Source organism: Hoplias malabaricus, chromosome 8 (genome assembly GCF_029633855.1).
Source record: "Hoplias malabaricus isolate fHopMal1 chromosome 8, fHopMal1.hap1, whole genome shotgun sequence".
Classification (NCBI taxonomy): domain Eukaryota; kingdom Metazoa; phylum Chordata; class Actinopteri; order Characiformes; family Erythrinidae; genus Hoplias; species Hoplias malabaricus.
The window spans coordinates 31,953,609-32,025,697 of record NC_089807.1 but is presented as its reverse complement, the minus strand read 5'-3'; the positions used below and the strand labels follow the sequence as shown (position 1 = coordinate 32,025,697).

At 39.3% G+C, this 72,089-nt stretch overlaps 1 protein-coding gene across 2 annotated transcripts; it reads right to left on the bottom strand.

Annotated features, from left to right (window-relative positions):
• Positions 1–27,085: 27,085 nt before the first annotated feature.
• On the bottom strand, positions 27,086–62,771 carry pkdcca (protein kinase domain containing, cytoplasmic a). Of its 2 annotated transcripts, XM_066679484.1 has the most exons (7): positions 62,004–62,771; positions 45,850–45,972; positions 38,933–39,201; positions 38,406–38,485; positions 36,410–36,517; positions 30,901–31,074; positions 27,086–28,308 (listed from the first exon to the last, which is right to left on the bottom strand). In XM_066679484.1, the coding sequence occupies exons 1-7, from the start codon at positions 62,625–62,627 to the stop codon at positions 28,223–28,225; spliced, it is 1,464 nt and encodes a 487-aa protein (XP_066535581.1). In that variant the 5' UTR covers positions 62,628–62,771; the 3' UTR covers positions 27,086–28,222. The 2 variants fall into 2 exon arrangements, with proteins under 2 accessions (XP_066535581.1, XP_066535582.1); XM_066679485.1 differs by lacking the exon at positions 45,850–45,972.
• Between the last annotated feature and the right edge of the window lie 9,318 nt (positions 62,772–72,089).

The following is a 72,089-nucleotide window of genomic DNA, read 5'->3' as shown; positions in this document are numbered from 1 at the left end:
ACAAGAAGCTACATCACATGTTACACAGGCAGTCAATAGAACCCGCAGCTGGTAATGTTGCCCATATCTCTTTCCTATCAGTTGTTTCACCGCATTCTTGAATCACTGAGCATTGTTACTTTTGCTAGAGGGGTGAATTGTTATAGCAGAGACACGTTTGATTTATTTTCTGATGTTCTGCCAGTGGAGCTTGGCCTAGGCTGGGATTTCTGCTTGTTGGAAGTGATTTATAAGTGAATTGTGTTTTGATGGAGCATACAACTGCAATAATGACACCTGATTGGGTTATTTCTCAAAGCAAACTACACATTTATACATCCATCACATTTTCTTGTCATGAAGCAATTGTAGATTTATTTTTTTATTTTTTTTGCCTCTCAGGCAGAGGACTGTGGGATGTATATGTGAAGCTTTATGCTCTGTGACTGTGTGGAATGTGGCACTGGAGGGTTGAAGCAGCCATTTATTTACCAGGCGTCTGCTCTAGAAATGTTTGTTGATTTAACATGACAGTAATTAAGAAAAATCACAAGTCCAGAGGAACAAAAATTCTTATGGTAAATTTTAAGTTTGTTTTTTAAACTTAGCAGCAAAATCAAATTAGTATAGAATTTTTAAAGTTTGATTTGCTTATTTAAATTTTGTCTTGTCCTTGTTTAAACCATAAATGATACACTGCCAGTGGACCAGGGACTCCAGCCACTTCACAATGCCAGATTTTGAAAGAAAACCTTAAAACCATTTTAGGCTCGTCTTAGTCTCTACAAATGGATTACACATTTTGGTAATAGGACTGTGCGGGGCATTTTATCCGAATAAATTTTGGCATGAAAGGAGCCCCAGTGGAATTTTAGTCATAACAACATACACACCTACAGGATGCAGGCAAAGACTTCAAGGGTACTTGGTTCAAACGTGCATATGGGACAGACTTGTGTGATTTGCAGGCAGAAGAGGATATTCAAGGTTTTCACTGTTGTACAAGCCATTGTCAGTGCTGTGCACAATTGGCACATGTGCAAAATCACTACTTAAAATGGTTCTGGAGGCAGCACAGCCTTTGAGACTGAAGCAACATAATTGGTTACCAGCCAACAGGCGGAGATTAATATGATTTGTTAAAACACGGTGGGTGGAGATTTTCAGATACCATGCCATAAACTGGTAAAGCTCCACATAGACTCTCATGTTTGCCTGCTCTTTCTTTTTTGTTATTGCTTTGGAAGAAGTAAAGTTGCATTTGCTAGTATGGACACAATGAAATGACGTGAGTTTGCAGTGTATATACAGGGCTGAGGGGAGGCGTTCGGGTGTGGTCCTATTCCCAAAATTATGTTATTACATAACTTCAAATAAAGCTTTCTTTTTTGTTACTGTACACTTAGCATAATTGTATCATTCTGCAGCTTCATCAGAGGCAGCAAACATAAATCAAATGTGCAAAATATACTTCTTCAGAAAGCCTCAGAGGCAGCTGAATGTTGTTGTATAACATTCTGCAGCTCTTTCTTAGGCAGCAGCCATTACATTATTGCACACCACAAGAGTCTAGTTGGAGCTTTAATGAAAATCTCTGCCAAACTTGTGCTAACCAATCACTTTCACACTGCCTGTATATTATGTATATAATATAATATAAACTGCAGTACTTCATCTTTACTCAGAGTGTTCTCTTAGATAAGATAAGCAAAATTTATTGTCTGTTCCACATTCACATTTAAAGACTCATGGTGACTGAATATTTCAGGTCATTGCACCTAACTTGTGGAATATTCTGTCCATTTTTTTATGAACTGTTGAGTCTGTGGAATCTTTTAAAAAGCAGCTTAAGACCTATCTTTTTAAGCAGATGCTTGGGTAAACCTTCCCTACCACTTTGTGATTTGTGTGTGTGAAAAATGCTATATAAATTATTGTTATCTATGTGTGCCAGGTATGCTGTCAAACCTGGTTTACAATAGACAACTCAAATTCATTACCCAACTCTTTCTACCAATATAACATTATTATAGCCCTTATTTCTATATGTTTTAGGTAGTCTTTACACTCTTACATTATTATTCATTTAATTTTCCACATAACATTGTAGTAAAATACACAAACAAACATTTTAAATTTCAAGTAGCTTTAGTTAAATATTCAAGGGAAAATTATGTGTTTAATATGTTTTAAATTGTCACCAGTTTCCAAAATTGTAACCTCATAATAGAAGTAAATAAGTAGTGGAAATCCATGTAAAAAGATTTTATTTCAAGTAACTTTGGAGTATTACTGATAAGCAAAAACAAATCTTACAATTCATTATTATAGACCCCTCTGGTCCTCTGTTAAGGACTGTGTTATGGAATCCAGTGTTATGGAAGTCTGGACTCTATGCTGTGCGCTGTGTTTCAGTTATTTTTCTGTGACTGCTCTCAGGCTTTTCTACGCACTTGTTCCACACTGCCATTCACTGAAACAAACTGAAGGGGGGGCTTTTCTAGTGGCAGGGCAGCCTCTCATGCATGAGGAGGCGTGACAGGATGATCAAACAGCAACCCGCCCAAGCATTCAGACATCCTTTGTCCTCTCATCTTATACAAACACAACCACAGTCCCTCAACTCCCTCCCACACCCCTATTTCAGATGGCAGAGGACAGATAAGCGCTCCAGTAATATGCCATGGGAAATGGCTGCTCTTGCAGGTGGAGGATCTGCTGGGAACAGAAGAAAATTCAGTAGACTCTGATAACCTAGTCTTAACCACACTAATGAAATTTAAAGTAACTTTGTTTTACAAAGGGTAATATTTACCCAACTTCCACCCAAACATAGTTGCTGCGTCAAGACACATTTAGTGTTTTATGTGGACTTTAGGTAGCTAAAGAGAAAGTGGATTTTAGATTTATTACACTTACTTGGAAACATTTGTTATTTTCATTCCTTCATTCACTCATGTTTAGCAGGCTGATTATTCTCCACAGGGGTGACAGTTACTAGGCTAAATTTAAATGATACATATTATACTCTTTTCTTACAAGTCAACACATCTTTGCCATGCCAAAGTCCAACAATGATCAAACAGCAGAATGCTAAGTTTCAATGCCTGTTTCCTAAATGAGAATGAGCCACAGCTCAGTTCTTTTCAAGAGCCCAGAAGTGAGGAGCAGAAGCTCTGGTTTTTAACAATTTTAGCCATATTTAGTCACTATACTTATTCATCTTTTGATAAATTAGCTTTAATTTTCAGTTACTCTGGTAATTCAGGTCTTACTAAGAGAGCCTGTAAGATATTCTGAACCTATCCCATGGATCTGGTAAAGTTTTGTGTGTGTACAATGAAGTGTGTGTATAATATTGTTGGAGAAATATTCATGTTTGTGTGTGTGAGTGTATCCAATGCATCTGAGAGTCAGCTGGAGACCTGGGGAACTCCATCAGCCAAATCTGAGGCACCGCAGGCTACCACAAAGCAGTGTCAGGGCTTTGTGGATGGAGCACCTGGCAAGATCAGCCTGCTGAGAGATGTGATTGGGTTTATTACTGTGGCAATGGCTGAGAGCGTGGGGAGCTGCAGCTTAAATCCAGACCTGCAGTAGTGGTGATAATGCAATTTTGGCTCAGACCTCAAACACTGCCATAGGTGAGCCAGAGTAGTTACTACAGAAGAAGAGAGACAATTATTTTTTTATATACAGTATATATAAAGTTATGGGTGTCAAACAAAAAATTATTCATTCAAAATTATTAAATCACATCAGATTGTACAGATAATCACAATTAATCAAAGCTGCTATATTTTCTCATATTTACTTAGAGATGAGTGAATAAAATGAGATTAATTTGATTACACTTACCACTGGCAGAGTGCAGACATGCACAATTAATTTTAGCAACTTACCAAGTGTTTCCTTAGAGGAATTATTAATTTTTTGTTGTTACAGTACACTGATATACTAATGGATACAAACCACAGCTGTTTACTCCTACATATGGTTGCTTTGTTGCTTGACAGTGAGCTGGCAGTATGTCTGATTAAAAGGTCATCTATGATGGGTTAATATCTGAGAATAAACAAGCAACATTTTGTTTTCACTTATTTTACTTTTTAAAGTGTTAATATATCTACCAGACATGTTTGCATTTTATTACATGTTTTTACTCCGTGTTTTGTTTTCTGTTGGTTATATCTCACCAATTACTCACTATGGTCAGTCTTGAATCTATGGTGTTATCTCACAAAACCTTGTTTTATTCAGATTTTTACACAGTGCAGGTTTCATTCAGTGCAATGTACATTCATTGTTTGTAACCGCTTGTCCAGTTCAAGGCATGAACACACCCTGGAGGGGGTGCCAGTCCTTCACAGGGCGACACATTTACTCAGACACTCACACCTATGGACACTATTGAGAACACTATTGAGACACACAGACACAGACAGTCACCCGGAGTTGGTCTCGAACCCACAACCTCCAGGTCCCTAGAGCTGTGTGACTGCGACACCCTCAGCCCAATGTTGATGCGCTAAAAAGACTAAACACAAAAAATGTGTTTTTATTATTCAATAAAAAATGTATGCTCTACAGCAGCCACACAAGCCCAATATTGCCATGTTCAATTAGATTAGATTAGATTAGATTCAACTTTATTGTCATTACACATGTTCAAGTACAAGGCAACGAAATATAGTTTATCATCTAACCAGAGTGCAGTAAGCAGTAAGTGCAGAATGTACTTATATAGAACATATAGGCAGGGATATGGGCAAATATATATATGAATATATTATATATTATAACATAATAAATATAGTTTGGTGAGAAAACATGATGTACAGATGGATAAAAATGCTGTAAACCTGATATAAAAATGGATATATAAATACTATAAACATGATATACAGATAACTAATTTACAGGTTGGGTTACAAAGGGAGGGTTGGATATGTTTACATTAAGTGAATGTGCAGAATATGTCTAACCCAATATAATATACAATTATGTACAGTGTAAAAATAGTATACAGAGAATGTAGTGCAGTCAATGACCAGAATACGGAGTATGTTTTATCGGTGGACAGAGTTCAGTAAGGAGACAGGGGAAGGAGTCTCCTGTCAGAAGGAGTCAGTAAGAAGAAGTTGTTCTTCAATCTACTTGTCCTGGTCCGGAGGCTCCTGAAGCGCCTGCCAGAAGGCAAGAGGACAAATAAACTATGAGCAGGGTGTGAGGAGTCTTTAAGAATGCTGCAGGCTTGACGCAGACAGCATTTCTTCTGTACGTCCTCAACCGTCCTCAACTGATGGAAGGTCAATGCTAAGCTTTGGCTATAAATGTGTAAAACCTCCGAACATTGTGCTGTGGAGCAGTGAAACTGTATTCTCTGAAATGACTGAACGATAAAGGGAGCTGGACTGGCATCTTATCACTCTTTTCACTAGTAACTGTCCTCATTGGATGCAATCAACTTCTCATAGCAATGAGTTTTGTTCTAGGTTTGGCCTTGTTTCTTTGAGCCAAACCCCTCACCCATTTGTTTTGACTCTTGTTTCCATTAGCCACACCCTGCACCTGTGAAGTTGTTTGCCAGTCATGTGACTGCACCTCACAGGTGCATCTCTTTGAATCTCATTGTATAAACTCTGTCGTTGTAGTCTTGTGTCACAGTTCACTGTCTTTCATTTGTTGTTCTGTCCCTTTTGTCCATAAATCATCATAGACTCACCTTAGCATATGCTTTCTCATCTTTGTTCACCAAAATCCTGGCATGACATATTATTCTGGGATGTAAATATTTAGCAAAAAATAAAATAGTAGCATTACAGTAAATTGGCAGTAATGATCATGGCATTATATTTGTTTAGAAATTATATTAATGGATTCATGATGTTCATGATTCTCAGTGCATGATGTTTCTTCTGTGCCACTCTAGTGTTAGATTCTGGTGAGAGAATGAGTGTGAGTCAGTGTTCTCACTCTTGAGAAGCTCAGACAGTCAAGAGATAAAACATGTCCGAGAAGGGTCAATTAAACCTGGGCAGACAGTCGCACAGCTTCACAACCTCTGACCTCTCACTGCTCTATTCATCCGGTTCACATTCCCCTGATAAACACCAGCAGATAAGGAGGTCAAGAGGTCACGTCTGCAAGGAGTGAACGACAGAGAGACAATTTTGAGTGTGTGTGTGTGTGTGAGAGAGAGAGAGTGAGGGAGATGGGAAACAAAAGGAAAGAGTGAGAGAAAGAAAGTGTGAGAGAGGGGGTCAGGTGAACTATAACAAAGGCAGGGTTATCAGTGCTGTCAGCAAGGATTCTCACAGTGAAGAACTCTGTTTGTTTGAGTCTGTGTAGAACACATGTAACACATGTTGGTGCCTGCTCTGACCGGTGCTTAGATTAGCTGTGTGCACCCAACCCCTACACACACGTACACAGACAGACGTCATTTCAGGCCTGAGTGTCACAGTGTTTGTGGCCTGATCAAATGGAAGTAAAATATGCCACCTAAAACAAGCCTATTCATTTGAATGAGAAAACAGGAGTGAGAGAATAAAGAATCAGTTTCCTGCTGGTAAAAGTTTCTTACCATTCATTTCACAGGGCCCCAGCATCACCCTCGTAATCTCTACACACTAAGCACTAAGGAAACTTTTATTGGTTATATCCCTTTATTCTGAATAAACTGCAGTGTCGTTGCATACATGAAATTATGCATGTAGCATTACTGGTTTTGACAGACGCACAATCTTTGGCTGACTTAGGATAAACAGCATGTTAGCCAACATTAACCTCAGAATAACATTAACAATACGATAGTTCACATGCTTCATTATTTCTGGTGAGTTCTGGATATTCACTAGTAATTTCCTCATCACTGGAAATTTTCAGGAATTATGAAATGTTAGTTTAATAGCCACAAAAATACCATAAGTCAACTCTGACATATTTTTAGCTATCATTATTTATTTCCCGTTTTCAAAACCACAATACGCTAAGACCACACATACTTGAGGTTTGCTGCATCCATCTGAATAAAAAAGCAGGGCAACATTTCGGTGTGACCGTGATCTAAGCAGTAGACTTTGAAGAGCTGTAAAATATTCATATGATGTTTTGAGAGGCATCATTATGAATTCTGCTTTTACAGCAATGAAGGACTTACTGCAGTTTTAGACCTTAGAACAGGGTTAATATTTTCAATGCCTCCAAACATGTAATGACATTGAGGTCTGGGCTCTGGGTTGGAATTCTTTCCCAGGTCTTGCTGTGTTGTAGGAGTCCCCTTTTTCTATAGCTCTCTTTGTATTTTCTTTTATCAAATCTCCACTTCATTTTCTGGAAGAAAATGGAAGATAAAATAATCTCCAGATAAACTAATTAATATGATTTTGTAGAGTGCCATATGACCGTGTGTGTGTGTGTGTGTGTGTGTCTGGTCATTTCAGCATACAAATAAAGCTTATTAAGAATCTGACTTTTATATAAAAGCACTGAGCTTTGAACTAACAATAATTTTAAACAAATTAATAATAAAAAGAAAAATCAGAGGCGCAGCAGATAGTGTCGCAGTCACACAGCTCCAGGGACCTGGAGGTTGTGGGTTCGATTCCCGCTCCGGGTGACTGTCTGTGAGGAGTTGGTGTGTTCTTCCCGTGTCCGCGTGGGTTTCCTCCAGCTGCTCCGGTTTCCTCCCACAGTCCAAAAACACACGTTGGTAGGTGGATTGGCGACTCAAAAAAATTGTCCGTAGGTGTGAGTGTGTGAGTGAATGTGTGTGTGTCTGTGTTGCCCTGTGAAGGACTGGCGCCCCCTCCAGGGTGTAATCCCGCCTTGCACCCAATCATTCCAGGTAGGCTCTGGACCCACCGTGACCCTGAATTGGATAAGCGGTTACAGATAATGAATGAATGAATGAAAAAAATCAGACCAAGAGTTCTCCTCATCTTTCCATCTGATCTTGTTGTCCAGGAGGTGTCTGTCTATACAGTGGGGGTTGTAACTAGTAACTGTTCCTGTGGAGATGCACTGATCCACAGCGCAGTCACTGCCCTCCTCAGCATCAGGTAGAGCTGGGGCTTTCCCTGTGCATCCAACAATAAAGCATTCCTCCAGCTAAGGACACCCATACAGAGGGAGGAAAGAAAAAGGCTTTTCAACTTGTTTTGGGCACTGCCCAATACACAACCATACTGCCGTTCCACAAACAAGCTTCCCTTTGTCCTGGATGGCTGTGTGTCTCCTCTGTGTGATGGTGGCTCCTTTTGTAGAGGTGCATTCCTCCCTCAGCTGCTGCCTCAGTGCTGGAGTGTGTGAATAAAAACTCATTCAAACTAAAACTCTGTCACAGAGTACAGTTAATAGGAGTTCAGCTGGGTCTGAGTGTGTTATTTGCTGTTACAGCCTTAGAATTAGAACTCGAAAAAGGTGGGAAGGTATTGTATTTTTTTTAACTACTGAATGTAACTATATTGATATTGTTATGATTATTACGCTTGTTCTTATTTGTTGTGCTTATACACAATTATTAACTATTTAAAAAATACTCTTTATTTAATAGTTTAATAAATCTGTGAATGAATGAATGAATGAATGAATGAATAATTGCATTATCTGCAGTTTTATGATTTATGGCTTGACGTCACCTTTTAAAATAAGATATTTTTAGTATAATTTAGTGTTAGTAGTTACAACATATTACAGAAATACATATTATAATTTTTATAATATTAAATATTATTAGTGGGCACAGTATTATTACGGTGGTGCAGCAGGTAGTGTCGCAGTCACACAGCTCCAGGGGCCTGGAGGTTGTGGGTTCGATTCCACTCCAGGTGACTGTCTGTGAGGAGTTTGGTGTGTTCTCCATGTGTTCGTGTGGGTTTCCTCCGGGTCCAAAAACACATATTGGTAGGTGGATTGGCGACTAAAAAGAGTCCGTAGGTGTTAGTGAATATGTGTGTGTTGCCCTGTGAAGGACTGGTGCCCCCTCCAGGGTGTATTCCCGCCTTGCGCCCGATGATTCCAGGTAGGCTCTGGACCCCCCGCGACCCTAAATTGGATAAGCGGTTACAGATAATGGATGGATGGATTACAATGATTATTAGGAATAGAAAACTTAAAACATAAAAAGGTGAAACATTATATATATATATATATATATTCCTGTCCTGTTGGACAGTAGGAAATTCATAGAGGAACAAATGGCAAGAGTTACCTTCCATCACATGGATATATAGTTGCCCACTAATTAAATCCTACTTTGGCAAGCATCTCTAATAGTTTTGTAATGATACTTTAACAAGCAATGTCATAACATTTGCCAATATTCTATTTTGGTTCACTGTGTAACATAATGGTAAAGTCTGTAACAAGATGTCTCCTGCAGAAATGACTACTGTGGCATAAAACAGTGAACATGCGTGGTCCTGTGCTAGATTTAACATGAAATCTTAATTTTAAAAAGTCCCTTGAATGGTGTCTGGGTCCCTACATAAAATAAACTTCACTGCAGCTTTAAAGTTTAAGTACGTCCTAAATATGCCCTTTTGTTTACTGGGCCGCATGATTGCAAACTGATTCACTGTAAAAATTTCACCAAGCTGAAATTAACAAAAGAGCTAGTTAGTGTAACTATCCCCTTCAGCATAAAACCTTCTGTATTCTTTGTTCACACAGAATATATTCACTCTATAAAATAAGAGAGAGTGAGAGCGAGAGAGAGAGAGATCTGAGCCACCATTCTTTTCAGCCTCACATACTCAGCTCTCCACACACTTGCTGCCTTTTCAGCCTGGCGCCTTCTGAGCACGGACATTACAGGATCAAAGGGCAAAGACTTTTACCCTCCAACACTCTCCCTTTCAGTGTGTGTATTATTCTGGAGCTGTTCCCATCTGGTTAGACTCACCCTGCAATCTTCCGTCTGTCTACAGCTAACAGGAGCACACTGTCCCTCTAAATAGACTCACTGTAGTACTGGGCGATATGAGTGCAAATCAATATCACAATTAATTGTACATTTTACCACGATTACAAGTAATGGATTTTTACCCTCATAGTTCAATGACTCAAGTAGGCTCCAGTATTCAAGCTGGGATATTTTTCTAATGTTGCTGGGAGCTTGTTCCTCTCTTGTTTTTTGAGCACTGTTTCATATTTGGTGTGTGATTGTGCTTTGGTCACTGAAACAGTTTTTTCTCAGTGTTTATATTTTCCTTTTTTTGTTCAGTGTCGTCTAAACACTACACATCAAAACCACAGGCGTTGTGTTGGCACAAGCTGCTGGTGTTGATCGGTCATTCTCAACGTTTAGGTTGTTACAAGAACTGTGATAAAGGCACATGTAGATTCCACTGTTCTGATTATATGAAACGTGTATTTTTATGAACACAGGTTTTTACGCTTACAGTTTATTGTACCATTGCACTTTTCCTAAAAATTGCAATATATTGCCTTCCCTACAATACTGCAATATCTCACAATTATAACAGCTGTATACGTGGCATGTATCGTATCACCAGATTCTTGCCAAAACACAGAATATAGGTTGTTTATAGCACTTTCTTTTTTTGCTATGAAGATCTAAATTCCTTGAAGTTGTCTTGCACTCATCTGGGTATTTTCAGTGTCCTCAAACTTGCAACCTGTGTGTGCGTTGGATCTAGGGAAGAGGGAACAACTCTCTCCAGTGTTTTGAATTTGAACTGCAGTACCTATTGTAAAAGCTTGCCCTGAGTACTACAGATTGCCCCTTCAAGGCAAAATAAAATCTGATTGAAATTTTCAGTTGAAAAAGCACATTAATACACACACAGTTTCTGAATTTACAGTAGCCTTCTACACAAATGATTTCTCTGCTGTTATTTTTTGTCACCTTTCTATTTTTTCTTGTTAGTTGGGGAAAATGTTAAAGTGTCATTCAGCACTTGGCAGATGCAGTTCCACTTATGTATTTGTATGTGACTTTGGAACATGTTTGTGTTGAATTAGCACTCTTAAAAATAAAGGTGCTATAGGGTTGTTTGAGTGATTCCATAGAATAAAGCATTATTTGCTTTTGTAAAACATATAATCATATAATAATTTTATGATAATTTTATGGTCATCATAAAATACTGTAAAATACAAATGTTCAATTCATAAACAGATTTATTCATGAACAATAATTCACAATAATTTATTCTTTCCCCACACAGTGTAGTCCGTTAACGGCAAGCACTGTTTTCACATTGATTTCACACTGTTCAGTGACTGGGAACTTCTGTGTTCAATTCATAAATAACATGTGAGTAGCACATATAATAACCATTCCTTCACTAATGTAAACTCTGGTAGCTAGGCACTAAATGAAACACCCACTTAATGATTAGGACTGCTGTTTATATTAATCTGGAATTTATTTAGTATTATATTCATCTGGACAATCTTTTCACACCATACTTCCACTGTTAAACCTCCCAGTGCATAAAAAAATCGATTTTTATACACTACGCACTAGCTCACTACCAAGGTTTGAGATAGTGTTGCATTAAACTGTTCTAAAAATCTGTTTTATAAAAACCATGAAAAATGTTTCTTTATGGAACCAAAAGTGCTTCGTCTATGACATAGCTCAAAGAATCTTTTATTTTTAAGAATGTGGTTTAAATCTGTCAAGAGGGATGCCATCTGCCACTGGATGAGAACAAGTGAGATACAAATTTAACCTGATGTCAAAAGGCTTATAAACAGCCTCTAAGCACTGCTATCACCAACAGTAGACCTAATTATGCTTTGCCAACATGATGAACAGCAGGGATAGACTAGACTGGGAAACACTTTGACTGAGGAAATGAATGACAGGAAACGAGTAATAGCAGAGACAGACAGACTAGACCAGGCAACACGACATGGGAAACAAATGACCGAAAAAAAAGGAAGTGAGACAAGGGAACTTAAATACACTACATAGACAAGTGACACCTGAGACAGATAACGAGAGGGCAGGATTACAAATGAGACACTGATGAGGAGGAGGAACAAAGGCGGGACTAGGGCGGAGACATGAATAACAACAAACAGAGCCATGTGCTAAGTGGGACAAGGGCGTGACAGGTGCGTTTTGGGGTCAGTTGTGAAGATGATACTGAAGGCAAACTCAATGTCCTATTAACAGAGGAATAATAACCCCACCCATCACTTACATAACAGCCCAACTTAACTGTGACTCCATGTAGACATCAAAATAACAACAAGAAAAACATGACTGAACAAGTCCCCAAGTTTTAACAATTCTGCAAATTTTAACTGGGAAACACTAAGGCATGCTTTGCATAGAGTCCACCCTCTACTGTCCTTGACTGCGTAAGCTGGGGCAATCACATCATCGTGGTGTTAACAGTAGCCCCACAGAAAAGCCAGTTAGTCCTAATACAATTATCTTCTACAATCCTATGTAATAAATTTCAGCTTAAATTCCAGTTATAATTTAAACTTGTCTTTTTGAATGTGATTTTCTCCAGTTTTTCATTCAGTTGCAACAGACAAAACTTGTTCAGCTTCACAGCACCTGCTAGGAAGTGACACGCTTGTAAGCGGAACATGGAAAAGCCTGTTGCTCAAATTTGATCATAAAATTGGAGTAAATCTCCGAACCTTATGTATGCTATTGAATGCTGTCAACAAACACAGATGTCCCTGGCTGTAAGTTACGGCAGCAGATTCCTCACTAAGAGCCCTGTATTGAAGAGGATGGGCTGGAATGCAGCTGGAGGAGCCAACATGGTACAGTGTTCTCATGCTGGAGATAAGAGGCCTGTGTGCAGCTGATGATAAAATGCTGAAAGCCACAAATGTTTGGGGTACTGTTAATCTGCTTCAGTCTTAGAATGATCATTAATTTCCATTTGCATATTTCTCTAAGCTGCATGTTATAATTATTACATTGTACACCAACAAAAATGATGCAGCGTATTCACTTATTCCACATGTGTATAATTGTTTCCACAGGAATGAAACACACAATATGACACTGTATTCATGTCCTCATTTTCTACTTGAATAGTTTCAAATTTTTCAAAAGGCTTAACCAGACGTTGGGACATTGCTGTGAGTATCTGAAAGCATTCAGCCACAAGAACATTACTGATCTTAGATGAGTAATTTTGGAACACCATTCAAGCTCATCCTGAAGAGAGTGGATTGTTTCGACTGCTTTAAAGCCAAATTTTTATTCAAGCAGTGTTAAATATTCAGAATGTACTTGGTCTTGTTGAGACTTGGGGGTGTTCAAACTGTTTTTCATAGTGTCAGGTTGAATTAACCTGAGAGAAGCTGGATGCAGTCACAGACGTAAGTTTACTAACACAGAGACACAAACATGAAAACAAACGAAGCAGAGACTCTCCACCTTGCGGTTTACAGACTAACAAGTCCCCGCACACACATACAACTGAACTGACAAAAGACAAGAGCAAACACAGGAGTACATGTACACAAGGCAATGAGAAACACCTGGACACTTAGGAAAAATCACATGACTGGAAGAGGGCAGGTCCTTAACCAAAACACTGGAGACAAGAGGAACATACACTGAACAATCCCTAGATTAGGAACACCTACCTTGTATCTACACCAGGAGTGGGCAATCTAATCCACAAAGGGCCAGTGTGGCTGCTGGTTTTTGTTCCAACCAACCAGGAGGTCACATGATCCGTTGTTTTACTGACACCAACTGTTTTAAGGAGTCAAATCAGGCATACTCTGGCCCGAATGGACTAAAATCCAGCAGCCACACTGGCCCTTTGCAAATAAGATTGCCCACCCATAATCTACAACCATTGTCAATTTTAGCAGCTGCACTGGCCATACAGAAGCACTTTGTAGATCTACAATTATAGTCTGGAATCCACCTGTTTCTCTGCTATTGTTATCCCCATTCCATCCAATTGGTGTCTGGACCACCACAGAGCAGATATGATTTGGGTGGTGGATCGTCCTCAGCAGTGCAGTGACACTGGCATGGTGGTGATGTGTTAGTGAGTGTTGTGATGGTACAAGTGGATCAGACACAGCAGGGATGCTCAAGTCTTTAAAACCATCAGTGTTGTTGCTGGACTGAGAACAGTCCCCAAACCAAAAATATCCACAAATTGTGCAGCAGCAGATGAGCAGATGGTTACAGTGTAGACAGGTTTTCAGACGCTATTGAAAGGGTTATGCAGAGTAACAATGGTATTAAAATGGATGATAGTTTGGTGCTGACTGTCTCAATAGTCGTGGGTAAAAATGGTGGTGTTCGTCGTAGGGCGCGTGACCTAGCATACAATCAGGTGATTGAAAGAAACAGACTGAATCTTTTCTGCCCAACAAACATCTCAAACAATCTGTGTGTGCAATACACTCTTCAGACATGCAATGAAGTAGAGCCGCCATCAGAATATGGTATTAATAGGCTTTCTACAGGATGGGTTGGCCGTCTGCTTCCCATTACTCTTTTTATTTTTGACACCTTTTTTTCATCTCATGCTTGGTTTTCTTAACAGGACAGCCACACATCTTACCAGGGGGTTGTTTCACAGATTTTTGAGCCATCACCAACAGGCCAGAACAATACTGATTGTGTGCCATCATACGTGTCAGACCATTATTGACAACATTGCTTACACTGTTTTTAGCAGCTGTTTTTAGATGTGGTTTGGCTATACTAAACCCTTTCTTGAACAGTGGTATAGCCATTCTGAATAAATTTCTAAAAATCCCACCAAATCCTGCACAACACCATTGTTGGGCTACCTGTATAGCCAGGCATGTGACCTCCATCCTGATTTTGATAGTAAGAAATGTAACGTTCAGGATCCATGGCCAGTCTGTTGAAAGATTCAATTTCAAAACCTAATTCCTTGTTTTACAGGTCTTAAGTGCAGCTTTACAACCACCTTCTCATAGGAAAAACGTACGTGCTGGTTCTGATTAGTTTTTACTTCTATAGCAATATCATTTATCTGTGACTTTGTTGACAACACATAGTGTGGTTTGCTGTATCTAACTGTGACAATATCATGTTGATCCCTGATATATGTATACATCTTAACAGGGGTACAAAGTTGTCTCCAACTAATTGGTAATCCCTAGAATACACACTCATATCAACAAGATCGGCTTGGAATTGAGAATCAATACCATCAAATCCTTCAGTTTGTTGTTTATGATGTGTTTTAGGATTACAACGACAATGGACTTTATCAGTTTTAGCGCCATAGTGCCTACTTGTCTGTCCACCTCATCAGTCAGATTAGATATAGCCTATAGATTAGATATTGTCTTCAGGAGTTTAGACAACTGACAGATTAATTTTAATATCCCTAAAGTGCTCATGAGGACTGCTACCAAATGCTTTACCATGCTGTTTCTTCCTTGGCGCCAAAACCAAATTGGTTTCACTAACAGTAGAACTAACAGTTGGTGTAACTGAAAATCTCTAAAAATAGTCTGATTTTCACTGTAGAGGCTGTAAACATTTTAAAGCATTTAGCCATAGAAAACCACCAGTTTCAATTTAAATACCACATGCAAACCCCCACATGGGGTTTACCCCCATGGGGTAAGGGTTTGGGGAGTCATAAATAAAGGGTCATAAATCATTCACAGGTGTTTGAGAGAAGGTGTAGGATACATACTACTCATATAGGTGGACAGCATGTCAGTCTGGGCGATATATAACTTTTTTTTCCACAATATATTTTTTCCTGTGGTAATTCTTACTTGTATCAGTGAAATATTGATTTTTCTTTAACATATTTCTGTGAGATTTGAATAATTTTCTAATGTGTTGCAAGAGATATTTGAAAGGGACTTAAATATGATAACAAACTTTGTCAGAAAGCATAAAGGTGCATAACATTTCAGTCTGTGACCATTTACAACATTTTTAAATATAACCATAGCATCAAGTTTTGTCTTGTAATTATTGCTCTTCTCAGCTAATTATTATTGTGTAAACCATGTGTCAGATTTGTCAAAACATGTGCCTGTGGACATTAGCTTCTCTTACAAAAACAAAAAACAGAGTATTTGTGCTTGAATTCTACATAAATGTAATTATTTTTAAAATAACATCACTGTCACCACCTTTATTCATTGTAATATCTTTTTTTTTTATTATTCTGAGATGGATGGAGACAAGGCTCAATATGCACGCTTTATGGGGTCTCTGAAAAGGAGAAGGCATCGAGGCCCTGATGAGCTTAGGCTTATTACTGAACATGACAGCGATGAAGATCATGAAGGCATGAACGTTGAAGAAGAAGACTTCATGGACATGGAGCTCCTGGATGAAGGGGAATAAGAGGAAGAGCAAAATGAGCAGAGCGATCAACCAACAGCCTCCTATCAGTAAATGCATGTATTCCAAGTGTTTGTATTTGTAAATGTGTGTGTGTGTATGTGTGTGTGTGTATATATTTATACTGAAAATAAATGTCATTATTTGCACACACACACAAACAGGGCTGCCAACAAAAGTTAAAATCAACAAAAGAGCACAAACTCTGATGTAGAACTATTCAGTGTTCCTCTGCAGTCATATCTAGCATGATTCAATTTAATGCATGTGTACTGTTTGAAATGGGGTAACAGATTACTAATGTTTGTTTTCTTTTATGGGTTTAGTTAGTCTTTCTTGTCCCATGTCATGTAGGAAGCAGAAATGCTTCCTTGATATTGTATCCTTTCCTTCCTATGCTCATGTAGACACAGAAGTATCAGAGCCCATACCATTTAATCCCTCTAGTCTAGTAGGTATAGATCTGGAAAGTGTGCATAGAGCTGTATGGTCAGTCATAAGTACCTTGCATATTAAAATGTGCAAAGGTGAGTCATGAGATGATTTTGTCGGGATCGAAAGATGCACTGATAAAAAAAGCAGCGCCAATCACAAAAACAGGAGGGAAGTGGAATCCAAAAGTGGCAGTGCAGGTAGCTAGGAGCTCAATAAGACTAAGGGAAGTGATCGGCTAAGTACAATGTGGAAGAGCAGGCCTTGGGTCAGGCGATTCGTGGAAAGCTCTTAGCAAGGCTAGCTTCGATAGGAGTATCTAGAAAAGCAGAAGATTTCCTGTCAAGAGTTGTGGGCAATGCAGGCAAGTCGTATTAAGTTTTTGCTGGGAGCAACTTAAACACCGCAAAAACTTGGACAGTGGGTAGGTGAAGACCCTAGTGGTGGATTATGTACAGAGTTTGGCATTCTGATGCATATTCTATCAGCTTGTAAAGTTAGTTTGTTACATGGTCGGTATACATAGAGACATAATCAGGTGCTAAGGGTTTTAGTATGTTTGTTGGACAGCAAATGGCTAGAGGTTAATGCGTTGACGAGTAGCTGTAGTAATAAAATAATTAACTTTGTGGAGGAACATGAGGAGGAATGTTTTTGAGAAAGTGCGCAGGCTACAAATATTAGTAGAAGGGGCGAAGCATGAGATTAGAAATTGCTGGTGGACATAGGAAGAAAGCTGCAGGTCCCAGAGTGCATTGTGTTACTACACTGAGGCCAGACATTGTGCTCTACTCTGAATGGATAGTTTATTTCATATATATCTATACAGATAACGGTTCCGTTTGAGGATGCAGTAGATGAAGCATTCGAACGGAAGAAGCTGAAGTATGCAGACTTGATAGCTGAGGTGAGGCAATGCGGGTGGCAGGCACATGTAAGACCAGTGGAGATAGGAGTTTGAGGATTTGTAGCCAAATCGGCCACATCCTTGCTTGTGCAATTCGGCATTAGGAGCTGGAAAATAAGGGCAGCTGTGAAGGAGTTATCAGAAACAGCTGAAAGGTCTAGTCAGTGGTTGTGGATAAGGAGAGCACAGATTACTTGGGGAAATGCAATATAGAGGTGCTATTGGGATAATTGGTGATGTAGCATGTAATGTTCACATGGAACAGGTGGCACTGAGCATACATTAACGGTGCCAGTGGGGCTAGGTACAGCCTTAGTCACCGGGAGGCTAGTGTGGATTTACGGTTGTTGATGGTAAAGGGTAAGGTAGGACTGTAAAGCTGGCTTGAAGAGGGTGGGTCTGTGATGCCAGACTTCACTGTTGAGCCTTCTGGAGGTGTTGTGGGCATAATTCAGTTAAACACCAATTAGAGGAGGTGCCTGCCTGATGACCCCTGTGAAGAGCTAGTGATACGGTGGTTGGTTTGGGTACTCATGGGCTGGGCTCAATGAGTCACCGTAGTTGTTAAGAATAGCCAGTTGCTGATCAGATCATAAACAGCCACAGCAACCTTGGTGTTGAGATGTAGGATTCAGCAGGAATTCTGGTGGCTGCAGGTAGGATATTTTACATCTTATCTTGTGTACGATTATATTTCTTGTCCCATGCCATGTAGGAAGTGAAATCGCTTCTCTGACTCTGTACCCTTTCCTTCCTATGCTGATATAGACACAGAAGCACCAGAGCCCATACCATTTAATCCTTCTCGTCCAATAGGCATAGATCTGGAAAGTGTGCATAGAGCTGTACGGACAGCCATGAGTACCTAGCATGAAATAGACTTCAAGCTGTTTTTCCATGTACACCATTGTTGCCAAGATTTGTCAGTTTACAAACTCTAAGTGGTGGGAGCTTGTAATGAATAGGCTGTCTCATGCAAACCATCATGGGGCATGGGAAGAAGTGACCCCAGATGAATTCTACAGGTTTCTTGGGCTCCTCATACACAGGCAGTCTTGATGGGCACATTAGAGAGATAGATACTTTATTGATCCCTAGGGGAAATTCAAGGTCTCAGTAGCTTACAGACATCACATACAACAATCACTAACAGCAATGGACTAATAAAAAAACAAAACAAAAACAAATATCAAAATCAAATAAGTAGTTAACATAGTGTGCTAAAGAATGATCAAACATAGCCTGGCAATAATCTGTGGTACAGTGAGCAGCCGAGGATCTCTTGAGTGCAGTATATGGTTTAAAAGTTGAAAAAGTGTGGATAGTGCAAAGGGTATGGATTACAGATTTGGCTACAAGTGATCGAAGATTTTGCGCAGACATTTAAAAATCAAGGTCACAATTTGATTTGACAACTTCTATACAGGGGCGGCACGGTGGCGCAGCAGGTAGTGTCGCAGTCACACAGCTCCAGGAACCTGGAGGTTGTGGGTTCGATTCCCGCTCCGGGTGACTGTCTGTGAGGAGTTGGTGTGTTCTCCCCGTGTCCGCGTGGGTTTCCTCCGGGTGCTCCGGTTTCCTCCCACAGTCCAAAAACACACGTTGCAGGTGAATTGGCGACTCGAAAGTGTCCATAGGTGTGTGAGTGAATGTGTGAGTGTGTCTGTGTTGCCCTGTGAAGGACTGGCGTCCCCTCCAGGGTGTATTCCCGCCTTGCGCCCGATGATTCCAGGTAGGCTCTGGACACCCCGCGACCCTAAAAAATTGGATAAGCGGTTACAGATAATGGATAATAACTTCTATACATCAACTGTTATGGTCCCACTTAAGGAGGACACAATTGGGGAAACAATGCATGTGGGACATCCATTATCTGTAACCGCTTATCGAATTTAGGGTCGCGGGGGGTCCAGAGCCTACCTGGAATCATCGGGCGCAAGGCGGGAATACACCCTGGAGGGGACGCCAGTCCTTCACAGGGCAACACAGACACACTCACATTCACTCACACACTCACACCTACGGACACTTTCGAGTCGCCAATCCACCTGCAACGTGTGTTTTTTTTTGGACTGTGGGAGGAAACCGGAGCACCCGGAGGAAACCCACGCGGACACGGGGAGAACACCATGTGGGACATGTAGAATTAATCACAAGAAATTCCTAGTGGATTTCAAAGATGGGAGCGGCAAGCAAACCGTGGTGATATGAGGTGGTGTACAATTGATGGAAATGTCTTTGTTGTTCAATGTGTCTCATTGCAGGGTGTAGGGGTGTGTCAGGGTGGTCAAGGATATAGAAATAGGTGCAGAGGTAAGTGCAGGAGACTTTAACAACTACAAGGTAACTAGACAGAGAAACTAGGGAACTAGACAAAGGGGCTAAACAGAGAGCAGAATATTAAACAAGAAAGCTAAACACTGAACAAAGCAGGAATGAAAAACAAGGACAAGCACAGACCACAAACATACACCAATCTCGATACATACATCTACAGTGACCCACAACCAGGAAACACTGACAAGGACTATATCAAGACAACACAAACAAGAAACACCTCGGAATTGATTAAGACATGACAGGAGCAGAGACAGGTGACAAGACAGGGGACAAAACACTGAACTGAAATGGGGACTGGAGTTGAGATAGGACAGGAGACAGGACTGGACTACGCAGGGGAACAGGAACCATGACATTTACAGGGACAGACATAAACCTGGTGACAGGGACTGAGACAAAGACAAAAGCAGACACAGGCACATGAACAGAAACAGGGACCAAAACTGGAACAGACACAGGGACATAAGCAAACACAGGGGAGTTCATAAGTCTGGGCAAAGTCTGAGAGGCCAGCCTGGGCACAGTTCTAGGGGTCAGCCCTGAAGTCCTTAGCACTGATTTAGGGACACAGCCACAGTCATGGGAGCGGAGGGGTTCACTGCCATCACTGGAACAGGAGCTGCGGGGTTCGCTGACTTCACTGAAAGAGGAGCTGCGGGGTTCGCCACCATCACTGGAACAGGAGCTGCGGGGTTTGCCGCCATCACTGGAACAGGAGCTGCGATGATTGCCGCCATCACTGGAACAGGAGTGTCCTTGATAGCTGCCTTCACTGGAACAGTAGGGACCTTGATAGCCACCTTCACTGGAACAGGATGGGCCTTGATAGCCACCTTCACTGGAACAGGATGGGCCTTGATAGCCTTTGTTGGATCCGGAGCGGCCTGGGTCACCGCCTTCCCAGGAACAAGAGTGGCGGGGATCGTCACCGCCAACACAGGAACAGATGCCCTCGGAAGCAGAGGACCCTGCGGAGATGTTCTCAGAAGTAGGGGGCCCTGCGGAGACGCCCTTAGAAACAGGGGGCCTGGAAGCAGAAGTCAGTTCCATCAGTCCCACAGATAATCCGAGATCTCCTGCTACCTCCTTGTCTTGGTGGGTCATTCTGTCATGTTGCAGGGTGTAGGGGTGTTTCAGGGTGGTCAAGGATATAGAAATTGGAGCAGAGGTAAGGAGACTTTATTAACAACCACAAGGAAACTAGACAGAGAGACTAGGGAACTAGACAAAGGGGCTAAACACAAGGGCTAAACACAGAGGCTAAACACTAAACAAGATGGCTAAACAGAGAGCAGAATATTAAACAAGAAATCTAAACACTACACAAGAAAGCTAAACAAGGCTAAACACTAAACAAGAACACTAAACACTGAACAAAGAAGGAATCAAAAACAAGGACAAGAAGCACAGACCACAAACATACACCAATCTCGATACATCTACAATAGACCACAAACATACACCAATCTCGATACATCTACAATAGACCACAAACATACACCAATCTCGATACATCTACAATAGACCACAAACATACACCAATCTCGATACATCTACAATAACCCACAACCAGGAAACACTGACAGGGACTATATCAAGACAACACAAACAAGAAACACCTGGGAACTGATTAAGACATGTGACACTAGAAACACAAGGGAAGGGTATCACATGACCTGGGAACAAGCAGGAAGCAGACACAAAACAGGGGGAACAGTCACACAACATGGGGAGCACAAACAGAAACAGTACAAATCAGAATACAAAAACTATGTACATAACACAATGGAAGGACATGCAAACAGTTACATGCCTTTCTAAGTTCCACAATTGTAATGATTCCTCAGGGGTTTCCAGGATGGTAAAGAATGGTGCCATGTGGGACAGAAAAGTAGTCCGTCGACTAGCTGTAAACACATGGGAGGTGTTGACAGATCTGATTAAATGTTAAACACATTTGCTTCAGATAACTCAAAAGTAGTGGAAAACACTTTTCTTCCATTTTGTGGACATCATTTTGTTTCAGGACTGGCATCGTTCCAATACAGCATCAAGTTGTGGTTTTAGTTTAGCAAGCTACAGCCAGATAAACTTTAGGGAAAATCTATCATGCCAGCTTGCAGACATTGCCGTCGGTGCAATTTTGCCACCTCAGCCTTCAATAGTACCAACCACTTCCTCATTGTTTTACATCATACACATACCTCAGATGGAACAATTTTCAATAAATTGCTGGCTTTGCTACAAAGAATTCAAAAAAGAAAATAAAACAAAGATTGCATGTATGGCTCCTGAGTGCCAAGATAGAAGATTTTGTTTAGTTGGCAATTGAAACATAGGGCTTCTGTCCCCTACTGTCAGCTCCTCTCATCCTTCCTCAACCCCTGTGTTTGAGTATTAGTCCTTTGTTTCTCTTTCTCTTCACAGGTCAAAGTTCAGTGTGCATTGTTCATTGGAAGGAGGTCATTTAAAGTGATGATCCATTGTGCATTGTCTGTTAAATGTTTTGTTGTGAATTTTTGGCAAAATGGCTTAGATGAAATTTGATATAATTTGCCTCAAAACTGTTTATTTTTCTGAATTGTTCAATGATTATCCTGAACAAATAATTGTTTTTTCTTGTAATGCTGAATTGGATTATTTGAGAGTTTGTTTTATGGAGTGATGCATTGTTCATTGTTCTTCAATAGTGCTGAATTATATTGTAGTTATTTGCAAGAAAATATACAGCTGGAATGATATTTTTTAATGTAATGATACCATGTTAATGTGTTGTTGTTTTTAAATTATTTATAGAATGGGAAGTGTATATAATTCTAATAAAAAATATTTAATGTTTTTGAACTATACACTGTGGTTAGAGTGCTTATTTGTCAAATACGTTTAATCTGCTGTCTTATTTCAAAAATATGGATGTTGACAATTTAGTAATAATTAATTACACATGAAAAACCTCCCCTGTTTATAATGGTGTGTGTATGTAGTCTTTATTTTCCATAAAAGTACATTTTCATTGGTTTAAAGCGTATTCTGACATTGGTAAAAGTGAAGTAAAAAAAGGAGCTACACGAAATTTCTAAATTGTTAAATGACACATTCTGGTAAATTGACTAATATATATATATACCACTTTCTGTAATTAAGCTGTCTCTGCATTAAGCTGTCTCACGAATTTGGAGACATTTCCCCCTTAAGTATTCAGAGACAACAAAATGTACTAGGAAGAGAGCAATATCCTCATCGCAGTTAGTGCTTTTGAATGTTGAGTTTTCTCTGTTGTCTAAAAATATGACAGATGCCCTTTCTGTACCATGATCAGAGAAAGAGAAAGCCCAGCATACTGGCCCAAGAGAGTTTTTATTTATTTATTTATTTATTTATTTAACAGAAACTGGGGCTTCATAAGCGCATTAGACCGGTTCTCAGCACACAGACTAGAGAGCTAGATGAAGAAACATCTGAATTTTATAAAAAGTGTTTTTTGATCATAATCATGAACTTTGCCAGACTCTGCCTAGTGTTTGCTGGCAGCATCAGCGTTGGACTGTTAAAGCCAAAGTTGGACATCAAACACATCCTGGGTTATTGATGAAGATAAGTTTGTGTACTACTGTGAACATCAGATATTTTGCAAACCAGTAATGTACCATATCATTCTTCCATTGTGTGAGACACATCTCATCTGAACTGGAGAGTGGAGGGTTTGTCTTCTCTGTGTTTGACTGACTGAAAGAACAGAGAGGATAAAGGAGAGCAGGTGGATAAGGAGTGTGGCGGTCTGGAGAGTTGTTAGTGGGTTGATGTGAGTGTTTAGCAGTGTCTGACTCTCATTAGAAACCCTTATGGCCAACCCTCAGGCCCCTCAATGCCTTTCTCTCTCTCTCTCTCTCTCTTATTCTATCCCACTGCCTAGGGCTGCACCTCAGAAAAAAAGTCCTAATCCCACAGGACAATAAAACACAGATGCTGCTGCACTCTCTCTCCTGCTGCTTTTCCTCTACTCTTTCCTTATTGACATGCCTTGTCTCTGCCCATCTTTCTCTCTTCCTCTCGATTGCATACACTCATAAATCTTTCATTCAGACTTTCATATGCATTATGTCTATGTCTGTGTGTTTGGGTGTGTGTGTGTGTGAGTGTGTGTGTAAGTCAGTGAGAGATACAGAGATAGAGAGAGGGCATATGGAGCACAGCTGCTGTTAAAGGCAGGACAAAGGCCTTTGCTTAGTTCCAGTGTGTAGTGTGGCTTTACCTGTTTGTGGAGTGTCTTTTCAGCTCTGCTGTGAGTGCCTCTGTCTCTCTCTCTCTTTCTCTAAAAGTCCCTTGTTGATTTGTAAATACACTGCATCCATGTCTGTAATGCATAACAAACCAAGTCTCTGCTTTCTCTTTGCATGCTGGCAAAGGAAGGCTCTGGTTTTGTAGAGTGTCCATTAAAGCAATAAGCCATGCATGTTACAATGTGGTCAATTACTATTGCGCATAACCTCCTGTAAAAATGCCAATTCTAAAACTTTACTATATAAAATGTAAGATTTTTAAGTATTTCTGATGATTTTCAGAGGCAGACATGACAGCAGGGAGGGTTTGGGAGAATTGTTGCTTACTGACAGGTGAGTGTGGTGCCCTGTTCAGCTGGTGCATGGTGATATAATTAAAAATGAGAAAATGTAGGTTGTGGAGCAAGTACATGTTAGTGCCATTAGGAGATTCTAAGCTTGACCTCTGATAATGCCTCAGACATCTGAGGCCAGGAGGCCAAAAGAGCCCTCACTTTTCCAGCAAAGAGTTTAAAAAACTTAAAGTTTCTGTTTCATAAAGGTTGACTTTGACCTAAACAGTGGCTACAACAGAACAATGTGACAATTCTACAAGGGGCACAATGTTTTAAACACTTTGTTGTGTTAATACCGTGCTGTGTGTCTATTTGTATACATACTGAGTATTTTACCACTGCTGTTAATGTGGCCTTTCAAAAGTAAATGAATGGCTTAGGAACATTTAAAAGCAGGAAATAAAACCTCACACACCCTTTCTCTGACACATACAGACACACTACCTTACGGCTGCTCCTACCAGTCACGAGGTCACCCTAACCTTAACCATATCCACAAACAACATTTTCAGAAAAGCTGGAACACTGCACAGTGAAAATAAAAAACAAAATGGAATGATCATTTTAAATTATTTAAACCCTAAATTTAATTGAAAATACTAGAATTTTAAACATTGAATTTCATGAAAATGCCCAAAAACCTGGGACAGGGGCATTTTCCCCATTGTTGCATCACCTCTTCTTTTAACAACAAGCATTTGGGAACTGAGGAGACCTAATGCTGTATTTTTGGAAGTTTATTATTTTCCCATTCTTGCTCGTTATAGGATTTCATCTGCTCAGAAGCTTGGGTCTCTATTATAGTGTTTTTCATTTCATAATGCACCAATTATTCCAATTTTCAATGAGTGGACTAATATAAGGGCAGCACGGTGGCGCAGCAGGAAGTGTCATGGTCACCCAGCTCCAGGGACCTGGGGTTTTGGGTTTGAGTCCTGCTCTGTGTGTCCATGTGGGTTTACTCCCTTGGTCCAAAACACACGTTGGTACGTGGATTGGTGACTCAAAAGTGTCCATAGATTTGGGTGAATGTATTTCCTCCAGGGTGTGTTCCCACCCAATGATTCCAGGTAGGCTCCGACCTCCCCATGACCCTGAACTGGATAAGTGGTTACAGATAATGAATGGACTAATATACCCAGACACTTTTACTAAGGAGCCATGATGTGGATTGACCTGTCTAATTGAAATGAGCAAAGCCTTCTTTAATGAAGATGCCCGGGCAGCATATTGCTCCAAATCCTGTATATATTGTTCAGCACTAACAGTGCCTTCACAAATGTGCAAATCACCATGTTCACTCCATACATCACAGGTGTTGGCTTTTGAATTGTGCAGTTATATCAAGACAGATGTTTTCTCTACTTGTTAGCCTGGAGAATACAGCATCCATGACTTCCAAATAGAATTTATATTTTTGATTTGTTGGCCCACAGGACACTTTCCCACTTTGTCTTAAATTTCTTGGGATTCTCTGAATCTTGTAATAATATCATACTGTAGATGATCCCCAGGTTGAATTGTTCCACTCTTTGCCCAGTTTGGTCTTTCACAGAATGGTGAACCCCTCCCCATCTTTTACTTCTGAAGGACTCAGCCTCCCTGAGATGCTCTTTTTAAACCCAATGATCTCAATGACTTCTTGCCAGCAAACCACATTTTTCTGAAGCTTTACACAACTTTACCAAAATTATATTATGACTACATTCATTGTGTTTTACCACTTTCTTCATCTTTTTTAGAAGGCTCTACATCTTCTTTAATTGTTCTGAACCCATGTGACCTTTCTCCTGTTCTTACAGCCTCAGACTTAGAACCTTGTGAAGTTAAGCAAAGCTCAAATAATTTTATAACATTTTCTGAATCCACATTATTTTTACATTATTGAAAACACAATGAACATCAGCATGTGACATCCACATGCAGCTATGATTGATTCTTAACCACACATCAACTCTTCTGTTCAAAACTGCCTGTTGGTTCCTGTGTGCTGCTCTTGGCTGGTGTCTGATCTGGACGGGCTGCTGCTGGCCCTCTGTTTTACAAGGCTGTTTCAGGCAGTGACCCAGTGCCAGGCCAGCTGCAGTGAATACCCGTGCCAGCTCCCAAGCCGCCTTAACGTCCAAATACTTCCAGAGATTGTTAAATTGTGTTTGTTCTCGCAGCACACGCACATTTACACTCGTTCTTTTGGTCCCCCCCTCCCCACTTTATTTCTTACTTTATTGAAGAGCTGTTTAAAAATCAGCACTACATTTATGTATCATAGCAGTTATGTGCAGTAGGCAGTAAATGGAACGCATGAGGGCTGATTCATATACTTAATGCCAAGTGTCAGCTAAAGGGGCATAAAGAAGCAAAGGCCCTGAGCTCTGGTGCAATGAGGGCTCCATTCAAACATTTGGAATGAGTTTGAGTGGCATTTGTGATCATCCAATATCAGTACAGGCTGCAGAAAGAAATGACCAACACAGCATCTTGAAGCCATCAGACTTTTATATTTTCATACAAAAATATTGCTTTCATCACCATTGTCATTATATACATCATTGTAAAAACCAAAGCCCATGCACATGTCGACTTCAGTTTCATTGCATTGCTTTCCCTGAAAGCAGAGAATCATTTAATCCTTCACCTGTCGAGTAAAAGCTTCACATTTCCTTGGGAAATTCATAGACTGAGAAATTCACCTTGTTCACTGGGTTACAAGGGCTCATGGATAGAGCAGACATCGAGTTTGGATCTCCACTCCCGCTGTGTACAACACACATTCATCAGTACATTTGGTCATAGAAAAAAAATGCTAAGAAAATATATTTTCGTTTTTTTCTCTTCTTCTCATACGTTTCATAGTTGCTCTTCTTCTGTACAACCACCAGATCCTGGCCCGAAGTTGTACCTCTGCTTTGTACCATATAAATCAAACCCACAGAATGATTTTGGAATCAAAGCTTTTTTAAAGCTCAGCACATGAATAAAGACCCTGTTAGACTTGAAAAAGTGCTGCTGAACTAAGAGAAAAACATATGTGCAAGAGAAAGAGAGTGGGGATTGCACACATGCAGAAATTGACTGTATCAGTGACACCTGAGCTCTGGAGACCAAACCCATTGTGAAGGTGAAAAAAAGAATGTAGAGAAATGGGTTTCAGAGGGAGGAGGCGAATGAGAAGAGGTTTCGTTTGAACATGATTGAGAAAGGTGCACATGGGAAAGATATGTCCGCTTTAAGATGATGCTGAAGTCCATTTGCATATTGCAGCCCTGTGTGGTGGTATCAATATTGCAAAACACAATATCTCGATAACCGAAAAGAACTACACTGTGCAGCACTATGCAGACAAGCAGGTAGGCTTTAACCTCAGAGTCCAGCTTTAGAATTTAGCAACCTAAAACACTGATTTCCATATTTTAGAGCCTCAGAAGATGAAAGCCAGCTTTAGACAGTGGATGCTGATATTGCACTGTGATATGGCCTCAGTGTAATCAACTTCCTCTTCACAGAAATGTGTGGACGGAGGAGAAGGATGACTTTTTGACACCTTCACAGAATTCCTTGCAACTCTTCTGGGTGATGATGAGTGGGAGAGATACTGAGATACTGGCATGAGACCAACTCTCTCTCTTTCTCAGCTGCTCACTTTGACGTATGTGAGCTTGCCTTTAGCTGACATCATGCTGGCTGAGCCTGTCTTGAAAAGCACAAGCTGGTGTCCTGCAAAAGAAGAAGCAGAACAAGAGGTGGACTGTCAGAGAGGCGCGTCCATTGCCTGGGAACATTCCTTACAAATGAGACATCAGAGAAAAGAGAATGACTGTAGTGTGGGAGTCATATATGTTTGAGTTGAACGAAATGGGGAAAAATGTAGATGGGGAGATAGAGGGGATGAAGAGAAGATGCAAAAAACAAAGACAAAGAGAGCTGGCCAAGATTTCATCCCCCTGGCTGATTATTCAGTTATTAATTCACTGAAGCTTAACATGAAACATACCTGCTCTCTTTAACATTGCTTCTTTTGCAAAAAAATGTACCAACATTTACTGATGTGACTAGGAAAGGGCAACATTTCAGTAAAAGGAAATATTTGTATGCATGTTATACTTAGTCCACAATGGTTTTATGTGAAATGGTTAATGGCAGAGATATATTTTATTAGATTATTATATTTTTCCTGCTTGTACCTCTCAGCAATACATGGGATGCATTTTTTAAAATGATTGTAAAACAATGTCCCAAGAAAGTTTATTCATAACCATTTTAGGTAACAACTTTCTGGGATGTAGTTTTTTAGAGGCATTAAATTCTTCCGATGTCTGGTTCCAATCACCATCCTGAATAACTCCTGAATTGGGAAATTTCTCTAGGACAGACCATTTTACAGCAAACTACTTTAAATGACTTTGTGTACATCTTAACAATTGAATTATAAGGAAATATTAAAATTTTGGTCAAATTGCCCTTTAATTCCCCTTGAAGTCAAGTTACAAAAGCCATGCATGCTCAGAAAGACAAAGGGTAAAAGAGGAGGAAAGAGAGAGTGAGAGAGAGAAGGGGGAGGGGACAGGAGGAATGTAGGACTGGTCTGCTCAAGGCTGTTTCAATGAAGATTAGTGATGGCTGTGCTGATGTGCTGTGCTTTAATGAAGTGGCTATGTGCTCCTGAGAGGGGGAGAGTAGTAGTTCAGCTGAGGGAAGGGCTGGAGGCAGCGAGTGATGAAAGATAAGTGCAAAGAGGAGGCCTTTTCTTAAATACACAAACACATACATTCCTGGATAGTTATTCAAAAGCACATTGAAAACTCACACTGAAAAAGTGAATTGAAAAACTTTTACACCTTGCATTAAAGAAGCCATAAGTGATTTTCTCAAACGATTCTTCTTCACATTACAAAACACCCATTATATTAGGGCTGTCGCGAATACAAGGTTTTGAGCTTCGGCTGGGATATTCAGTGAATATTTGAATACTCTGAGAGCGGGGTAGTGTATATTGTTGTCATTAACAAAATCAATTTCCGACCCCTGCTTTAATACCCCTCTCTCCAGGTTGTGCCGTGGCTCGCTAACCTGTTAACTAAGGGCACAGAGTATACACCATTTAACCAGTTGAGTGGATGTGCTCCAATTTCAGGCCCAACGCTGGCAAAAGCATGTTAGGCTGTTTTATATGACTGAGCTTTAGGATTCATTTGCAAAAAAGCCTTTTATGTTGATGAGCCTGAATACGGGTGGAGCGGGGAGAGCACTGTCTTTACCGCTTGAGCCTGAATGTGGTGGAGCGTTGCCTTTATCGATAATCACATTTATCCATAAATATCCAAATCTCAAAATAAGAAACCGAATACATACCCAACAAACAAATACCTGAATACGCCAGCCCTATTGTTCAGAAAATCATCTCTCAGTGCCCACTGTGAAATTAAAGCTGCACTTTTGTTCCCAGCATTGCTCCGCTTGCTGCATTGTTCGCTACACTAAGGGCACAGAGTGTACATAAATAATCAAATCTGATTTGATTTGATAAATAAACCAGAGCTTCATGGAGGTGCTCTTATTTGAGGTGTAAAGCTGACAAAATGAACTGTAGCTTTGCCATGCTTTGTTGTAGCGTTAGGCTGTTTTAGGCTTAGATCAAGACCTTTATGTTGACAAGGCTGAATACACGTGGAGGGTTGCCTTTACCGCCAAGTTTATTAAATTTTTTTTTTTTTAAAAATATGAATATCTGTATCTCAAAATTATAAACCAAATACCCAACGAATGAATATCCGAATATTTCGGGCCAGTCCTACATTATACTGACACCTAGCGCCCTGGATGTTTCAGAAATTCTACATTAAATATTCTTTTCAATTTGCCCATGCCATATGAGGGACCCGCGCTATGGAGCATAAATTGGAGAATAAATTTGTTCATTCAGGGACTACAAAGCAAATTGATTTTTCATCTCACAAGAGATGCAAATAAATAAAGTGATAATCAATTTGATGAATATTGTTAGTTATTTTAAAAGCAAATATAACATTACTTCTTCAAGAAATATTCCCAGTAAATGGATCACATTTGGATTTTACACATTAAAAAAATAACTAAGCTCTTCTCAGGCACACCACATTTTGAGGCTGTCATCTGTTTTTCAGGTGGAAAAGTAAAGTATGATTCATCATTCAAATGTGCATTTTAGTGAAAAGTGTCAACAGAAATCAACATTTAAGATACAATCAAAAAACAGGAACCGCTTGTCGATGAATAATGTAAAATGGCTGGCAGAGAAATTAGTGCTCACGCTCTGCTTAAGCTTCTTACCTGTCCACGTGTTTTGATTGGTCAGAACAAATGCTCTGCACTGGGCGTGGCTCTCACACACACCAATAGCCTCCTGGACGTTGTACACAGACAGCATGCATCCATCATGCTGATACGACGGCCAACAGCGGTAGTTATCTCCTGCTATAGAGGCGTCCACCACCTGTTTATATTCTGCAAGAAAAAAAAAAACACAGCATAGTAAATGAGTGGAAAAAACAAAAGTGTACAAGTGGTCAAAATTGTATAAAGGCTCAAAATTGGTCATTTATAGTGATATTGGAGTTGGAAGTTTATACAGTATTTTTGTACATCACAGGACAAGCTTCCTTGATATTGACAGAATTAGTGTACACACAATTGATGGTCTGTTCTGAACTGTCTACACATTCTCTCTCTCTTTGCTCTCTCTCTCTCACACACACATTTTAAATGCCACTCATCGTGACCCCAGCCACAAAGCGTCACCAGGCAACCACAGCTCAACAACAGAGAAGAAGATAAAGAGAAACAGGGAGGAGGAGAAAGAGACAGATAAAGAGATGTGAAAATGAGGAGAATGAAGGCGACTAAACCAACAACCACCCTCTCAACACCCACCTTCTCTACTCATTCACAATGCTAACATACTCTACTTCTACTGCTTTATACAGCTACGGATACTTCAGCACTTCATGTAATAATTAACACTATAAACAACAGAAATTCTACACAGAAAACACACAGTAGGTGGATTGGCTGTGTGAAACTGACCACCGGTTTGTGTGGATAAGTGTTGGGTTAAGTGCATGATGCACTGTGTGTGTTGTTTTCCTTGTCCATAATGATAGTGGGTAGGCTCTGGACCCACTGCACCAGTGACCAGGTTGAACTGGTTACAGAGTATGAAAAAATGAATGATTGCTCATACAACATAAATAATTTATCTGGCCACAATCTTTCTGTAGTCTCATCTCTTACTTCCGAGGGAAGGAATTTGTCTGTAGCCTCCTGTTAAATGATGTGAATACAGTGTGGGTGAGCAGTCACATTTGTCAAAGTAATAATGTGGAGAAAGATTAGGCCATAGTCTTATGGATAATCATTTGCTGTTCTGTTCTTGACCAGAGGAAAATATTCAGTGTATTCTGGAACATAAACACAGAGAGAGAGAGAGAGCAAGCAACTCAAACAAGAATAGATGTTTGAGAAACAGGCCTCTGTAACTTGGCCAAAACTCACATCAAACTGGCCACGCGTGCCAACTCTTAATGGCTGGACGCTGTATTAAATCATTGCATTTTTCCCCAAAATAATAGAGAGGCTGTCTGTTTCTTGTCATGGTGGGGCTGTGTTTTCCAGAGTGAATATTTATTTATGCTTAGACGCACAGAACTGACCTAATATTAAAATTTCATTGGCGTCTAATTCCACAGTAATGCACGGGTCACTGGAACATTTGTCTGCAGTAATTCAATTTAGGTACAGGATTCTTGTATTAAATCTTGTTTTTTTTCACTTAGCATATCATTTTTATGCTGTTTATTAATTGCAAATTCCACCCATGAGCTAGGATTTCCACAGCCTCACCTAATGACACCAACGTGTGAGTGATGGCAAGAACATCTTCCTTTGAGACATATAAAGCCAACTATTGCTTCTATGAAAACTGCTACTAAGAGATTACAGATGGCTAGCATTATGCTGACCAAGACACTCACCTGGGGAGCGAAGCAAATAGTGTTTTCTTGCACTCCTGGCTCTGGGCGGCTTAGGCATAACCAGGGATCAAATGCTAAGACCACTGTGTCAATCAGGAGCACGTAAAGCAACACTACGTAGTATTTTTCAGTAAATTACAGCTTCAAAGTCACTGTGATGCTTCACTGACCTGTAATAGTGAGAATAGAGCCTCTAGGTTATTGCTACTCTGGTCTCAGCACTGCAGAAACTGCACTATGTACCTTTAAGAGAAGGATAGGAAACCCCTCCCTAACCCTCACTCTTGATTTTAAGACAGTTCTGTAAATGTAAATTATACTCTGCAACTGTAGGGGGAGCCCAGGAGCAAAAATACCAAATCTAACGTAGTGCTGATTTAATTGTATTACTTTTATTCACAATCAGATTTTAATTTACTGTTGTTTAGTTAAAAATATTGACAAAAGGACTTGATATAATGCGATAAATGAAGTGATAAATATCATACATTAATTAGAATGAAGCTCAGATAAGGTCAGATAAGAAAATTCAGACTGAATACATTTTCCTACATGGCTTAATGGAGTGTGCCGAGTTGAGTGTGTTTTAACGTGGAGAGCTTAATGTGTTTATGTGGGTGGGAAGAACTTGGGGGCTGTAGGATGAAGTGCTGTCTCCAGACTACGGTCGATGAGCTCAGCTTCACGACAGTGTGACAAGAGTCTTGATGAGAACAGAACCGCTTCTTCAAAGCTTCCACATCTCCATTACTCCATTAGCCCCCGCCCACCCCAAGCATGAATCACTCTCTCCCTCTCTCTGTGTCTCTGTCCTTTGCTCCCCTTTTTCATTTTCTCATTCCTTCTTCACTTTTTCTGTCCCTCGCTATTCTCTTATAGTACCTCTTTCTACTTCTGTAGTTCTTAATGTCTACCTATGTCTCTCTTGCTCTTTTTCTCCACTCTCTTTCCATTTGTTTGTATTTCTCTTTTGAAGTATGTCTCTCTTCTGTTTTTCTCTTAAAAACCTGTCTTTCACACGCTTTCTCTTTCTGTCCACCCTCTAATTCTCATTTTTTCTTTCTCTCTTCTTTTGCTCAATCTGTCTGCCAACTTTCCATCTCTCCCTCTCTCATACACCGTCCTCCCTCCCTCCAGGGGACACAGTTAGAAGTTTGGTGAGAGGCTGGTTGATTTACTAGTGCTCTTCGCTGTACACTGTTAAAGAGAGGGATGGTTTTTGAATGGGAGTCTTAGGGCCATGTGTGTGTGTGTGTGTCTGTAAGTGCTAAGTGTGTCTGGGTGGGGTTATGGAGGTGGGGGTGTGACACAAACCCTCCTCATGTAGCTCTGAAAACCAGGGAAGAGCCAGTCAGCAGTAAATAATGCAGACTGTTAGATGCTTTATGGGCCTAATGAATGCTTTACGCAGCTCTCGCTTTCACTAAACTGCCGACTGACATTGAGGAGCAAAGGCAGGGAGGGGAGAGAACGAGAGAGAGAGAGAGAGAGAGAGAGAGAGAGAGCGAGAGAGAGAGAGAGAGAGAGAGAGAGAGAGAGAGAGAGAGAGAGAGCGAGAGAGAGAGAAAGAACTGCTCTGTCTGGGAAGACCCAAACACTTGATTTTGAGCTGTGTTTTACAAGGACCATGCCAATTTACAAGACTTTTTTAACAAAGAGTCATGAGTAGATAAGAAACACTCACTAATCCAAATGTACACACACTGTGCCAGTCAAAATATCAAACACTCCTGCTCCTAGAAGGCTTTTCATTATCGTTATCACTGTATACATTTTTCAATCACAATATGAAATAACACACTGTTGGAAAAAAAACTGTGCTTTTGCTACATTATCACACACAACAAGAATGAATAAAAATGTAGATGTTAAAAATAAAACTAGAATAACACTCGAAAATCTTACTATTTCAGGGGCAGCCCTGAGCTCATAGTTAGAGAAATGAGCTTCTGCCGGGTTTGAGGGTTGCTGGTTCAATTCCCAGGACTGACAGGAAAACATACGTCCATGGCTGAATCGCCCTTAAGCAAGACACCAAACCCCCCAACCCCCCAATGGGATTACTAAAGGTGATTCTTCTTGTTTTTCTTTAAGACTTATGAAAACTATATGCAAACATTTAGCTGGTTGTTTCCAGACGTTTGACCAGATCTAATGTACTCCAACATAATTGAGGTCTTCTAAAGGGGAGGGGGGATTACATCAGCCGTTTCTACTTTACAATAGCAGTGCTTGATTGGGTTTAGCTTAATAAACAGAAGAAATGCTTTAGTGAGAGCTGTATTTCAAGCAGAAGTCTTTAAATAATGTAAATTCATGTTCCAAATTGTGTCAAATAAAAAAAGGGTACCATATGGGGTTCTACACTGCATGGCTTCATTCCTACTTAACACGCATACAACACATATTAGCTGAGCGCAACATGTCCTATGTATGCAAATATTTAACTGATCGACACTCCAGTATAATTAATGTACTCATCTACCAGATAATAACACATATGTATTGCTTTCACCTCTTATTTTATTTATAACTTAAAATTCGTTTATACGTATTGCTGTATTAATCTCATGTTTATAGCCATTTGGACTGACGTAAACAAGGGAGGCTTGAAAGAGTTAACCGTGTCGACTGTGGGGATTCTTTCTTAACACACTCATCAGTCAACGACTACCTGTACTCCTGCTTTACACAGGCAATGGAGCGAGGGGGAGAGAGAATGAGAGAGCAAGAGAGAGAGGAGCAAGAGGTAGACCATGAAGAAGAGGGAGAAGAGCAAACAGAGTGGTTTAAAGAGCAAAAAGTGAAAGTGAGCGGAAGAGTGAGCAGAACGTAATCAAAACAGAGAAACAAATGATCCAGTGCAAACAGCAGAGGACAGACAGCCACGATTCCTTTTGTTTCTCTACAAGAATCCACAAGAAAAATTCAGCCAGTTAGTTTAAACCTCACATTTCTCCTAAGCATTGCTTTACACCACACACACACACACACACACACACACACATCTCCAACATTCAATAACTTCACAGAAGTTGGAATACAACTCAGGAGATGTTTAAAATGATATGTGTCATATGTATATATTATTTTCTATTCACACACTATCAAATCAACCATTGTATTCTCATCCTAATATAGATATATAAATCATATATGTGTTATATATTCTGAACTCATCCTGATAAAGTACAGCAAGAACAATTGTAAAGCAGGGTGGAGATGAATAGAGAAGAGGATTATTTAAAGGTTTCAGTCCAATCAGTCACAACCAAGGAAGGCCTGCTGCATATAATCACTTAAGTATGTTAGCAGATACACTGTGGATGGGAGAAGGTTGTCCAGCCTACGGGAGCTAAAAGAGCGAAGCCTCTATCTCTGAAGCTCATTATATATTAAGTTCAGCACAAGATAATATACACTCTCTGCTCTGATTCACTCCCTTTTACATGTTTCAAGTATATTTAAAGAGTTATTATTGTTAATAATTTAATAGTGTTATGACTTTGTTTTATTACTGAATCATTTTCAGTCTTATTACTATTTGAAATCTATATTATGGTCAGAATACTATGTTATATAGTTACGTTATATGTAATAACTCTATGCACCATATGGTTCATTGCTAAGAAATAAGAAACACAAGGCTGAAACGTAAACATGATAAACCCAACAATAAAATGTTACTTTGAGAGGTATGAATAATAATCACAAAATGGAGGTAGAGCTTTAGAGGTGTAGTATAAGCCATGGGGAACTAGAGTGCTTAGTTGTGTGTCTGTTTGTTGTGTGTGTGTCACTGTGTGTACCTGTTTCATGCATCTGTGTCTCATTCACAAGGTACTGTCCATTCTTGTACATGTCCAAAGCCTTCTGAAGGTGAGCGAGGGTCTCCTCCGTTCCCCAGAGCAGCTCACCTAAACACACACATTAACATCACACACACTCAGTACATTGCACTGGCACATTGAGCTCAGTTTATGGGGAATGAAGCACAGTGTAATTGTGCATGCCAAACTGTGCTAAATTATGTTAGGACGAGGACATTTTATGAGGAGAGAGAGGAAGAGATAGAGTTAGAGGGAGAGAGATAGCATCAGAGCGTGAAGCCCACCCATGCTACCCGTGGCTTCATGGCTTGTTTTGCCTGAGATAAGCAGATTTCAAATGCTTTACATGACATACCATCATCCTGATGAACAAGCTGAGATAGAGTGAGCATGCACAAAGCAGCCCAGACAGGCACAGGCTCAAGGGGGAGGAAGGGGAACAAAGTAAAGAAAAAACAAGGCAGAACAAGTAAAAAAAAAATAAATAAAAAAAAAAAAAACAGGACACAGGAGAGAGGGTCTTAGAAAAGGAGCAAAAAAGACCAAAGTAAATCATATCACAGTTTGCTTTAAGCTTGGTGGCTTCTAATTTCAGCCTTCATTTATTTTATTCAATATGTAGCCTTTGAATGAAACATTTTAAACTCCATTGGGCCAACACCAACTGAAAGGTTTCAATATGGAATGTGCTAGAGACCAGGATAAAGGAGTTAGTTTCCTACAATCTCTATTCTGAACTACTAACTAATGAGTATGCAGCAACCGATAGTAAGCACTGTTAAACTGACAATAACATGTTAAGAACCAGCCAATCAAACATGCTGCCACTGAACAATGCTGGGACTGAAATTTGCTGGCAGAATTTCTATAAACAAAACATCCAGTAGGGAATAAAGTGATGAGTATACACTTTCTGAATACTATAAATATAAACCACAGCACAACAGCAGTGGTGTTTCAGCCTGTGTTCAAACTCGTCAATTTTGGTTTGATTAAAACAAACTCAGGTGTGATTGCTCCATTAGTGCGTATCATTAGAGTCAGTGTGAATGCTCGCTTTCAAATTCTGGTGCCCACCAAACAAGTGGACAGAAACCTCTCGAGAAAATGCATTTTGGTCCATTTAACCGTGGTTCGGTTCGTTTCAAGTGTGAATGCAATACAAACCTAAAAGCATCAAATCAAACCAAACACAGGACATGAAGTTCCAGGATGTATCAACAATCACGATGTGAGGGTGCTGTTTTGACACCTTTATCCATTTTACCAGCTTGCACTGTGTTTCCAATGTTTCCAAGTAAAACTACCTCCAAGTAAACACACATGCTTGCTATACAGGTTATGTTTTTGGTTTCTTTATGCTCTCTGTTTTGTCAATCCATGGCATTACCAAGATCCATGAAAACTAGTTTGTGTTGTGCAACCTGTTAGGATATATTGACGCAAAAGTCTGAACTTAGTAAACACAGTGTAACTAGCCTGCAGGTGTGAAAGAACAAGTATGTGTGCAGAGCACATTTGTATCTAGCATTTTATTTTATACAGGATATTTCACATTTCAATTTTATTTGTATTGTTCAGTGTGTAACCTTAACATTACTGGTAAATCTCCAGGTCTGTTTCTAAATGCCATTCTATTATAGTCTTTGACAGATTTCTAATACTAGGTATAGGCGTAGCTAACAGATCTCTAAAGCACTATAAAACTGTACTGATTTTTTTGTAATTGAATTATCTGGCTTTGAATTGGAAATGATAGGTTCTGCTTTTGTGTCTTTACTCATGAAGTGTTTCTTCTTCATGATTTTAAAGAGTTTTGCCTGTCAGTGTCACTACTGAGCATACTAATGAAAAGTTCTAGATTGGATAAAGCTGCCTTATGCTAGTGTTGTACAAGGTGCTTTGTAAATAGAAAAAAGTGTGATCTTTGTATGTTTATCCAATAAATGTACTGTATGTGTGAGAGTACACTGACCTGTAGAGTTGACAATCTTGTCGAGAAGAGGCCTGAGTGCTGTAGGGGCACTATGGGGCAGCAGGTACGTAAAGAAGAATCTGCATAAAACAGAAGATAATCAGTCCAGTGATCCCTGTGCATTTACCATACCACAACTCTTCGACAATGGCACTAGCCTTGTGAGAAATTAATATACGAAAGTGTGACAAAATTGAATTGAATTGACTTTTAGCCATAAGATTGTGACACAATGGAACTAGCTGGATGTATTTCCAAAATATGAGGCAAAAAATGAAAATGGTGTATATTTGTTTGTTTAAACATCAAAAAGTGCACATTCTACATCTTGTTTTTTTCATAATATTAAATCTTACGTTCTCAGAGAAGTACATTTATGGTAACAGCACAATGATAACCACTGTTTTTAAGCTCCTATTATAGTTAGCTCTAGTGGAAAAAAAACAAAGAAAGCTTCAGATACTGAACATTTCTTAAGCAACAGTACATATATTACATTTTTGGATCAACTCATGCCCCATGCTGACCTGTAGGCATTGTAGAGATTTCTCTTCTCATTGATGCCCAGACAGTGTCCACCGATGCAGTTGAGGGTGAAATTGCGAGCAGGGAACTCCAGCAGACAGTCTAAGGAGGAAGAACATTGAGCCTCCTCTAAACTGGCATCGTCCAGATCTGTTACCTTCAGCTCACCATCCACCAGCACAAACTGCCTGGGTCTGAAGTCCAGCAGAGTCAGGGAGCCGAGAGGAGAATGGGCCAGGTAATACAACAATCGAACCAGACTTAAACAGATCTGAAATAGAACAAGAACAGCAGAAATAGGTGGATGAGTAAATGAAGTTATGACTGTGGATCTGAATTAGCATTGCAAAACCAAAAAAGCTTTGTTTTTGAAACAGTATTCTAGTACAAATGTGAGTACAGAACAGCATGTAACTAAGAAGGTGAACCCATATATGTATGTTACACTGTATCTAAACATTCATGGACATAATGATTCAGTTGTGCACACATGGCATTAATAATCTGCATAATAACGTATGAAACAAAAGGGTGTTGTGGAGTAGTTTGAGCTTTAGGTCACCAAGCCTATTGCCAATCATGGGCTAGAGCAGGGGTAATGAATTAAAATTCATTATGGTCCAATTAGAGAAAATTTTCCCAAGCCAAGGTCCGGAACATAATGTTTAACTTGCATTATGATCAGTGCCCTATCATGGACATTAAAATAGCCTTATAATTACAGCATAAATTTATATAGTTAACTGAATGTGATGTGAAAGCAAATTATACTTTCAATAACATTTCAATATATTTCAACAAGATTTATTAATAAATATAAATAACAAAATCTCTAAATAAAACGTCCTTTTCTCATTTCAAGTAAAATTTACAAATAAACAATGATTTTTTAAAAATGGATATTTTAAATAAAGTACCGTGACCCTGAACTGGAAAAGCGGTTACAGATAATGAATGAATGAATAAATGAAATAAAGAGTTTTTAGCACATCCCTTAGGCTATTTTTACTGGCCCCAAGACAGCGCTGTCTGGAGCCTGACCCTGTGTGTGTCACTCATTCGAGTCATAGCGCTCATCATAATGCACAGATATGATTGGCTGTGTAGCCTCACGTGTCATATGAAGAAATGCATGCGAATAGTCTGTGAGATTCCTGGAGCGCTAAACCTGAACAGTAATGACTAGCAGATTCCCATCGCTTAAAACAAACACAAAATAAAAATAAAAAAAGCTCTTAATAGTTTATCTGTTACAGGTCCAGGTCCGGGCAAGACAGCGGCCTGCCTTGTCATGACCCCTGGGCTAGAGGGTTAAATCCCCTATCACTGTGTTGTAAAGCAGTACACCTGCATTTTCTGGAGGGATGGAGCCCTATCTAACACATTTGGAATTAGCTGAAGTGGTGTCTCTGACCCAGAACTAGCCACGCAATACTGGCACATGAGCCCATTAATATTTGTATCTGTATACAGTCAAATCCTCACAGTTATAACCCAACATCTAGTGTGAAGTCTGTTGATTCAGCACAGATGACAAAATCCCTACTCATACTCTTAGCTCATACTCTTCAGAAGAAAGGCTGGATGAGCAGGTGTCCACTAACACAGCAAGAATGGGACTCCGCATTAGCATGCCAATCCAGACTCACAGTATCAAACATTTATGCTCTGGTTTGCATTGGGACACAGCTTCAAGACACAGGAAATCCCAAAAGGACCAGGCCACTTAATGTGCATGTGCATCAATGTGGGTGTCTGGGAGCACCCGCCTTAGCTCTCCAATCACCACTTAATCTCTCAAAGCACCACTTGAATATGTGTGTGCGTGTGTGTGTGTGTGTGCGTGCGTGTGCGTGCCTTGGGAATTAGAGCTGGTATTGTGTGTGTGGGTGTTAGGGGTCACTTTGGGGAGAGCAGAAGGCTGCTGGTGTTGAAGAAGAGCCCTCCCTGGCACACAGGCCACTGCCAAATCCCCGCTGCCAGTGGAGCGCTGAAAAGCAGCAGGAACAAAAGCAGGGGAAGGAGAGGGAGGAGGGAACACTGCGCCGGCCTTTCACACAACACAAAAGCTGTTTTTAATGTACTCAGGATTAGGAGCCACTGGGAAAGGTCAGGATCTGCCTGGTGTACTAAGTGTGTGCGTTTGTACGTCTGTGTGTGGTTATAATTTATTCCGCCAGGGTTTGTTGTAATTGAACACTGCTTTGGTACAAATAAAATCCAAACCCAAAACCAAAAACAGACATTTTGAAAGGGAGAGTTTTCATCACGTTTTAATGTCCTGCTCCATTTATATTCAAAGACAAAATTAGATCTGTCCGAAAATTATTGTTACTGTCCATAAATATAATCAACAAAGAAAACCAACAATCTCTTACATGGGGAAAAAGGATTACACCCACCTGGATTTTTTGACTAGATTAAAACATAATAAATACATAACATAAATACATTTGCTTCTCCCAAGATACGTGAAGTCAACCACTGACTCTTTTTGCACTGTCCCTCGCTGGTGATGCCTGTCTGGCTAGCATCATGCCTTCTGTCTGACCAAGAACTTCATATCTCTCAAACAGTAATGGCTCAGTAGAAGGATAAAACAAATAATTAACACATAATGAATGTTAATGTAAAATATATTCAAGCAATGTTTACCATTCTACTTATCTCTTCCTCATGGGGCTTTCATAACAGAAAACTTGTGTTTTCAGATTATGCTATAAATTACATTTAATAAGTGGGTATTCATGACTGTTCGGAGTAACTGTACATTGGAAATTACTGTGTGTAAAGCTGTATTTTCACCTGTCTGGTTTTATATGGTATGGGAGGCTGTGTGTGGGGGGGAGAGGGGTGGGGGCGGTCATGTTTGAGGGGCTCTGGCTATGAAAGCCTTCGTCAGTGTGTAGAGGAAATGGCTGTGGATCTAAATGAGCCGTTTGGTAGTCAGCAGTTCTGTTGGCCTCCCCAGAGTCTATTAGTACCTCATATGCAATTCAAATACAACTAAAGCCCTCAGTGCAGCGGTTTTCTCCTTCTCTATGGCAGTTTCCCTTTTGTTCAAAATGCCCAAGACTGGACTGAAAAATTCTGAATAAAAGAGAGGAGGAATGTATGGAATATGTATAGGAACACGCTTTTGGATCATGTTGTAATCACCCTGAAATTTAGGTAAAACATCATTCAAATGCAGACATACCCCAGCGAATTGCTTTGACTGAAAATTGAGTTTGTTAGGAATTTATGCATTTTTAAGCTACAGGAGCTTTTGTTTTGAAATTCTATGCTAATATGCCAATCAATAAAATATTCATAATTATTTTTTACTTATTTTTATTTAGATTGAGTCATATTAATAGTTACCAGTCATTTTATTTTAGACCAAATTAATTCTAAAACTGGGGATTAAATTCAAACCCACTTCCTGAGCTGTTAGACCCTGAATGTACTACATTCTGGTAAAACTATAGTTACTTTTACAGTGTTTTTCTAAACTTTTGTTGTTTTCTCTTGTTTTGTTAAACTCTTGTTTTTGCTGGTAATTATTTTTGTAAAAATAGTAATACAACTACAATCAAAATAGAGCCTTCATTAAAAAGAAAGAAAGAAAGAAAGAAAGAAAGAAAGAAAGAAAGAAAAATAAATAAAATGACACATTGTAAGAACACATGACAAATTATCAAATTTATAGCTTGTTTTCCACAGTCCCCAAAGTCAAGAGAGGAATTTATTTTATATTTATTTCCTGCAAATGCCTTCATTGTTCTGTGCTCAGAATTAATTTGCAATGGCTGAGGTGGCAGGAAATCTAACTCGAAAGTTAACTTGGCAAAGTCTTCCCAGAATCCTTAAGCATGTGGTGAAGCAGCTCTAAAGGTCCTGTTCCAGGCCTTCATTTGAGGGGAATTAGAATTGGTAATGCTGAACTATTCTGGAAGATGAAAAGCAATCACGGTGTTGAAGGCATATCGAGTCCATGCTGAGCTGGGTTATGAATTGCTCTGTTGAGTTGTACACTGCTGTGATGACACATAGATGAGTGTGGCGCACTCCACATCAGAGCATGGAAATGTGCTTCCACTGCTGCCTAGTGTATGTGTATATGTGTGTGTTTGAGAAAGAGAATGCATATGTACCTGAGTAAACATCTAAGTTTATGTATATTTTTATACCCACTTTTTTAATCACAAAGATATTGTGCAATGCCAAATATACGTTGGAAGCTTGGTTGCAATAATTGGTACAGAATTTTCATAATGATTATAAGAGGTCAGGTAGATAATTACATAATAAATGAAAATATATATCGGCTACAGAGAGCACTGATACCATAGGTGTGTTGGAAATTGCCCCGTACTCACTAATCCCTACATGTAACACAGAGGGCACTTTTGGGACACACCCCATGAAGCAGATACAGACGCACATGCTAGATGCAGCTCGAATTTAAACTTGGGCCAGATTACAAACAGGCTGGGTATTTTATACCACACAACTGTTTTTGTCTAGTTTTCCGAAGACTGGAAACATTTTACACACACACACTACACGACCACAAACTCCCCAACCAAACACAACTCGCGTTTCCCAAATATAAATACGGTCGTACAACTCGCTGAAAGAAATATTATAGAAAATATTGTCTCATTATCTTCCATTAGAATGAATAGAGCAAAGTGTGAATGTTCAGGAGGTGCCTGAGGAAACACTGGTCCATATAAAGCTCTCTAAATCTATGCAATGTATTGTATAGCATTTTAGTCTGTAACAGCGATCATAGACTGAAGGAAAAACCACTTCTTTAAACTGACATGAGTCAAATGTTTGAAGTGGTTCCACACAAATAAAATGTGTTGCAGCACGTGTGTTAGAGTTCTTGCTGTAAAGGGCTGTGAGCTGTACAGGGCTGTGTGCTGTACAGGGCTGTGTGCTGTATTAGGGCTGTGTGCTGTACAGGGCTGTGTGCTGTATTAGGGCTGTGTGCTGTACAGGGCTGTGTGCTGTATTAGGGCTGTGTGCTGTACAGGGCTGTGTGCTGTACAGGACTGTGTGCTGTAATAGGGGTGTGTGCTGTAATAGGGGTGTGTGCTGTACAGGGCTGAGTGCTGTACAGGGCTGTGTGCTGTACAGGGCTGTGTGCTGTAATAGGGGTGTGTGCTGTACAGGGCTGAGTGCTGTACAGGGCTGTGTGCTGTAATAGGGGTGTGTGCTGTACAGGGCTGTGTGCTGTATTAGGGCTGTGAGCTGTACAGGGCTGTGTGCTGTATTAGGGCTGTGTGCTGTACAGGGCTGTGTGCTGTAATAGGGGTGTGTGCTGTACAGGGCTGTGTGCTGTATAGGGCTGTGTGCTGTACAGGGCTGTGTGCTTTATTAGGGCTGTGTGCTGTATTAGGGCTGTGTGCTGTACAGGGCTGTGTGCTGTACAGGGCTGTGTGCTGTAATAGGGGTGTGTGCTGTACAGGGCTGTGTGCTGTATTAGGGCTGTGTGCTGTACAGGGCTGTGTGCTGTACAGGGCTGTGTGCTGTACAGGGCTGTGTGCTTTATTAGGGCTGTGAGCTGTACAGGGCTGTGTGCTGTAATAGGGGTGTGTGCTGTATTAGGGCTGTGAGCTGTATTAGGGCTGTGAGCTGTACAGGGCTGTGTGCTGTAATAGGGGTGTGTGCTGTACAGGGCTGTGTGCTGTATTAGGGCTGTGTGCTGTACAGGGCTGTGTGCTGTATTAGGGCTGTGAGCTGTACAGGGCTGTGTGCTGTAATAGGGGTGTGTGCTGTACAGGGCTGTGTGCTGTATTAGGGCTGTGTGCTGTACAGGGCTGTGTGCTGTATAAGGCTGTGTGCTGTATTAGGGCTGTGTGCTGTAATAGGGGTGTGTGCTGTACAGGGCTGTGATTTACTACACAGAGGGCATTTGGGTCATTTCTGCATCCCAGAGGAAGAGCTATAATAATAGGAAATAATTATGGTGGGTGGTCAGTATGGTGGTAATAGAGATTAGTAGGAATACTGACTGAGAACTGTGCTGAACATCAGGCGATAGAAGAAGAGAAGAGAGTGCAGAGAGCTGGATTTTACCCAGTTTACCAGAGATCTTTACCCATTCCCTCCAAAGAGAGCAACCTGTACACACTGAGCAATCCGTTCCTCAGTGCTATTTTACCTCACAATTCTTACTAAATCTCTTCTTTTGTAGGTTTGCCCACGATACCATTTTTAGGGCTGTGGAGATTCAGAGAGATATTTAATGAATGTTTTAAGCTTCACCCACTTGAGTTGTTCATACAAAATGTCCGACATGTGATGGGTCCTGAGCCTACCACTACCTACAACGATTAAGAAATTAAATGCAGCTATAAATTCCAAATGAGCTGATATTATCAGCTACAATGCTTGTATTTTCTGGGGGTTATTTTACTGGGCTACTCACTTCAGTCAGATCAGATATGCTCCTTTTCAGGGAAAAGTGAAATTCTATATTGTGTTTGTCTACAAACACCTCCAACTGCCTTTTACAGAGTCTGTTTTTTGTGGAGGTAGTAAAATTTCAGCCACCTGTCTAAAGTCATATCAACTATTGTCGCTGTCTGAAAAACAAAATCCATAAATCTCCAAATTGGTAAATTAACAGAAGGCTAAAACATTTTTACATTTTAATGCATTATAAAGCTGAAAAAAACTATTCTATTCTAATTTGTTTTGTATAATTTATATTTATCCACGTATAGTGAAACCACACAGTGAAAAGAATAGCTGCTGTGTTCAAATGAACCAGATAAATGGAAATAGTTAAAGCAGTTTTTTTTGACAATAGCAATGCTATATATGGTGTAAGCAATTCCTTGAATCCCCACCCTCTCTTCCTCCAGCAGCAGACAGATAGTTGATGGAATGTGTGATATGGTGGCAGCTGGGACTGACTCACCCTGAATCTCTCCTCCCAGGGTGTCTGCAGCAACTGGATCATCTCCAGAGGACTGCCCAACTCTGTGATGGCCGTCACTGTATCCTTAATGTCGTTACTGTCCTGGTAGCAGTAGCCGTATAGCTAGGGATAAGAAAGAGAAAGCCAGAGAGATTGAGGAGGAGATAGACAGTGCGACAATGAGGCAGAGAAACATTAGACTGTCAGTCACTTAGTCTCAACTGAACAACCCTGTGTACAATTTCCTTGTTTTGACTCTGTATGTATGTACGTGTATGTGTCAGTGTCGAATCACAGAAAGTGCAGTGTCAAGTTAAAGATAAGAGGAAATCAACACAGACTGAGATTCAGCCTGTCCACCAACTCTCTGTACTGTACACAAAAACAACACAGTTACGAGCCGCTTACCCAAAGCATGGAATTCTAATTAGGAAATCTGATTGTACGGCTATGTGTGAATGAAGTGTGTGGGTTTCTGCAAATCTCTTGGCTCCAGAGTCTCCATACTGCTGAGTCTTGCTGCATTTGGCGCTTCGCTAACAGAAACATTTTCTTAAGCTAATTTGAGCCAAAGAAGCTAGTTAAAATTAAACAGCATGAAATTTCATCTGAAAGGAAAACAACCTATGGCTGCGTGACCGGCCCATACCACCGTCAGAGTCTTCGGCAACAAAGAGGAAAAGCTGGGATGAGGGCATTCTTCTCTCTAGCTTGTACTTTTCTGTTTGCTGGCCTAAGTTCACCTAAGCTGCAATCAAACCCTCCAAAGCCTATTAGTGCACAGAGTTCTCTATTACATTAGAATGCTTATGAAGGAGTGGAGGGCTTGAAACATTCTCCTTTGTGCATGGAGGTGTTTTCGTGACTTTATTTTAGGGGGGAACGCAAATGTAAAACTATACTCTTCCTCAAGGCTAGGTAATCCATGGTATTCCAACCTGTGAATGCGCTGACACCTGCAAATAGAATGTAAACATCTATTTCAGGAGTAATTCTTTCCGGGACTCACAATTCCTAGCGATGCCTACCACCGCACACAGTGGATACAATAGCACCGCTACTAAAAATGACCAATGCCAAAGCCTTAAGCCTCAATGTTGCTTAGTGAGGTCCGCACACACATTGGGAGGACATTGCAGCCACAGCTTGGGTGCGCCTGGGACATTTTTAACATCAAGGCAAAAAGTTATAGATGGCGCTGTCCGTGCCAGCCATGTGAGCAGAGAGAAATCTGGGCAGATGTTGACAGAATGCCCTTATAACACCACCCAAACTTTGGCACAGTGAAAGAAATGAAAACACACTTTTGGAAGCACACACTTTTCCAGAAACACTCATTGAACTGGTCTGAGTCTGTTTTCAAATGCTCTCGTGAGTGCAGATACATCATCACTTGGGCAATAACTGAAAAAAGTGACTCATTACATTCGCTCAAGTGCGTTCAGTAGGAGGTAATAATCCAGGTTTGTGACCTCTCGTCTGATGCGTCTTAATGTGAAGTATACCCACAGGAAAGGAAAGGCAGAAAAGATATCTCTTTTATATCTCAGATATTGCTCCTAGACCACAACAAAATTAGATCTGAAGATTTCAAGAATTTCAAGACAATAATACTCACATTTATCTGAAATTAAACATTGGAGCTCAACCTTTATTTCTAGTCCAAAGCAATGAACCTTCACTATTTCTAAACTGTGAAAAGCTGTTATAATTTACATTTGGCCCAGACGTCTCTGTTGTGACTACAATATTGAGGTTTCTTTTCATTTGGGAGATTTGCTTTGAGTTTTTGAAAGAAAGCTGCATAGATAGTTCTCCATACTTCTAAAAATCAGATGAATTTTCACCAGCATTTATCATTATCCCAGTAAATCTAAACACTTTCACTGATGTTGAGGCCTGGGAATGTCCATTGTTCTTAATGCAGCAGCAGTGTCCCTGTGTCTTAGTCTACTTCTCATCAGAAATCAATAATTAGTACTTTATAACCACATTAAATAGAATTACAATTAATATAATATTATGTGGACAGGTGGCACGGTGGTGCAGCCTGTAGTGTTGCAGTTACACAGCTCCAGTATCCTGGGGTTGTAGGTTCGACTCCTGTTCCGGGTGACTATCTGTGAGGAGTTTGTTGAGTTCTCCCTGTGCCTGTGCAGGTTTACACCGCATGCTGTGGTTTCCTCCCACAGGCCAAAAACACACGTTGGTAGGTGGACTGGTGACTTAAATATGTCCATAGGTGTAAGTGAATGTGTGAGTGTGTGTCGCCCTGTGAACGACTGGCGCACCCTGCAGGGTGGGTTCCTGCCTGGCGCCCAGTGATTCTGGGTAGACTCCAGACCCACTGCGGCCCTGAACTCGATAAGTGGTTATAGACAATGAATGAATGAATGAATGAATACGTTGACACTCACTTGTGAACAGCACTGTATTAATACTAAGCAGAAAAATGTGGAGCAGGCTTTGACACTACTGGAGAGCTGGAAAAAGCTCAATCTGATCGTAGACCACTGCTAGCAAGCGGAGCTTTCCCAGACCAGGCAGAACGCTAAGACCTGATCTGAGATTAGACACTCAGTAATGACTATTATCAGCAAGCTCTATCTAAACAGAGTGTGACTGTGTATATGAGTGTGTAGATGTATATTTGTTTGTCTTCATTCCACACAAGCAACCTCATGACTATGTGTGTGTGTGTGTGTGTGTGTGTGTGTGTGTGAGGGTGTGCATGCTTGTGTGTTAGACTCCTTGGCTGCAGTGAGTGTTCTGTGAGTAAGATAACTGCTCAGCCACGTGGTGCCGTTTTGTCTGACCTTGGTTCAAGGGTCACACTCCTTGTCCAGAGTTGTTTTTAACCAGAGGCACAGCATCTGGCCAGTCCTGTTCGATCAGTGTTTAACAGCAGCTTATGGAAACACACCAGAATTCCAAGACAATGACCCTAAGCATACTGGGCACACAATCTTAGAAAATAACATATCCTTGTATCATCAAAAGTACAACTTCATCGCCTTTAGTTAGGGGACATGTACCATGTTCCACTGCAGTTGATGTTAAATTGCATTGACTCTATACACCCTGACCCAGGAGGATACATCTTGTAAGTAATTAATTGTTCTTATTTAATATGAACCCATTGTGGACAAAGATGCTAAGCTATACAATGGCCCAAAGTGTACCATTCAGCTGTCAACAGAATGAGACACACTGGACAACATGCAAATGCCTAAGGTCAAAATGAACAATGAAAAGCTTGGGCTAGAATGGTATACAGCCCCTATAACTGACCTGTGGAGCAATGGAAATGCGTTCTTTGTAGTGACAAGACACCATCCAATACTTTTGGGATGAATTGAAGTGTGGTTTGTGATCCAGAACGAATCATCAAACACCAGCACCTGACCTCTCTAATGCTGAATGCAACCAAATCCACACAGGAATGTTCCAACATGTAGTTTAAATCATTCTCAGAAAAGTTGAAGCTTCCCTGCAGCAAATTTCTGAAGTATTGCTTGGATGAACAGGTGTCCACAGACTACATACATTTACGTAAAGGGAACAGTTATGACTGTGTGGAACTGCAGTTCTCTTTGGTGTGTTTACGTTCAGAAGCTTCACACCCCTTATGGTGGAATGGTGTGTTTCAGAAGTAAAATGAATGTTGTCTGTACATGGCAGAAGTTTAAATTGTCTATAAATTTTTATTCACTGTTTAATCTACCATATAATCTCCTTCATGCTGTTAGCAGTCTCCCGAATTTAAAGGGGGTTCCTACCTAAATAATCTGAAACAGGAAAAATAATCAATAAAGCATTATCCCAATCTCTTTTCATGATTTTCAATGTTTGGAGAGCTCTTTGCCATTTCCCTGCCATGAGCAGAGAGAGAGGAAGCCTAGAATGTCTGGCTGAGCCACTTTGTTTTCTTTACTCGTTTACTGAGATCGGGGTTTCATAAACACATTAGACTAGAATTAGACACATTAGGAGATCTAGAAAATATCTTCTGAATTTTATAAAAACTGTTTTTTTATTACAATTGTGAACATCACCTTTACAATTCACCATTTAACCTTAAGAATATTCTTGTACTTTTATGGGAACTTTGAGTTTCCTTTATTTCTGATAATGTACATTAGCTGGTAAGAACATATTTTTCTAAGGAAACTTTTTTCTGGAACCTTAAAAACAACAAAGAAACCATGTATAGAATGTGAGACGCAAAATAACCCCTCCTCCATACTGCTTCACTGCCAATCGAATCAACAAAGCCGCGTCTTGGTTTCATGTGTTGAGACAAATTGATTTACATTTTTTGCTCCAGAAAGTCCTAACACAAACAAACACAGGGTTTAGTCACAGCCACTAATCAAATTACTGCTGGATCAGTTACGATGAAATCTTTGAAGGAAAATGCAACAACAGCTAAGATTAACTTCTTTTCTTCAAGGCTTAAAATATAATTACAATGAAATTCATTTACATTCCTGTTTAGACCGCCGTAGAACCTGAAAGTAACATATTTTGAAAGTTATGTGTGAAAAGTGTTAAAGAGTTTCAGGATGTGTCACTGAGAGTTCAAGCAGGATTCCTTTATGGAAGTTCAGTGTTTTTTATTTATTATTTTTTTAAGATTAGAAATAGTCAACTACACTCAATACAATACATTCAGTGGTAAACATTTTGTAGTCTTAATGTTCAGTTTTTCTACGTTTTTTTTTTTTAAGAACATACAGTGCTGTAAAATTGACTGATTTGTGGATTCTGATTTTGGTAAAAGATGATTGCTTTAGATGATTTGGTAAATGTAAATTTTGGCCACTCTGATTCACTGTGATGTCTCTTCCCAGAAAGCAAAGGAAAATATATCCCACATACAGTAAATGTGTATGTGTGTGTGTGTGTGTGTGTGTGCGCGTGTGTCTGTGTATGTGTGTGTGTGTCTGTGTGTGCGTTGGTGGTATTACAAAACTTCCTCGGTACAGCCAAGTCTTTCTCATCCTGCATATCTCACACTCAACAAGGCGCACATCTTCATGCCATACTTGTATCTAATCAATGTGGTATAAGCCTTGGCTTGTAGCTGAGATTTTACAGGTAAGGTTGGCAAAAAAAATGACATTACACCAAAAAGTGTTACACAATATGTATCAAAATATGTAGCTATTATTAGAAGATAAATAATTGAGAATAGGTCCACGAGGGGTGAAATTTTAGTTCTAAGAAAAAAGTCTAAGATAATGATGTTCAAGATGTTGAATGCACTGTTTTTTTCTCAACCATTAAATCTCTACCTTAATTTGACTTCTAGGTTTCAAACTTTGTATCAGTTTTTATCTTCAAAGTGCAATCTTACTTTTGACCTATAGAGGATGTGTTAACCATTTTCTTTTAGGAAATCAGAAAAACATAATCAGAAAAAGAAACTTTCCCATAGCTGTTTTATGATATAAATAATCACAATAAGTATAATATACTGTCATGTTTCTGATTTCTAATTAAGAATCTAACACTAACATCCACTGTTGAAGTTACTAAAGTTATGTCATAAATTTTGAGCATATTACACTATGGTAAACGAGCTACAAAAATGCATTGGTGATAAACTACACTACTCTACATATATTTGCAAGTTTCTAGAGTGCCCAGCACCAACATAGCTCATATGCCAACACCCCAGCGGGTGCACAAAGCGTTTCTGTGTGAGGTGTTATTAATTTGTATACACACACACACACACACACACACACACACACACACATGCATGCATGCGCATGCACACACTTCTGCCACACTCTTTTAACGAGTGTGCCCTGGCAGGGCTTCAAAACGGCATGGAGATGGTGGTGTTTGTGCAGGGACGTTGCAGGACAGGGCAGTGGCAGCCAAGCGTCCACGGCTCAGGGTCACTGAACGAGGGGCCATTCACTAGAACAAGAGAGGCTCAGTGAGACAAGCACCATCCTAATCGCACAACCAGTAGGGGTGGTAATTTTCAGATGGTATATGGTTTAACCCTGTATTGGGTATAACTGTCTTATTTTTTTATCAGAATATGTACAGAACGCCCCTGGAAAAACTTGAGAGCAAGACCTATCTTTGAGACTCACTGTGCTTTTATTAGAGTGTTTAAAAAGGCATTAAAATGCATTGCTGAAAACTATTCAATAGCAGCATAAACACACAGTGCTTAGTTTCTGGCTCTGCTTTACTCTCAGCAGGATTTTTATAATGACACTCTTTTTAGCAATAAATCCTAGTCAAAATCAACTAAAGTACAGCAGCTTGAAGTAAGTACTAGGTAGGTGAGCCAATGCTGTATTTACATCTACAGATTCTATGGCCAATAATTTGTTGGCACCCACTTGTCGCATATTTTTTTCTGAAATTAACAGCATTAGGACGTTTGTACACTTTTATTGCATAAACATCCTCTATAATTCTTGGAAAGCATTCAAATACTGCTGTGAGGGTTTGATTGCATTCAGTCACATAAACCATAATGAGGTCAGCTACTGATGTTAGATGATTACTGCATCTCTGCATTACAGATCACCTTCAACTGGTCTCAAATCTGAATCCGGTGGCAGTCTTTTGGCATTGGGCCTGGTGACTTTAGGTTCATGTGCAGCTGCTCAAAAGAAGTCCCTTAAATTGGAATTTTCTGTGATGGTTATACAAGCTGTGTGTGCACAGTTGAACATGTGCAGGTAACTGAAATCCCTCATTAGAAAACTAGACATATGTTATTTGCTAGAACTGAGGCATACTAAGGCTGAATGCTTTTGGTAAAGATATCAGTTTGAATATGATCTGACTAATACAGTGAGTGACTGAGATTTCAATTACAAATATTTTCTATAAATAAAGGTTCAGTTCTGTTTTTATAACCAAGAAGACCAAGAAAATCTTGCCTAAATTTTGATTGCTGAATGGATTGTACCAGACTGTCATTCAGTTGTTGTCACATGTTGTCATCAGCACTGTGATTGGCGATCTCTAGTTGGTCTTACTGTTTTTAAATCTTGTTCTTTAAAAACTAAAACTGAACCCTTTCAAACTGCAATTTCAATATAGAAACTATTAATCTATAAAATGTAGAAACACACGGACAATATAAGACAATACAAAAGCCAAAAAAGGTCATTACTGTGGGGTTTACAAATGCTGTTAACTGATTTCAGCACAATATTGAGTTGAGTAGAAGCAAAGGAAACCTACCAAAAGCAGGTTAGGAACTTATTTCTTAGTAAATCCAATATTCATTAGTATAGAAATGTGTAGGAATTCCTCTGGTCTAAATATGTGTTAATTATTGTTGCTGAACAAACAAAAACGAATAAAATGAAACATGGAAAGGTGATTTATGACCCAATGTAAATGAATAAAATTGAATTTATTAAAAGAGAAACGTGGAAAAGCAATTCATATTTCCTCACAAGTATACTTGAGTATAATGTCAATATCAGAACAAAATCTTGTATTTCCATTTTACATATAATTTTCCATAATTTGACAAAGCTGGTTTTTGTAATATGTTACAATTTCATGATGACTGGAGAAATAAAAACGCTCTAAATATATCCTGAAATCTAAAGATCGGTGGCATGAAACTCCATTGAGTCCTTTCACTGCTTTCACAGATGTTTTGTCATGACAGCAACAATAAGTAAAGGTGTTGTTATTTTTAATTTCTCAGTGAATGTTTTGCTTATATATCTGGGTGAATGTACACCACCTCTATAAACAATTCCTAATAAATGGGAGTAAAACTAACACTGCCCTGCTGACAGTATCTCAACGATAGTATCTAAACCTCATAAGAACATTCTCCACCACTGTCTGAATCTGAAGCCGGAAATTGAACCTTTAAGAACAATAAGGATCTTTGAGGGTGCGAAAAAGTGTGTGTGTGTGTGTGCAGGAAAGTGTGAGATAGTAGGACAGATATGAGCACTCTCCCCAGCCTGTTCCTGAAGCCAGATATCCTACCCAAACAATCAGAGCGCAGTCACAGCAGGTTAGCAGCTCTGTGCTCTATCACAAAAACAGTAGAACTGAGGAACAGAGGCCTGTCTTCTGCAGAGCTCTTCATTTCCTCTGCAGCTTTGGAGCTGCTGATGAGTGCAGAGTAAGCACTTTTACCTCAAGAATTCCATCAGGTTTAATCATTACAAGCATGACCACATTCACTGTGGCTGAATCCCAAATAAAATTCCCTTTTCCCGTTTTCAAAATAAGAGTCTAATGTAGATTGTTCACACTGATAAAGTTGAAAACGATACCATTCACTTACTTAATGCACTGCATATGGCAACTATGCTGCTGCACACAGCTTGTTTTGAATTTACTGTTTTTGTGATGTCACAAATGGCAATATCTTAAAAATTCAGGTTTATCTACATATTTTCTCTAACATTAATTTAAAGAACTAAGAATCAGTAGGGTTCCTCTATGGCAATGGGCTACTTTAAAGAGAACAGAACTGGAGGTGGGGGTGGGATAGGGTCAGTCAGGGAGTGAGTGTGCCTGAGGCAGAGATTCTGACTCCTCTGCCCTCTGCCATGTTAGCGGCAGTGTGAACAAGATGGACTGCAGGAGATCAGAGAGGCTGATAACACAAAAGGGAGGGGGAGAGAGAGAGAGAGAGAGAGAGAGAGAGAGTCACTCCACTCCCACAAACCTGCACAGTTTGTGCTACACACTTAAAGATGAATGAGTATCAGTCCTGGGTGTTAGGTGAGTGTATATGAGCCATATCAGATGGTGCATGAGGCCTTTCTTGTGCACTACTCAGGGGCCTGATTGGGGGTCATCTACTGGGATTATATTTATGTTAGCGTGTCGTTTTGCTAGCTCCTTATATCCTCAGTGAACACCCGCTTACTCTTTCACCCTCTCTCTCTCACACACATACACACACTGACTGATGGGTAATCAGTAACCTCCTAGTGTTAATGTGAAAGCTTCATGTCCTGAACACAGAGGGCCCCAGGGGTCTTTTTTTGGTAAGGGACAGAGACGGGAGAGTGCTCGCTCTAATTAAACACGGGTTAACACTTTAACCTCCCACTTCCACGGAAAGGAAGCGGACAAAAAGAAAAAACAAACGATGCAGATATCTTGTTCCTAACTTATCCTGGAAAAAATCTGGGAAATTAGTCCTTTTAGGTTTAGAACTCAGTAACTAGTACAAACTATTTATTAACAGATAGAAAACTAGTACTCTGGCAGCCAGAGAGAGAAACTATAGTGTGTTTACATACTGACCCCTACAGTTATAGGGATTAAGGTAATCTAAGTAAATATCTGTCCACGGCCTAGACAGGAGTAATGCATTTCAATAATGGGCATAATAAAGTGGGTCAGCCTGTCAAACTTGTGTTTTATGTCTGCAACTTTGCTTTTTGTAGTAAAGAAATTAAACTCTGATGCTGTTGAATACACCTTTGTGGTATTGTGTTGACTACTATTTTCATAGTTGTATGTTTCCTTGCTCACAATAATGATCTGTGATATCAAGTTGTTTTATAATTTAAAACATGTTAAATGATGTCATTTATATGTCAACATAAATGGAATGCTGCAGAAAGGTATAGGTTAAAAACCTGATATGGGCTTTTTGCTTCAGAAGTAAAGCTGATATTCATAAATAATGTAAAATAGGTTTGGTAAGTATTGTGATTGAATAATATTTTAAATCTGGAGTCAGTTTACATTTAAATAAAAAAATTCCCCCCAAAAAAACCCCAATTTAAACAACTGAGGAAGGTTCCATATACTTAAACTATAAATACGCACATATGATACATATTATACTTTATATAATCTTCCGACAGCAGATGTACCTTTCCTAATAAGCAGAAATTCCTGAACCCTCCTCCTCCTCCAGAAGACACATTATTTCTGGAAGTGTGTTTGTGAGCCTAACCAGAGTAGATCTCTCTCTGTGTGAGATGCAGGGAAAAGGCCAGCAGTGCAGAACTCTAATGCTCATGATGAACTCCTGCTGAACCCTGGCCTGGCTTTAATCAAGCCAACATATCACATCTTCTCACCTCTGACCCCACAGGACTTATAAAACAAGTGCCACACATTTTTGTCTAACGAGGCATTTGCCAAAGCACACGAAGGACAACACTTAGGTTAGAACCTACCAGGTTAGGTTAAGCTTTGGCTCCGACCCTACAGCAGCTAGCACTGTTTATGTTTGGGAAATATCATGGTATATGTTGGTATGCAGAACATTTAGCACTCCTGGGCAAACTACAGGTTTTGTGAAAATGCTCTTTACACACTTCTTCAAAAGTTTAGTGCACAATACATTTAAATTACATTAACATTTTTCAAGAAGAAAAAAAATATGACCTATGCAAACATAATGGTAAGTTAATTGTCTTTAATATTCTCTTTAATAAACTCTCTGATTATAAACCTTAGATCTCCAAAAATAATATTTTAGGAGAAGGAGAAACTGTTTGTAAATTTATTAGAGTTATTTCAAGAAATGTTTGACCAATTCTGTTCACACACAACAAAAACACCAGCATGTATACATGGTTTTCTTCTGACATTGTTAAGATCGAAACTGTTGTTCTTTGTAGACCATTTTTCTTTTATTTTTCAGAAGAAAATCAAACATATGTAGTTCAACTGAGAATGTCAATTTAAAAAAAAGAATCCACTGACTTCCTTTTTTTTCTGAGGATTTATAAAGAGAGTATTAGCTGTATCATATCTTTGGCTTGTTCACACAGTGGCTGGTCTTCTTGGAAGGCCTTGGCTGTGGCGCCGTTAGCAATGAGACGTGGCGCTGGACTCAGCCCAAACACTTACTGAAGTTAAATCTAATAAACAAAGAATATGACTCTTTATATAAGGCGCCATTTTCTAGTCAGCAGTGATTAATATTTCTGGCTATTTGTGCGCATGCAGGAAGAGTCTGTCTAACAGAATAAATAAAGAGAAATCAGCTTGCTTTCTCCAGAAACTGAGGTAGAAGTTCAGTTATACTCCACTGACACCAACTAAAGAGGCATAGACACGTTGTGGAAAGTACAAAGTACAAACCATCAGGTGAGTGTCAGTTTAGAATTAACATGTGTTAAATCCAATTGGAATATCCAGCTCTGGGAAAGAAAAAAAAGAAGAAAGTGTTTGGCTGAATGTCTAAGAAATGTTCTCTTCTGGCTGAACATGTTGTATCCCAAAATCATTGCTGATTAAAGTCAAAGCTTGTGAATTTAAGACACCTCTAGAACCACAATCTGCAGAACAACAGCACTGAAAAAACAAGAACATGAAAAATTAAATAAAATAAAATAAGACACATACCACCCCCCAAACAATAGAAAGACAAATAAATAAATAAATAAATAAATACTATTCTAAAAGTGAGCTTAGTGGAAATGAAAGAATTTACACAAGCTTGCCACAAGACTAGGACTAAAACTACAACTACTCATTCAACCCAAACTCAATGGGCAGAGTCACCTAAATGCCTACCCAAGTAGGCCTATCACAGTTTTATTTCACTGATATAATGATAATACTATAGCTTAACAATGCAAGTACACCTCTTTTAATAGCAATTTTTTGCAAAGTGTTAAAAAATATTTAGACACTGAATATGGATTAAAAAAACTCAAAAAAAAAACAAACATATAAAATATAACCAGTTTTGAGGTCAGCAAAAATTATTGAGGAAATGTCTGTGTATTGTATGATAAGTCTATGATATAATTATTTTGACAAGCCCATGCTCAAGCAAAAGTGCTCTTGCTGTTGCTAAAAAAATTACATAAACAAAAGCCAAGTGACATACAAACCTAAGTAATACTGAGCAATTTACAGGACCGCAGTGGAACATCTGAATATATCCAGCACCACTATAGTTTGTTGGACGCTTGGTCTCAAATAAAATGTCTCAAATCAAAAATAGATTCCTATACTCATTAGTATACTGCAATAGATTAAAAGTATTACAAAGTATTTTAGATGTTTTATTTTAAATATACTGAAATCTACCAACTTTGATCAAGCACCTGCACTTGAGCAGATGTAACTAGGTACTGGCCACCACTTTTCGGTATTAATATTCATAGATTTAATTACACTCATATAAATTAAATTGAGATTCAAATTTATACACTAAGACGTCATGTTATTATCCACTTCGTAAATGTATCTCGCAACTGACCTCCCAGACCCAGCACAGAAAAGTCCCCAGGCCTCTCAGACTAGCACCTATTATTCAGATAGGAAGACAAAAAATCTGAACTCGCGTATTTGTCATTTGTTTTTCATTAGAGCCACTCTTCTGACTTCACTCTTGCTCTTTACTCTTAACACCACAATAGAGCATAAAATATAATAATTCAAGGCCGACTGTCAATTATACAGCATGTGTTTTTTGTACACCCATAAGTTCGGTAATTTCTCTGACATAGATTGGCTACTGTTCTATTTTCGGGCAGACGTACCAATTTATGGTCATCTTTTTAAAAGTATAATGACAATTTATATCAAAATCCTTTTGGCAAAAATAAACCTGTATGGGACTATAGGCATTTGTGTGTGTGTGTGTGTGTGTGTGTGTGTGTGTGTGTGTGTTTAATAGACAGTGTTAGCTTGCTCTCCAATACTATGTGGTTAGAGTTTCTTTTGTGGGGGATTTTAATTGGGGCCCATGTTGAGCTTGTTGTAGCGCCAGTCAGCAGAGTTGTTTGGGTATATTTAAGTGGAAATAGTTAATGCCTTTCAAAGCAACTTATCCTCCAAATGTGTTTTTTTAATCAGTTGGAAAAGTTAGTTTAGCAAGCAGTCCATCTTTATTCCCACAGCACTGCAGATTTCAATAGGAGCTGTAGGAAAACTGCTTCTTAAAACGTCCTAATTCCAGAAGTGAATGTGTGCAATGAGCTTGAATCTTACAGTAGGTTTGTACTGATGTTTTCTAAAAAATATCGTGTGCAGGATCAACAGAATACAATGAATTACTACAATCATAACACTTCATTCTTAACTGTTACTGCAGTATTGGCTTTGCAACATTAATATCATAAACGATGCACAATGTACATTTGTGTTGGTTTCTCACAACACTTTCGTGGTTCCATTCGGCCCATGGTTTTTGGGCCTTGATTCTTTTTTTTTCTTTTTAATCACTGTTAAACCTGGAAATAAATTAACCAATTTGTAAACTATTAAAATATAGTAAAGAAAATATTTGTAAATATTTTTGCAACATAAACAAGTGGAAATTAATAGGAACAGGAATATATATATCACCAAATTCAACGATCAGAAAATTAAATTAATCAAATAAATAGCAAACTAATTAAATGTCATAATAGATATGTGAAAAAAAATGTCCACATCAGTCAGTTTAAGGTTTCCTCTTATCAAGAGAGTAGCAGATAGGACACATAGTTACTTTCTGGGATTTCTTGTTGGAACAGCAGAATACATGCATACCTTAAGGCAAGAATGGACCTATTGCTTTTGTTGTTTGAGCCCAATCAGAAATACGGAGGGAGCATTCGGCACTGACCATTGCAGGAAGGATTGTCTGTGCAGCTGATGTTGTAGTATTTTTCTAAGCTCCCAATTCAATGTGTTTGATGTGATTTTTTCAAAGATGAGCTGCGTTTCCATAACACTTTAGTTAAACTATATAGTGTTTACTGATTAATGCAGTTCCCCACTTATTTCAACAGTAAATTTGAATATCCCCCATACTGGAAATTTAAAAGAAGCAGGGTGGTGGTCTGCAGTCTCAGAATTGTCAATTGTCACTTCCAAATTGAAAATGCTGCTGCTTTTGGGGCCTGCGAGCTCTGTGCTTCACACACAGAAAACTTTGATTCATGTCGCGGGAAACATGAAAAAACAAAAGGCTGCTGAACCATGGCTTTCGGTTTAGAACCGTTACAGCACTAATGTAACTGACTCTTCAAACAAGGGATGCAGAAAATATCAGAATAATATCACTGTCAGCAAATACACATGTAAAAAATGTGTATTATACAGTAGATTTGATTACATTTCATTACGATTTCCATAAGAAAAGGATGGACTGTGTTCTTCGCCAGGTAAATAACTGTAGAACTGTAGATTAGTTTAAAGAAGAAGAAAAAAAAAACACTTTCAAATTGCAATCTTCACAATGGTCAGAAATATTACAATAAGATATTTTTTGACTAAAAACTTACAGCCATGTATACAACCTGAATTTCACACTGTGGATTCACTAATGTCTCTCGGTAAGTAGCAATGTAATCTCACTTGTTTTTAGCCGGTTACTGTTAGTGCTGGTGATTTAAGCCTGCAGCTGCCTCTGGTCAACAGACACTGATCACCTTCAGACAGTTTTACTGCTTAAATACTTAGGAGCAAAGAATCAGTGCAGCGCACATTCATTACAAAATTAACAATATGTTTCTAATTCTATTGAGAAACAACACATTTTTCCCAAGCAAAACCAGCAGCCATAAACATGAAGGCTAAAAAAACACTCAACATCTCTCATCTCTAAGCTGTAGTAAAAATCATTTATGGTAAATATGTCTCTATGATGCGGTTCACAAGATTTATCCACAATTTAAGACTTTAGCTCGCACCTAACCCCAATCTAAGTTTAGCTCACACCTAACCCCAAAACCACTCTCTATCAGCTTTATCTGATTAAAATTTCTCAAAAGACTGAGTATAGCTCCAGCTCAGAGCAGAACCTAGACCAAGAGTGTGTGCTCAACTGATCGCATTAAAGTCCAGCTATTAAGCATAAAACAGAACAGACTTGGTAAACACGTAAATGAATCAAGCAACATTTTACATTACTTCAGACCTTAAAAACAATTCAAGAGTTCTTCTTCTGCACTGCTTCTCTTCATGCAGCTTCTATGCAAAATACATACAGAAAGCACCTCAAACAGCGACAGTTTCATCAGAGCAATCTCTAATAAAATATATAAATATATGTGCAACAGAGCTCTAGACTAGTTATAGTCAAGATCTGCAGTGATATGTGCATAATATTGTTGCTGTTTGAGAATGTTCAATCAAATGCATGATTGATTTATAATACACAACAATTAGTTTAAATAAAACAGTTCTAATGCAAAAAAAAAAAATAAAAAATACAAATTAAATGGGAATGCGATGCTTTTTTTCCCGTATACAAAGTCTAGAAGCAGCAGACTTATTCTAACCTAGCCCACCTCAGCTTTGATTAGTACAATTACAGCTGCATTGAGGCAGTAGCTGATGCAGGGTTCTGAATACACACGGCTACCTGCACTGCTGAGTAAAGTGAACAAATGAAGGTGTTAAATTTGACACACTCTGCGTAAACATTCACACTACATTCACTAATCAGCAAATAAAGAGTGATTTAGGTGGCTGTAGTCAACACAAACAGCCACTGGCCAGTATTATTAGTCTACCATTAGTGTATTTTTAAAATAGGAGACAAGACATATGGTGGTAATTCAAACTATATCTCCCTATGGAACTTGGTTTGAATCACTATAACTAAAATGAGAAATAAAGCTTTAATATAATTTAACTAATATAGCTCAAATTAAAGAATACAGAAGAGAGGGAGTTACTTAAAATGAATAACAGGAGAAAAAGCCTAATTCTCTAACATTCCCAATTCGACCATACTGTAAGCCCATTCACAAAAAGGAGCAAACAAAAGACCCTTGACGTATTAAAGTAAAGCCTATGAGATATAAAACGGCGTATTAATTTTAATATGATAAATTATGTAATATCCACCATACAATATTTAAATTAACTAATAGGTTTCCATGCAATAATTAAATAATACAATATTGACATAGACTAGATTTAAAATAAATAAATAAATATATGAATAAATAAATACTTCAATTACATCTAATAGCTTAAGTACATGTTAAATCACTAATAGCACCATAAATTCTAAAGTACTAACAGATCTGTAATAAAGTGACCACCGTGGGTCAAATCAAAGAAACAGATCATGGTAATGGCCCCGATCTGTTTTTATTAAAACACTAATATTTCTAGAAGCCCAGCAGCTCTGTGGCATTGTTGACGCTGTATTAACCGTTTAATAGATTTGTTACATCGTTATGACTGGTTTATAGGTATAGCGCGTGTACCTTGAGGATGTTGGGGTGCCGCAGTCTCTCCATCAGCGCCATCTCCTTCAGCAGTTTGACAGAGGCGAGTGTGTAACAGTCTCGCGCCGAGCCGTACCTCCGCACACACTCCTCCATGTCGTGTCCGCTGAAGTGCACAGATTTGAGCGCCACGGCGAGACTGCTGTTGAGCGCCGCGCGGTACACGGCCTTCGTGTACCCGGAGCCCACGAACTGAACGTCGCTCAAAGAGTCGATGCTGCTGCAGCCCAGCCGCCGCGGCGCGCTCCCGCGGTCCGGCTCGCGCTCCTCCTCCCGCGTGCGCTGCACGTCCATCAAGCGCCTGCGCTCGAGCGGCCGCGCGCCCCCGCGCTCGGGGAACGGCCCATAGCGCAGAGCCTCGCGCAACCGCGCGCCAATCTGCGCCCGTAACGAGCGCAGCAGCTCGTCGTCGTCTGCGGTGACAGGCTCGAGACTCGCCTCGAGCTGCTGTTGCTGCTGCTGTCGTTGTTGCTGTTGTTTTCCGAGCTGCTGCTGCTCGCGCTGCTGGTGCTCAAACGCTGGCACGGAGATGAGATTCAGGAGCGTCCCGAGGAAGAAAGAGAGACAGAAACCGGCCGCGACAACCACCTTCCGCCGCTTCATCCTCACGCTAAAGACGGTCAGCAAAAAAACAAGTAAACTCCGTCTTCCGCTGCAGTGCTCCTCAAGTCTAAACCCTAATGTAACGGCTCCGGTTCCGCTTGCGCCTTCATCTCCGCTGTGTGCGGTGTGGAAGTCTACCCCATTTGAAGGGCTGAGAGCGGGCGGCCTGTAACGGCTCTGCGCCGCTCCGCGTGTGTTTTCCACACCCGTTTTCACACAAGCCCAACCCACTCCAAGTAACTATTGGCCCGCGTTCTTCCGCCGCCGTGCGCTGCGATTGGCTCGGTGGGTTCGGGTGGTGAAAAAAACACCCGTTACTAGTCAAGGGTTACAAGTAGGGGAGCTGTTTACGTCAGATTGACTGACGGTTGACTCTATGAACCTATGAACACTGATCCTTGTAGGATGGGTTTAAGAACTACATTACCCGACGCACCTTGCGAAAAAATGTGTTGCTAAGGAAACGCGACAAGAGCTGTAGCCGAGATTCGATACTATAGATAACAGATAATTATTCTTGCTTTATACCAAAGACTGATTCTTATTTGTGTAATTTATGGTGCTAACAAATGAGGGGAAAACACTGAAGTGAAAAGACATCCTTATTCAGGATAATTAAATATTAAGGCGGTCTCAAGTAAAGGCGTAGCCAATTGTCACTAATTTCCATCCCCTTACATAATCGATTTCGTGTTGGAGCTGTGTTCAAAGTTAGTTTAGCAATATATATATATATTATTTCGAATATGACTGGTGGTTGATTTTACATTAAATCCACCGTTATTTTACCATCTCGACGCAGCTATATACTATATACTTGAATACAGCGTTGCAGGACGTTTACGCGTATTAGAACCAGTCCAAATAACCCAGATGTAGGTGCAAATTGTAAGGTTACACGCCGAGCTCAAAACGATTTAAATGAATATTACTGGAAGTCTGTGGCGCATCTCCGCCGCTCGACCTGCTGCTGTTAAACTGAGGCGCAATGTTTTCCGTTCTGCGTTGAGCCCCTTCTGCCTCCTGGAAAGAAAAATGTGTGTAATTATGTCTCTGGGGTCGCAGAAGTAAAGTCTAAATTAAAAACAGACACGAGCAGAGCACAAGAAATAATTAAATAATGGCATTATGGGCTTAAGCTGTGTTTGACTCTGGCGAGACAGTGGAAAATCACCAAAATTAATATGTCCGAAATAAATTATGTGTCTGTACTGTACAGACGTGCAAAGCAAAAAAATAATATCGGTCTAAAGATACACTGTAAAAACGGGATTGGCGTTACTTGAATTTAATTACACTAACACATTTACTGCCGTTCTTAGACGGCTGTTTGGTAATAACCTTGTTGCTGTACTGCAGCATATTTCATCACGAATCATCAATATTCTAAGCAGTCTTTTTATAGTGCAGTTTATTGTCCCTGTCTACTTTTAATATATTTTCTCTTGAGACTGCTAGATTCAGTAAAACATACTGATAATCTAAGCTAAAGTAATTACATTTTTAATTAAATATATTTACAAAATAAATAAAATAGAAGCCAAGTTGTGAATGTAATCGGATACTATGTAGGCCTAGTTTTTGATTTGGTAAATGAAGCAGTAACAGCTGAGGAGTATTAGTGCTGTTATTGTGAGTATAATGAGGCTGCAGGGAAAATAAGCTGCAGGAAACAGCCTTTTACCCTTATTCACATTCATCAAGGTCTGCATTAAGAGCATACACTCATGAACAAAACTAATATATATATATTTTTTTTTCTTTAAGGATGTATAATATCATATTATTAGGCCTAAAATAACTGACACAGTGATACCAATGATATTTTTTCGAATGTGTGCAACGTCCTTCAAGAAATAAACAAATGAAAAAATGTCTTATTATGAGTACTGGAAAGAAACGCTTTGTTTATACTTGATTAAATAAAAGTAACAGACTCATTATTGATGGTATGCCTTTTTGTAATTGACCAAATCTTTAAGCCAAACAAAAGTGTTACTTGACTTTCCTGGAAAATGTGTAATGGAGGAGAATGTGGCAGAATTAATTACCACAACACTTGTCCAATTATAATGAACGATATAATGAACTAATGTATCACCATCTGATATTTGTACATAGACTGATAAAAGCAATGAAGGCATCTGCTCAGTATTCCCCTTTATTTTCAACACAAATAAATTATATAAAAAATCGAAAAAGAAAAAATAGAAACCAACATACAGTTGCAACCACTGGCTTCTCTGCTCAGTGCCTGTACAAAGCCCGTGTTTGTGGAGGATGTTGTTTCAGTTAATGAGGTGATATGCATAAGAATTGGAGTTAAACGATAGTGTTATCAGTAGTGACAGAAAGCTAATTTAACTTTGAGAGCACGGGCCACAAACGGCTTTAAAACACCCATTTTATCGCAGAGAGGGGGGATAAGCTAACGTGTAGTCTTCAGTCATGAGCAGTGTGCTACAGCTGGATTAGGCTCGAGCTTGCTTTGCTATTCAGCAAAACAAGCCAAACCTTCATTTACAGCCATTCTTGGGGTGAATCAGTAGCTACAACTGCTCCTGAACGACGTATAACTTCGATAAACTGGGTCCATTAGCTGTTTGGAAATTTCCGTGTTTCCTCGAGGCTTGGTCAGCAGTGAGCTCGCCTCAGGGGGCACTGGACAGTAATCCCATTTAAAGAAGTTCATTAGTGGCGGGAGAAAGGGGGGTCTCCTTCAGACAATGGCGAAAACCTCTGTGTTGTTAAACCTGTGTTTCTTAAATCCTCAGGGTCGCCATTGACATGCAGGCCCGGTTTCCATGTGAATTCAATTGGCGGAATGAGGGATTGGTCCCAGAACCACCTTGCTCTAATGTGGGTGGGGGTTAATCCCGTCCTGTTCCCAACTCCATAGGCGTTAATTATACTCCCCAGGTAGCGCATTCATTAAACCCACGGGGGTGGTGTGTGTGGGGGGGTTCACTTCATTACTGTAAATGCATTTCACCCAGAGGCGTTGATAACATATGTCAATCACTCAGTCTTGGAAAGCGAGTCAGGCCACTGACGGCTTACATATTTATTAGCGTGTTTATTAGCGTGTAATTATTTATTAAGATGTACTGATGTTTATTATGTAAGTGGTTAAACAGACAAACAGGTTATAATGTCTTTTTGAGGCACGAAATTAGAATCATAATAGCATCAGCAGGTATCTGCTTAGAAAGTAAATAGGACAGATATTAGAATTTCACTAAGACTTGCACTTATGTTTTATATTTACAGCATTTATACAGATGGACAAACTTTTGGGGTCTACCCAAATAAATGTTCATATAATTGTGAATATTGAGAAATACTTAAGCCTTCCATTTAGGCTTACTACTTTTCAATTTGCTTAGTTAATGCAGTCATCTATGTTAATGGATGCAAAGAGACTTTTAAAAGCTAGACAGACCAGACAGGTTTACAAATTTACTGACACGCTGATAGGCTGAGACTTTACACTCTAAGTGCTGGCTTTTTGTGGTTTATTAGCCTGCTGTTATCTCAAGTCATATAATTTTTATGTCTGGTATTCATATTCACTTCCAATAAACAGTTATATATATTTTTATTTATAATGTCTTAGAGCAGCATAATTCTAGGTCCCAACGCATTGAATAAACTAAATTCCAAAGGCTTTACATAACAGAAACAGACATTTTAAGTATGAAATGCTGAAAAGAAAGAAAAAAAGAAAAAAAAAAAACCAGCATGCAGCATGGTCGCAGGTATCTGGCCTAGGTTGGATAGTACGGGATAAAGTTAGTGAGAGTTCACTTGGCTTTACTGTGTGATAAATGATGCTTGAAAAAGAGAAAAGTTGGCTTCTGGTTTGACCCTAACTATTCCAAACAATCATGTTAAACAGTGCTTCAAAATTCTTTAAAGGACCCGAATCTGTCTTTGTCCACAGCTGTTTTTTAAGTGTTTTCAGTGAACTTCTCTTGGGAGGAGGCTACAACCCTGTTTTATGGCACGTAAAGGTAGAAACAGACTCTATTTTCATCTGAACCTGAATAAAAGATTAACCACCAGGCTTTCCACCCTCTGCCCTCATGAATTTATCACTAAAGGTACTGGGATCTTTACTTTACTTCATGTACTTTCTCTAGTGCTACGCTGAAATCTATTTTATCATTCATTTTAACCTCATTATCAAAGACTATCAAAGTATCAAAAGAACTACCACGAACAGTGTAAACTGGGTAGTTGTAACAGGTTAATTTATATATTGCTAATATTTGGTCCACTATATTTTGTGTGTTGTGTCATTAGTCTTTAAATCTGTTTATTTATTTATTTTTTTGCGACACTTTCAACCAGTTTCCCCCCCACACTCCAGCACCGTAAACAATGTAAACTAAATGGTACTAAATGGTATTGAGCAGAAGTTGTTAGGGCGCTCCCTGCTGGCTTTGGGAACTTCACAGTAAAGACAAAAAGGTTTTAAAGTTTTAAAGTAAGTTCTAAAAAGTTTCGAATCATTTCTATTTGTCCATTCTTTAATTTTTTTTCACACAATGTAAAGGAAAGCTGCTGTACTAATGTAGAAAAAAACAACAATGTGGACAATGGCCACATATATTTCTCTCTGAGTCTCTGTCCAGGTGGTGGTCCATCAGTTTGATGTTACTCTTGAGGTGCTAATGGTCAAAGCTTATTTTGCAGTCACAGTACAAACATGTTTTATGTAGAGACACTGAGTGTTGTGTCCCACAGGATTGTATTACTTTTTCAGCTGAATGCTAAAGTAAACACTTTAAATTTAGGAATCACGATGATTGTCTCTACAGATCCCAATGCCCAGTGATTCTAATAATTAGAACAGAACATTTTTTAAGGTAAATTAAATATTTTTTGAACATCTAAATATGTCAAATGGCTGCATATAGATTAATCAAGACATTTCCCAAATTTAAGAAGAATCATATCTGAAATTCTGAAAATCTAAATTTTCCTCTTTGTTTGTGAGTTTGATATAGAATAAATATGTACCTGAGTTACCTAGGGTTTTGAGAGGTGCATTAGCTACTTCGGCCCCTTATGATGCCTCAGCCATTCAAGGCCCAGGTGGGCCATACAAAGAGAGCACAACTGGTCTCTCTGTGTATGAAGTACAGTCCCCTTACTCAACCCTTCACACAAGTACGTTGCTGACCAAAATGGCTTGTGTTGGCTGATGAGACAATTCTAGGCAGCTGGAGTTCTCCTCCAGGGTGTTGAAATATCCAGTGGTATTGTATTAGTTGTAGAAATAATAGGGAATCTATGCTGCAAAGATAAAGCCAGTTTTTAAGTGTTTTTGCAATGCCACAAAAATGAATGTATATAAGTGTGACCACATACAACCTAAAGTAGTTTAATTCCAGTTTGATCTATGTTTCGGAATGAGGCCAAAATACCAGGCAGACAATCAGAAATATAATATAATATAATATAATATAATATAATATAATATAATATAATAAGCCAATACCTGTGTGGTGTGTGTGTGTGTGTGTGGGGGTGGGGGGGGGGGGGGTGGAAGGATGGTGGGGGGCATGAAATAGACACTTTAACAGAAAGGCAGCCATTGTGTTGATAGCACGTTATATTCATGTGCAGTTTCTAAATTTGATTCCAGAGCTGTTGTTATCGGTTTTACTATATGTCCAAGTTTACCATGCCACTTCCATGTGATTTTAAGCCGAAATTCATGTGACATGGGCACACAGTCCGTTATAAAATCTTCTAGAATCTGTGTGTTTAACACTTTGAGCCAACAATGTCACAAAATGGCACTATAAATAAACAGTAAAGTAAGAGAAAGGCAGGTTCCTGTATAAGTGTCAGGAGAGAGGCAAACTTTTCTAAATGGAAATCTTTTCTAAATGGAAATTTATTTAAATAGGAAAATTAAAACTCTGAAGTCAAAATTGGGATGCAGGAGCCCTTAATCAGTTTTTGACATAATGTGGAAATACTGCTGGAATTCAGGATAATTCACTCATTCTTTTGAAATTTAAGAATGTTTTTCTTTCTGAAAAGTGACAGTTTTCGAGAGGTGAGGGTTTTTGTCTAACAGCGACAACATATAAATTTACAATGGAATAATGCACAACTAACTTATACGCTTAAGGTACACCTCAACAACAAGAGAGTTTGTTTTTTGCTGAAGTTGGCCCCTGTGTGACCGACACCTACCCAAGGAGAAGAGCAGGAAAGGAATTCTTCTCTCAGCAGGCAGCATGTGCAGCCCTGTGCTGTGGTTGTGGAGTTCAGCTGTTTCTAATCAGCAGTGTCTATTAAAGAGGGCTGCTCAGGTCATTGTATCTGCACACGCTATCACTTCACTCCGCTAGTGGGCCAGAAAATTGGACCGATTCTCCGTCTCCACCCCCTCTTTCCTCTCCCCACAATTATTCTTTCCAGAAAAAAATAATCCAACTGCTCCAAACCTGCGCTTACACAAAGATGTGATGAAACAGTTTTAATGGCAGTCCTCCTCTGCCAATGACAGCTCCCCGAGTGGAGGATTTACAGCCTGATAAACAACAGGCGAGTGAGAGGCACAAGCCTGATCCGAGATGTTCTTTATATAAAAATAAATTGCCAAACTGTCGAGTTACTATCACCATATTCTCAGAATAATACAATTATAAATAGTTCTAGGAACTGAATGTATAAAACAACTTATAAAACAATGTATAAAACAATTTATTTGTTGATATATCATCAAGACATTTTTTTCTTTTGCCAATTAGATGTAAGCTTCATTAATTACTTTTAGAGTAACAGTTTTATTATCTACAAAGGACTTGCGTTCTTAAAGGAAATACACAAGTACAGCGCAGACAGAGTTGCCCAGCTCCCGAGCAGGAAAATCTGATGATTGTGAGCTAAAGCACAGTCCTGATTCACTCCACACATGGATTATTTGTTTTATCTGTATGCAACTCGTCTGCGGTCAGGGGTGTGTCATCCACCCACACCCACATCTACTCTGGAGCAGCTTTTTGGGGCTTAGCAGACCTAATATTCTGCTAAGCTAGTGAAAAGGGTGTTGAAATCTCTTTCCAAAGGTACCAATTTAGAATAAAACTACACTTATAAAGACTTATAAATGGTTAAAAAACTATTTTATATAATATAACGGTTATTATGTAGTTAATCCATTAATGTCATGAATAATTACTTATAACACAGATAGAAAGAGCAGTAGTGATCTGTTGTTTGCCAGACAGTGAACCCACATCCATCTATACTGTTAAACCTCAGATTTTGCCAGATACTGACCTCACGATGTCTTCTTCATCAGTCGACATTAATCCTGTCAGCTTCATCACATATTTGTTGATAAGTTTATCCATTTTAATAACTAATAACCAACAGTGTTTTTTATTCATCACTGACACACTTGTGTACTATAAAATGTGAAATGACTAAATCACATTTTCCTGTCTTTATCTTGATATTTTCAGTAAGTTTCCTGACACTTTGTGTAAGACAAAAAAAGTGGTCATGGTCGCACTTTCTATCTCTGTGTTACAAATGATTATTAATGACCTTTAAAGTGTTTACAACTTAATTAATAACCATGTAAAACAGGGTTTTAAAACCATTTATAAACATTTATAATTGCAGTGTTAGTTTAAAGTGGTACCATTCCTAAATAAGATGAATGTACTGATAATTTGAATACAAGTAAAAGTGCAGTATTAATTTAATAAAGTACTCAAACACTGAAGCAAGTATGTAATGTATGTTTATGTAATTTATATACCTTAATATAATCCCATATCTTGTAAATTGTCTTTAATATATCTAGAAATATATATCTTGTACAAAGAAACAAAATGAAAACAAAAAACATTAATGTCTGTTAATTTTTCTGTTAATATGTTAATTTCAGTTAATTGCCTATTAGCTTTTTCTGAAAGTAACTTCCCATTTTTGTAAAGTCAGCTTAAACCTAAAATGTAAATGGTAAAATGTATCTTGTTCAAAAACCATGGATTCCACACAAGTAATAAATAATTGCACTAGAAAGAGAATTTTCATACAAAAGAATTGATTTGTATTACATCATGGTGCATCATTTATTAATGAAATATAAACATTATTCACGGCAATTTAACAGTTACTTGTTTTTTTTTTGTATTTTATTCACTTCTCTAAACATGAATGAGTGAGAGTTTTAAGGCCAGGGTCATGCTTCCTATAAACAAAGCTCCAAAAATAATAATGATAAAAAAGGACAGCGACAAAATAACAAAAACCCCACCTAAAAAAAGATGCAATAAGAAATAAAAACACACAGCCTCTAAAAAATGACCAACAAGTCCCAAATAATAAAAAAAGAACCCCACTTTACAGAAAATGAATGAATAATAATAATAATAATAATAATAATAATAATAATAATAATAAACCCTCCAAAAAAAAACCTATTTAAAAGGACTGCACTCTTGCTTGAGATCTCTGTACTGAAAGTGTCTGGCTGCCAAACTTATCTTGTGTAATTCAATACACTTCTGCTAAGTTGTGTAAATAAGTTTTTTTGGAAACATTTCTGCTTTCATGTCAAATCTCTAATTTCGGATAAAACAATTATAAAGTTGAACATCTGCTCTCACTGTAACATAATCATTCCCAGTGACACGGGAGTGGCATGGACACCGAAACTGCACACGGCCATCTGGTCTGACCAGTGATAGTGGGTAGAAGCTTTTTACTGTCAGACGGTGGGGTCAGGGGCCTGTGTCGGCTACGCTACAGTGCCCAGGGGGCCGGAGAGTGGGGAATGGAGAACAGAGTCCAGCAGAGTCCAAAGAAAGTGAACCTTAGAGAGTGCAGTGTCACACTGGATGCCCAAAGAGTAAGAACTTACAATGGAGCTTCTCAACGTGTGTGTGTGTGTGTGTCTATGTGTGTGTGTGTGAGAGAGAGAGCGAGAGCGAGGGAGCGCATTGTTTATAGACAAGGAACTAGAAAAGGAAGCTAGAAAAAGAGGACATTGTTGTCACTGCACAGGTGTCCAAGAGATAGTGGTACTGCGTATGAGCAAGAAAAACACACCTGGAAACTAATATACATTTCAAACAGTCTTTATTCTCTGTCCATGTGTTATGTACTGTCAAATACTGTGGACCTAAACCAAAAACAGCATCCCTTAATGTTTTAATGAGCTCAGTTCTGATTGATTTACTCCTAGAACAAGCTATAGATTTAAACTCTGTCTATCTGTGATTCATTTTCAAATCCACTGTAATGTGCTGCCTATACTAAAAAAATCCTCTTTTTGTTCCCTCTTCCCAGTTATATTCAATGACATATAACAATGACAAACTATTTGGTAGTACATTAATTACAGAACACACAAAGTGACCCGTAGCTAGACATTTCATTCTGTAGTTTTAGTGCTGAATGGTTTTCACTATGCTACATTTTGTG

Coding starts and splice junctions, on each gene's coding strand:
- pkdcca (XM_066679484.1), bottom strand. CDS start 62,627: ATGAAGCGGCGGAAGGTGGTTGTCGCGGCCGGTTTCTGTCTCTCTTTC. Junction 45,973..62,003: donor GGCACCCCAACATCCTCAAG/GTACACGCGCTA, acceptor TCTTATCCCTAG/CTATACGGCTACTGCTACCA. Junction 36,518..38,405: donor CAAGATTGTCAACTCTACAG/GTCAGTGTACTC, acceptor GTGTGTGTTTAG/GTGAGCTGCTCTGGGGAACG.